General features: G+C 45.4%; 2 protein-coding genes across 3 annotated transcripts; both read right to left on the bottom strand.

The window, feature by feature from the left end:
- Window positions 1-22,097: 22,097 nt before the first annotated feature.
- On the bottom strand, window positions 22,098-45,488 carry LOC121548262 (cytochrome P450 2D15). 2 transcript variants are annotated; one of them, XM_041859675.2, is made up of 9 exons: window positions 45,282-45,488; window positions 44,324-44,486; window positions 37,774-37,926; window positions 37,338-37,501; window positions 27,744-27,917; window positions 27,442-27,580; window positions 27,179-27,366; window positions 24,754-24,895; window positions 22,098-22,533 (listed from the first exon to the last, which is right to left on the bottom strand). In XM_041859675.2, exons 1-9 carry the CDS (start codon window positions 45,438-45,440, stop codon window positions 22,346-22,348), a joined length of 1,470 nt encoding a protein of 489 aa, XP_041715609.2. In that variant the 5' UTR covers window positions 45,441-45,488; the 3' UTR covers window positions 22,098-22,345. The 2 variants fall into 2 exon arrangements, with proteins under 2 accessions (XP_041715609.2, XP_041715610.2); XM_041859676.2 differs by having other exon boundaries at window positions 37,338-37,498.
- A 4,234-nt stretch (window positions 45,489-49,722) lies between these two features.
- On the bottom strand, window positions 49,723-60,946 carry LOC121548263 (transcription factor E2F4). Its single transcript, XM_041859677.2, has 10 exons — window positions 60,698-60,946; window positions 59,722-60,127; window positions 57,604-57,713; window positions 57,353-57,514; window positions 57,007-57,115; window positions 56,655-56,922; window positions 56,400-56,522; window positions 51,784-51,831; window positions 51,566-51,610; window positions 49,723-51,466 (listed from the first exon to the last, which is right to left on the bottom strand). Exons 2-10 carry the CDS (start codon window positions 59,863-59,865, stop codon window positions 51,351-51,353), a joined length of 1,125 nt encoding a protein of 374 aa, XP_041715611.1. The 5' UTR covers window positions 59,866-60,127; window positions 60,698-60,946; the 3' UTR covers window positions 49,723-51,350.
- Window positions 60,947-72,089: the final 11,143 nt, after the last annotated feature.

The raw sequence follows: 72,089 nt of genomic DNA, 5'->3' as shown, positions 1-72,089 counted from the left end.
TCCCTTCTGTCCTCAACGTCCCCTTGAGTGGCATTCCCAGACAACCCCTCCTCTCTCATGGCCTTGGGGGGCATGCTGAATGGTTTCAGGCGCCCAAAAGCAGGCGAGCCCCCTCTCTGGTCGGCCCCCATCCCTGCAGGGTGCAGGTTCACCACGGGCTTCCAGTTGCGCGTCTCCATGAAGCGGAGGAACTGTGTTAGCCAGCTGACGCTGAAGGCACATTCACTGCGGCCCCTCAGGGCACAGATGAAGCCCTGCACCCCGGCACTGGCCTGGCCATAGGTCCCGCTGACCAGCGCCTGCAGGGCCGCCTCCAGCAGGGCACTCACTGTCCTCCAGTTCTGGGATAGGAAGTCCAGCAGGGGCCTGTGGGGCTGCCGCTCTGACAGGGACATGAGGCTCTGCAGCAGCCCCAGCAGCCCGTCCCAGTGGGGGCTGCCTCTCAGGGACAGGAACCAGTCCTGGAGTCTGACGCTGGGCCTGGGGGGCACCCGGCTGTCCCACTGGTTCAGCGCAGCACCCCCCTCTGACTGGATAAAGGACTGCAGGACCTTCTCCCACAGTTGTTCCTCGTCAGAGACAAGCTGTCGCTCCTCCAGCTCAGCACCCATCTCCTGGAGGTACATGGAGATATTGTAGAGGAAGCCTGACAGACGGTGCCTGTCCACAGGCTTCTGGAGGGAGGGGAGGCCCATGCTCGTACTGGGCAGCAGGCCCAGGGTCTTCAGACCTCCCATTATGCTCCTCACCACGCTGTGGATCTGCTGGTCTTGGGTTCTCTCCAGGGAGGCAGGCTCTTTGCTGGGATACCACCCCCCTCCTTTACGCCATATTGATACCAACTCCTTGAAAATGGGCTCTCTTTGATCCTCTATTTTACTTGCTGAAAATGATGTTGAAAAGTCATATTTTGAGCATGATAGCGCAAACATGATTAATATCAAGGCATCATCACACCATTACACTACATCATAACAAGAAATGGTAAGCTATAGTCTCCTCACCTGAACTCTTGGTGGATGTATGGCCCAGTAAAACAACCAACAGTGTGATGCGCATGGCTCTAAACACCGCCATCTTCTCTACCACCTCCAAGCCAGTGCTGATTATGTCACAGTGATGTCACATCTGTCTCTGTGTCTGTGGCCTGTGTGAGTGATGTCATATCCCTGTATTTGGACTGCATCCCCTGTTACAGCCTTCCTCTGGCAATGGGTTGGGGTCAGTGGGGTGGACACGGGGAGTAGAGTGTCTCACTGTAGAGTGGACATTAAACCTTAATGACAGGCCACCGTCACCTGACCACCTTCCCTCTCACAATATAGGTGTATTACCATGGATTTCAATCAACTGAGGTATATTCTTTATCCTTTCTATGAACTTGAAGCAGTTTTGAGTGAGACTTTGAAATATGAAATGCACAGAAGGAATACAAATACTGGTACTAAATAAGTTGTTTATCTATCCATGTTAAGAAATATTCAAATATCCAAATATAGAAATGATGAGAGTATGAAGATAGGTTAACATTTGCCACCTATGCATCTCTATCCATATTTGTTTGACGTCCCAAAAAATGCTAAACTGCAGTTATTTGCAATATCAAAAGGAGTATAAAGAGAATTAGAATGTATGGTACTCACCAATGATGCTCCATTCAATTCCTCAAATCCTTGATAATTTGTTTATTAGGCTTTGTGAATATCTCTTCAACTTCCAGGTATAAATGTGCACTAAAACATTATATGACCTCTTTTCTCTCTGTCTGTCCCTCTCACTTTCAACTTCTCTCCCTCTCTCTGTTTCCCTGTCAGCCCCTCCCACCCCTACTCTCCCTCTCTGTTTTGTGCACTTGCTAACCCAGACCCTGAGAACCAGTTGGATGCATTAGGACCATAGCTTAGCCTCATATTTCAGTGGTATCCCCCTATCTTGTGCCAGCAGACTGTTTTCTAAGGTGAGTTTAATGCAATGGAGGACAGCAGCCATGGAATGGACAGGACAATGGATAAAGTGTTGTCTGTACGGCGCTAAGGTTGCATGTGTATAAAATAAAATCAACTTGATCAAACCTCTATGACCATGTCATAGTGTAGAGGTGGTCCCTTCTATCAGGGCATTTACTATACCAGGTTTACATTTTCCCATGATATTTGAAACAACCCACTTTTGGAAATAATTTTAAAAAACTTATTTTGCTATATTTCAATAGTTCTTTGCACCTAATATGTTTATTTCAATGTTGTTTTGAAACAATACCAAGGTCAGGACTGTCAGCTTGCTGCACAAGCAGGGTGAAAATCTGAATGGTATTAATCACACCCAGACTGTCTCTCCCATTCTCTAGCTGTCCCATGTCTCCCACTGACTAATTCTCTATTGAGCTGTCTCTCAGCCAGGGCTCATCCTGTGTGACTCTGGGTCTGTGGAGGTATAAGTTTACCCAAAGGGCCAAGCCAGCGCCTCTCTGTGGGCTGTCATAGAGCAGACACATCCATCCTCCGGTCACTGCAGCCACACAATCAGGCCCTGCACTGGGCCACAGCGGCAGGCTCCCTGGTGTCAGACCGCTGTCTGCAGGCCCCGTAACCTGAGTGGGGCAAGTGAAAGGACCCCTCCCTGCCCCCCTGGCCCTTTAACTCTGTGTCACTGTGGCCTGTGGTGGAACAATAACTTCCTTTTGTATTATTGATGCCATAGGGAAGAGCAGTCAGTCAGCACTGTGGGGTTCAGTTGGCTAAAGGAATATATAATGAGACACAGGATAGGCCCAGTGTCAGTAATGCTGTAGGTGGGTGTAGTGGTGGAATCAAGCGCAGGACACCGAAGTATAGTCCAAAAGACTTTAGTGCAATTTCCAACAAGGAAAAATCGAACAAACTTGCCCGAAGGCGAAACTACGCACGAAGGCGACAAAACAAAAGGCGCACTACACAGGTGCGTAAAACGCTCCAACACAGTGGAGTAAAGCTCAACCGAGCGAATAAGTAATTCGACAAGCACAACACACGACAGAAATAAATCAATCACACACAACACTAGACAAACACAACGAGAAACTTATAGGACACTAATTACACTAAACGAGAACAGGTGTCACAACAAACAGACAAAAGCAAACGAACATAGAAACATTCAACGGTGGCAGCTAGTATTCCGGAGACAACGAACGCCGAAGCCTGCCCGAACAAGGAAGAGAGGCAGCCTCGGCCGAAACCGTGACAGTACCCCCCTTGACGCGCGGCTCCAGACGTGCGCCGACTCCGGCCTCGGGGGACGACCAGGAGGACGCGGAGCAGGGTGCGTCGGGTGCCCACGATGGAATTCCGTCAGGAGAGACGGGTCCAAAATGTCTCTCCCTCGGCACCCAGCACCGTTCCTCCGGACCGTACCCCTCCCACTCCACTAGATATTGGAGACCCCCCATCCGACGTCTCGAATCCAAGATGGACCTCACGGAGTACGCCGGTGCCCCTCGATGTCCAATGGGGGCGGAGGAGTCTCCCTGATCTCACTTTCTTGGAGTGGGCCAGCTACCACCGGCCTGAGAAGAGACACATGGAACGAGGGGTTAATAATTTTATATTCAACAGGTAGTTGTAATTTGTAACACACCTCGTTCAACCTTCTCAGGACTTTAAATGGCCCTACAAACCGCCGACCCAGTTTCCGACAGGGCAGGCGGAGGGGCAGGTTTCTGGTAGAGAGCCAGACTCGATCACCAGGTGCGTACACCGGTCCCTCACTGCGGTGGAGATCGGCGCTCGCCTTATGACGACGGAGGGCCCGCTGCAGGTGGACGTGTGCAGCGTTCCATGTCTCCTCCGAGCGCCGCGCCCACTCATCCACCGCAGGAGCCTCGATCTGGCTCTGCTGCCAAGGTGCCAGAACCGGCTGGTAACCTAACACACATTGGAAAGGGGTTAGGTTAGTGGAGGAATGGCGTAGGGGAATTCTGGGCCATCTCGGCCCAGGGAACGTACCTTGCCCACTCCTCCGGCCGGTCCTGGCAGTATGTTCTAAGAAACCTACCCACATCCTGGTTCACGCGTTCCACCTGCCCATTACTCTCCGGGTGGTAACCCGAGGTGAGGCTCACCGAGACCCCCAACCGCTCCATAAAGGCTCTCCAGACCCTGGAGGTAAATTGGGGACCTCGATCAGACACAATATCCTCGGGTACCCCGTAGTGCCGGAACACATGGGTGAATAGTGCTTCGGCAGTTTGCAGGGCAGTAGGAAGGCCCGGCATGGGGAGCAAACGACAGGCCTTAGAAAACCGGTCCACAACGACCAGTATAGTGGTATTCCCCTGTGAAGGAGGAAGGTCAGTAAGGAAATCCACCGAGAGGTGAGACCATGGTCGTTGTGGAACGGGCAGGGGTAGTAACTTACCCCTAGGCAGATGTCTAGGCGCCTTACACTGGGCGCACACCGAGCAGGAGGAAACATAAACCCTCACATCCCTTGCCAACGTGGGCCACCAGTACTTGGCACTAAGACAGTGCACTGTCCGGCCGATACCAGGGTGTCCAGAGGAGGGTGACGTGTGAGCCCAATAGATCAATCGATCCCGAACCTCGAGCGGAACGTACTTCCGACCCTCCGGGCATTGCGGTGGACTAGGGTCGGTGCGTAACGCCCGCTCGAGCTCAGCATCGACCTCCCACACTACCGGTGCCACCAGACACGACTCCGGCAGTATGGGAGTGGGCTCCACGGACCTCTCCTCCGTGTCATACCGCCGAGACAGTGCATCTGCCTTACCGTTCTGTGACCCAGGGATGTACGTGATCTTAAATGTAAACCGGGTCAAAAACATATTCCATCTTGCCTGGCGAGGGTTCAGCCTCCTCGCTGCCCGGATGTACTCCAGGTTACGGTGGTCCGTCAAAATGAGGAAAGGGTGTTGAGCCCCCTCAAGCCAGTGCCTCCACACCTTTAGGGCCTGTACCACGGCTAACAGCTCCCTGTCCCCTACGTCATAGTTTCGCTCCGCCGGACTGAGCTTCTTGGAATAAAAAGCACAGGGGCGGAGTTTAGGTGGCGCGCCTGACCGTTGTGAAAGCACGGCTCCTATACCGGCCTCTGACGCGTCCACCTCTACCTGAAATGGCAAAGAGGGATCCGGATGCGCCAGCACCGGGGCCGAGGTAAACAGGTCCTTCAGCCTCCCAAACGCCCTGTCCGCCTCAGCAGACCACTGCAGACGCACCGGACCCCCCCTTCAAAAGAGACGTGATGGGAGCTGCCACCTGTCCAAAACCCCGGATAAACCTCCGGTAGTAATTCGCAAACCCCAAAAACTGCTGCACCTCCTTCACAGTGGTTGGTGTTTGCCAATTACGCACGGCTGACACCCGGTCTACCTCCATCTTCACCCCTGACGCAGACAACTGATACCCCAAAAAGGAGACCGACTCCTGGAAAAACAGACACTTCTCTGCCTTAACATACAGGTCGTGCTCCACCAGCCTCCGCAACACTCTGCGCACCAGGGCCACATGCTCGACTCGGGTAGGCGAGTACACGAGAATGTCATCTATGTACACAACCACCCCCTGCCCCTGCATGTCCCTGAAGATCTCATCCACGAATGATTGGAAAACTGACGGAGCGTTCATCAACCCGTATGGCATGACAATATACTCGTAATGGCCCGAGGTGGTACTAAAGGCTGTCTTCCATTCATCGCCCCCCCTGATGCGCACCAAGTTGTACGCGCTCCTGAGATCTAATTTAGTGAAGGAACGCGCCCCATGCAATGACTCAGTCATGGTCGCAATCAGCGGGAGTGGATAACTGTACTTCACCGTGATCTGATTGAGACCACGGTAATCGATGCACGGGCGTAAACCACCATCCTTTTTCTTCACAAAAAAGAAACTCGAGGACGCAGGGGAAGTGGAAGGCCGTATGTATCCTTGTCTCAGAGATTCGTCTATGTAAGTCTCCATAGCTTTCTTCTCCTCCTGAGACAGAGGATACACATGGCTCCGTGGGAGCGCAGCTCCTGCCTGGAGGTCTATCGCACAATCTTCCTGCCTATGGGGCGGCAACTGCGTCGCCCTCGACTTACTAAACGCAATAGCCAAATCCCCATACTCAGGGGGAACGTGCAATGCGGGCACCTGGTTTGGACTCTCCACCGAGGTAGCCCCTACGGAAACGCCCAAACATCGACCCACACACTGGGCAGACCACTCCATCAGAGCCCTCTCCTGCCACGAAATAGATGGGTTATGGGTACTCAACCAGGGCATGCCCAGCACCACCGGATACGCAGGCGAGTCGATCAGAAATAGCTGAATCATCTCCTGATGACCCCCCTGCGCACACATCCTAAGTGGCGCAGTGACCTCCCTGATCAAGCCCGCACCCAACGGACGGCTATCTAGGGCATGAACGGGGAAAGGGACATCAACAGGGAGAAGGGGAATCCCTAAGGCTAAACAAAACTTCTTATCAACAAAATTCCCAGCCGCGCCTGAATCTACCAGCGCCTTATGCTGGGAATGAAGTGCTACCTGTGGAAAACGCACAGGTATACAGAAATGTGCAACAGAGAGCTCTGGGTGAGTGGGGCGCCTACTCACCTGGAAGGACTCCCCAGTGCGGGACCTGTCGTCCTCTCCCCTAGGAGGCCATCCCCAGCACCTAGCCGCGGTGTGTCCTCCCCGACCACAGTTGGTGCAGGAGATGGACCCCCTCGTAAGCCGACCCTCCTCTCTCTAGCGCCAGCGCCCCGAGCTCCATGGGGCACGGCTCGGAGGCGCTGGAGGGTGAAATGGATGGACCCCCCTCGGAACGTCCGGCGGGTAGCTAGCAGGTTATCCAGCCTGATGGACATGTCGACCAACTGGTCGAACGAGAGGCTGGTGTCCCTACAGGCCAGCTCCCGACAGACGTCCTCGCGTAGACTACATCTGTAGTGATCGATGAGAGCCCGCTCATTCCACCCTGCATCCGCCGCTAGAGTACGGAATTCTAAGGCGAACTCCTGGGCACTCCTCTTCCCCTGCCGGAGGAAGACCAGACGCTCCCCCCCCGCGTTCCCCCCTCCGGGGATGGTCAAACACCGCCCTGAAGCGGGCGGGAGAACTCGTCGTAGGTGATGGTGTCCGCGTCGATCCTCCTCCACTCCGCGTTGGCCCATTCCAACGCCTTCCCGGAAAGGCAGGAGATCAGGGCGGACACGCTCTCATGTCCCGAGGGCGCCGGGTGCACGGTGGCCAGGTAAAGCTTCACCTGGAGAAGGAATCCCTGACACCCGGCCGCGGTCCCATCGTAGGCCCTCGGGAGCGAGAGTCGAACTCCTCTGGGTTCCGGAGCGGGAATGGGCTGACTTGCCGATGGTGCTGGCAGAGAGGATGGCGGTGGAGGAGTCCCCCAGCCTCGGATGGTGGTGATCACCTCCTGCAGTGCGGACCCCATCTGCAGGATCTGGTCACTCTGTTCACGGACCCTGTCCTCCAGCGTCGCCTGGGCTGCTGCGGCTCCTGCTGATTCCATTCTTGATGGTGTGTGATTCTGTCAGTAATGCTGTAGGTGGGTGTAGTGGTGGAATCAAGCGCAGGACACCGAAGTATAGTCCAAAAGACTTTAGTGCAATTTCCAACAAGGAAAAATCGAACAAACTTGCCCGAAGGCGAAACTACGCACGAAGGCGACAAAACAAAAGGCGCACTACACAGGTGCGTAAAACGCTCCAACACAGTGGAGTAAAGCTCAACCGAGCGAATAAGTAATTCGACAAGCACAACACACGACAAAAATAAATCAATCACACACAACACTAGACAAACACAACGAGAAACTTATAGGACACTAATTACACTAAACGAGAACAGGTGTCACAACAAACAGACAAAAGCAAACGAACATAGAAACATGCAACAGTGGCAGCTAGTATTCCAGAGACAACGAACGCCGAAGCCTGCCCGAACAAGGAAGAGAGGCAGCCTCGGCCGAAACCGTGACACCCAGCCTCTCTCTCTGTGTCCCTGCAGAACACACAGTGCACAGGAGAGGCCTTCAAAACAGAGGGCGCTGGAGAGACAAGGGACCTGTTTGAATACTTGAAGAGGGCATCCTTCCCATTGAGATAGATTCTGTATCTATCTCTATGATCCATCCATCCGCCCCTCTTGAAATAATCACTGGTTGGATGGGTGAAGACAAGGGTTCTTCCAAATAGCTTTCACCAATCTAGTCATGTCAGATCAGGGATTATTTCAAGGTAGGGATGATTTAAGGATGCATTTTCAAAGTGAACAAGTGGTACAGCCGTACCTTCTCCGCTATGCAATCCGGTTTCCGAGCTGGTCATGGGTGCACCTCAGCCACACTCAAGGTCCTAAACGATATTATAACCGTGATCGATAATAGACAGTCTTCATCGACCTGGCCAAGGCTTTCGACTCGGTCAACCACCGCATTCTTATTGGCAGAGTAAATAGCCTTGGTTTCTCAAATGACTGCCTTGCCTGGTTCACCAACTACTTCTCAGATAGAGTTCAATGTGTCAAATCGGAGGGCCTGTTGTCTGGACCTATGGCAGTCTCTATGGGGGTGCCACAGGGTTCAATTCTTGGGCCGACTCTTTTCTCTGTGTATATCAATGATGTCGCTCTTGCTGCTGGTGACTCTCAGATCCACCTCTACGCAGACGACACCATTTTGTATACATCTGGCCCTTCATTGGACACTGTGTTAACAAACCTCCAAACGAGCTTCAATGCCATACAACACTCCTTCCGTAGCCTCCAACTGCTCTTAAACACTAGTAAAACTAAATGCATGCTCTTCAATCGAACGCTGCTGGCACCCGCCCACCCGACTAGAATCATTACTCTCGACGGGTCTGACCTAGAGTATGTGGACAACTATAAATACCTAGGTGTCTGGTTAGACTGTAAACTCTCCTTCCAGACTCACATTAAGCATCTCCGATCCAAAGTTAAATCTAGATTCGGCTTCCTTTTTCGCAACAAAGCCTCCTTCACTCATGCTGCCAAACATGCCCTCGTAAAACTGACTATCCTACCGATCCTTGACTTCGGCAATGTCATTTACAAAATAGCCTCCAACACTCTACTCAGCAAATTGGATGTAGTCTATCACAGTGCCATCCGTTTTGTCACCAAAGCCCCATATACTACCCACCACTATGACCTGTACACTCTTGTTGGCTGGTCCTCACTACATATTCGTCGCCAAACCCACTGGCTCCAGGCCATCTAGAAATCACTGCTAGGCAAATCTCCGCCTTATCTTAGCTCATTGGTCACCATAGCAACACCCACCCGTAGTATGCGCTCCAGTAGGTATATCTCACTGGTTATCCCCAAAGCCAAAACCTCCTTTGGCCGCCATTCCTTCCAGTTCTCTGCTGCCAATGACTGGAATGAACTGCAAAAATCTCTGAAGCTGGAGACTCTTATCTCCCTCACTAACTTTAAGCATCAGTTGTCAGAGCACCTTACTGATCACTGCACCTGTACACAGTGTCACGATCGTCGAAAGGAGCAGACAAAAGCGCAGCGTGTTGAGCGAACATCGTAGACTTTATTATAAAGAAACCACGATCAAAACAACAAACCAAATATGACGAAAGTGAAGTCCAATACTGATAATGACTAAACAGCAACAAGGAAACAAAAACCCACAAAACCAAGGTGAAACCACACAGTATAAATATGGCTCCCAATCAGAGATAACGAGCCGAACAGCTGACACTCGTTACCTCCGATTGGGAGTCATCTGACTAATCAACATCAAAACCAAACATAGAAATGAAACAACTAGATCCCACATAGAAATACACCCAAATGAAAATGACAACCCTGGCTCACTACTAAGAGTCCCGGAGCCAGAACGTCACAGTACTCCCCTAAAGGCGCGGACTGCGACCGCGCCTCACAACCCTACAATAGGGGAGGGCTGGGTGGGTGTTGCTCCCCGGAGGCGGTTCCGGCTCCGGGCTTGACCACCACCCCACTATAGTTACCACCCGCTTTCTTAACCTCCTCCCAATGACCACCCTCCACTTAAACCCACCTGGATTAAGGGGCAGCACCGGACTAAGAGGCAGCACCAGGATAAGGGGCAGCACCGGACTAAGGGGCAGCACCAGGATAAGGGGCAGCACCGGACTAAGGGACAGCACCTGACTAAGGGGCAGCACCTGACTAAATGGCGGATCCTGGCTGGCTGGCTCTGGCGGATCCTGGCGGGACGGCTCTGGCGGATCCTGGCTGGACGGCTCTGGCGGATCCTGGCTGGACGGCTCTGGCGGATCCTGGCTGGACGGCTCTGGCGGATCCTGGCTGGACGGCTCTGGCGGATCCTGGCTGGACGGCTCATGGCTGGCTGACGGATCTGGCTGCTCATGGCTGGCTGACGGATCTGGCTGCTCATGGCTGGCTGACGGATCTGGCTGCTCATGGCTGGCGGAAGGCTCTGGCTGATCCCGTCTGGCGGAAGGCTCTGGCTGCTCCTGTCTGGCGGAAGGCTCTGGCTGATCCGGTCTGACGGAAGGCTCTGGCTGCTCCTGTCTGGCGGAAGGCTCTGGCTGATCCTGTCTGGCGGAAGGCTCTGGCTGATCCTGTCTGGCGGAAGGCTCTGGCTGATCCTGTCTGGCGGAAGGCTCTGGCTGATCCTGTCTGGCGGAAGGCTCTGGCTGATCCTGTCTGGCGGAAGGCTCTGGCTGATCCTGTCTGGCGGAAGGCTCTGGCTGATCCTGTCTGGCGGAAGGCTCTGGCTGATCCTGTCTGGCGGAAGGCTCTGGCTGCTCCTGTCTGGCGGAGAGCTCTAGCGGCTCCGGTCTGGCGGACGGCTCTGAAGGCTCATGGCAGACGGGCGGCTTTGCAGGCTCAGTACAGACGGGCAGTTCCCGCGGCGCTTGGCAGACGGACAGTTCAGACGGCGTTGGGCAGACGGGCAGTTCAGACGGCGTTGGGCAGACGGACAGTTCAGGCCCCGTTGGGCAGACGGCAGACTCTGGCCGTCTGAGGCGCATCGTAGGCCTGGTGCGTGGTGCCGGAACAGGAGGTACCGGGCTGAGGACACGCATCTCAGGGCTAGTGCGGGGAGAAGCAACAGGGCATGCTGGACCCTGGGGACGCACCGTAGGCCTGATGCGTGGTGCCAGAACTGGAGGTACCGGGCTGAGGACACGCATCTCAGGGCTAGTGCGGAGAGCAGCAACAGGCCGGACCGGGCTGGCGACGCGCACCGTAGGTTTGGTGCGAGTGGCAGGAACAGGCCGGGTCGGGCTGGCGACGCGCACCATAGACTTGGTGCGGGTGGCAGGAACAGGCCGGACCGGGCTGGCGACGCGCACCGTAGGTTTGGTGCGAGTGGCAGGAACAGGCCGGGTCGGGCTGGCGACGCGCACCGTAGGTTTGGTGCGAGTGGCAGGAACAGGCCGGGCTGGGCTGGCGACGCACACCGTAGGTTCTGTGCGTGGAGCAGGAACAGGCCGGGCTGGGCTGGCGACGCACACCGTAGGTTCTGTGCGTGGAGCAGGAACAGGCCGGGCTGGGCTGGCGACGCACACCGTAGGTTCTGTGCGTGGAGCAGGAACAGGCCGGGCTGGGCTGGCGACGCACACCTTAGGTTCTGTGCGTGGAGCAGGAACAGGCCGGGCTGGGCTGGCGACGCACACCGTAGGTTCTGTGCGTGGAGCAGGAACAGGCCGGGCTGGGCTGGCGACGCACACCGTAGGTTCTGTGCGTGGAGCAGGAACAGGCCGGGCTGGGCTGGCGACGCACACCGTAGGTTCTTGATGCGTGGAGTAGGAACAGGCCGGTCCGTACTGGGAACACACACCACTGGCTTTAACTGGGGATCAGGAACGGGCCGGACCGGACTGGTAACACACATCAGTCTCTCACGCCGTGCCGCCACAACTTCCCTTCCTCTACTCGCCAATGGCTCCCGTAATCCGATAGCCTTCTCTCCACGTCTCCCTGTGGCAGCCTCCTGCTGCCCAGCCGCCCTAAGCCATGTGCCCCCCCAAAAAACTTTTTGGGGGTTGCCTCTCGTCCATCCGACGATGGCCCTGCTGACGCCGTTGCTCCTCTCTCGCCAGGGCCTTGATCTTCCCCCAAGGTCCCTTGCCCCCGAGCATGTCCTCCCAGGACCACGATTTGCCCACCTGGGCCATCGCCAGCCTCTCGATCTCCTTACCAGGCGCCTCCTCCCATGTCCAGTCTCTTTGCTCCTGGACACGCTGCTTGGTCCTTTTATGGTGGGTTTTTCTGTCACGATCGTCGAAAGGAGCAGACCAAAGCGCAGCGTGTTGAGCGAACATCGTAGACTTTATTATAAAGAAACCACGATCAAAACAACAAACCAAATATGACGAAAGTGAAGTCCAATACTGATAATGACTAAACAGCAACAAGGAAACAAAAACCCACAAAACCAAGGTGAAACCACACAGTATAAATATGGCTCCCAATCAGAGATAACGAGCCGAACAGCTGACACTCGTTACCTCCGATTGGGAGTCATCTGACTAATCAACATCAAAACCAAACATAGAAATGAAACAACTAGATCCCACATAGAAATACACCCAAATGAAAATGACAACCCTGGCTCACTACTAAGAGTCCCGGAGCCAGAACGTCACACACAGCCCTTCTGAAATTAGCCCACTCAACTACCTCATCCCCATATTATTTATTTTGCTCATTTGCACCCCAGTATCTCTATTTGCACATCATCTCTTGCACATCTATCATTCCAGTGTTAATACTAATTTTAATTATTTTGCACTATGGCCTATTTATTGCCTTACCTCCATAACTTGCTACATTTGCACACACGGTATATATATTTTATGTGGTATTTTTGACTTTATGTTTTGTTTTACCCCATATGTAACTCTGTGTTGTTGTTTTTATCGCACTGCTTTGCTTTATCTTGGCCAGGTCGCAGTTGTAAATGAGAACTTGTTCTCAACTGGCTTACCTGGTTAAATAAAGGTTAAATAAAATAAACATTTTTTTTTTAAAGGATAGGATTAGGGGAAGGGTTAGCTAACATGCTAAGTAGTTGCAAAGTAGCTAAAAAATAATAAGTAGTTGGCAAGTTGCTAATTAGCTAAAATGTTGTCCGTGATGAGATTCGAACCCACAACCTTTAGGGTTATACGCCCACCGATCCATTTCATATTAATTTGAATGTCCTGGATTTACATTTACTATGTTATGTCTATTCTATGAGACCGTGCTGGACCCTCTTACACCTATGTTATAACAGCTTTATTTTCCAAAGCATCTGTAGGCCAATTCCTGGCGATTTTATGAATCATTATATTACCCTTATTGTGTCAACAATGTTCTTGGACCACATTAAGAAACTGTTAGAGACTAAATTCAAATGTACTGAGCTCTCTAATTTTACTAATAGGACCTACAAAGACAATGTGGGTACAGTCTGAGCTTCTCCTTGTGACCTTGACAGGTTACGTGATGTTTACCTGTTGAGGAGCTTAATTTGTTTAGCAGGAAAAGAGGTCATTTGACTTCAGCTATCCTTCACATGTCACAAAAGAGAGCTTCCTCGTTGGTGGGCTGAACAGGCACAGGTACTGAGAGACCTCTCTGATTGATGGGCTGTACGGGCACAGGCACTGAGCCAACCGTTTGGTGGGTGTGTACAGGTACTTGATGTCAGGTACATAATAGATCAAGAGCAGCAAAGGGCTGAGATTCACTCCACCGGGATTGAGCACTGGGGCATCATGCAGAGGAAGATCAGCTTCACTGGGCTCCTCATTACTGCTCTGTTTGCAGTAGTTTCCAGTCTGGAGAAGGAGTACATCTATGTGGAACAAGAAATTACCTGGCAGCAGGCTCAGAAGTACTGCAAAGAGCACTACACTGACCTGGCCTCCTTCAAAAAGCTGTTGAGAGAATGCCAAGAGTGTGCAAAGCTGTCATCAAGGCAAAGGGTGGCTATTTGAAGAATATCAAATATAAAATATATTTTGATTTGTTTAACACTTTTTTGGTTGCTACATGATTCCATATGTGTTATTTCATAGTTTTGATGTCTTCACTATTATTCTACAATGTAGAAAATAGTAAAAATAAAGAAAAACCCTTGAATGAGTAGGTGTGTCCAAACTTTTGACTGGTACTGCATATACAAATAGACCATTGTCATATATGGATCTGTGCCATTTACTTTGAAATGGACTGTGTTTACAGCATGAGCGGTCATGAGTAGATGTGCTTGTTTTGAGATCAAAGCGAGAGCTGCAGGTAGCCAAGTGTGCACATTTTGCTCATATCCTTTGCTAGTTAGTGAGTTATTAGCCCAGTTATAGATCATTTGTAGTCAGCAATAGGGGAGTGATTGCTTCCTACATTTCTAGACATCTTTGAAAAGCAAGTCAGGTTTTTCTTAAAGGGCAATGTTGTATTTTGGGACATGCTTGAATAAACTAAGTAGCTAATAGGCAGAGGGTAGCATCATTTGTCTGTTTCTCTAAAATAATGGTATGGAAATAATAATGCATTTTATTTTGTAAAACATTGATGATGGCTTGTAACTTTTTACGTTTCTTGGTAACTTAGGTAGTGTAAAACGATTGGATAACTTGGTAGTGTAAAACGATTGGAGAACTTGGTAGTGTAAAATGATTGGAGAACTTGGTAGTGTAAAATGATTGGAGAACTTGATAATGTAAAACGATTGGACAAGTATTGTCTTATGTATGTTAAGGTCGAATGGCATTAAGATGGCCAGATTGGAGCAGTTTAAAAAATATTTTAAAGACCTTGTTAACAAGGTGAAAGACTTAAAGAAGTGTCCGTTCATCTCTGGCCCTCTTCCTCCGCTTGGTCATAGAAGTGGCAGATTCAGTAGATCCGCAGGCATTACTTTTATCGACAATTTTGATACTTTTCAGGGATGATGGAATTCACCCAAATCACCTTGTTGCATGGACACTATCTAATCACTACAAGGTAGCTCTGAGAAATTGACTATTATGCTCTTTTACTAGCCCTGCTATGGCTAGAAAGGAGGGTATTGCCATTAGCACTTTTACTAATTTGTATTGTAAAGTGAAGCCGCTGCTGTCTCAGGTAATCCCTTCTATTATTACGTCTCAATGCCCCCAGCAAACAATGATAGATAAACAATATGTAGGGCGGATTGGGGTCAATTTTGACCATTTAATTTCCATTGCTATGCAGCCTTTGGTTATGAATAATAGGTTGGCAGGTAATGATCCGGATTTTATTGACACTCCAGATGATTTCAAATCCAAAAAAGGTTTGAAATTCATGCACCTAAATGTTCGCAGCCTTTTGCCAAAAATGGACTACATCAAGATCTTGCCTTCCCAGGCAGATCCAGATATTTCTATTTTATCAGAAACATGGTTATCTGAGAAGATTGTGGATTCTGAGGTTACTATTGATGGTTTTAAAGTTTTCAGGACTGATAGAATGGGCAAAGGTGGTGGTTTTGATGCTACAGTGCCTTGCAAAAGTATTCATCCCCCTTGGCGTTTTTCCTATTTTGTTGCATTACAACCTGTAATTTAAATGGATTTTATTTGGATTTCATGTAATGGACATACACAAAATAGTCAAAATTGGTGAAGTGGAATGAAAAAAATAACTTGTTTCAAAAAATTATAAAAAATAAATAACGGAAAAGTGGTGCGTGCATATGTATTCACCCCCTTTGCTATGAAGCCCCTAAATAAGATCTGGTGCAACCAATTACCTTGTCACATAATTAGTTAAATAAAGTCCACCTGTGTGCAATCTAAGTGTCACATGACCTGTCACATGGCCTCAGTATATACAGTGAGGGAAAAAAGTATTTGATCCCCTGCTGATTTTGTACATTTGCCCACTGACAAAGAAATGATCAGTCTATAATTTTAATGGTAGGTTTATTAGAACAGTGAGAGACAGAATAACAACAAAGAAATCCAGAAAAACGCATGTCAAAAATGTTATAAATTGATTTGCATTTTAATGAGGGTGAGGGAAATAAGTATTTGACCCCCTCTCAATCAGAAAGATTTCTGGCTCCCAGGTGTCTTTTATACAGGTAACGAGCTGAGATCAGGAGCACACTCTTAAAGGGAGTGCTCCTAATCTCAGTTTGTTACCTGTATAAAAGACACCTGTCCACAGAAGCAAATAATCAATCAGATTCCAAACTCTCCACCATGGCCAAGACTAAAGAGCTCTCCAAGGATGTCAGGGACAAGATTGTAGACCTACACAAGGCTGGAATGGGCTATAAGACCATCGCCAAGCAGCTTGGTGAGAAGGTGACAACAGTTGGTGTGATTATTCGCAAATGGAAGAAACACAAAAGAACTGTCAATCTCCCTCGGCCTGGGGCTCCATGCAAGATCTCACCTCGTGGAGTTGCAATGATCATGAGAACGGTGAGGAATCAGCCTAGAACTACATGGGAGGATCTTGTCAATGATCTTAAGGCAGCTGGGACCATAGTCACCAAGAAAACAATTGGTAACACACTACGCCGTGAAGGAATGAAATCCTGCAGCGCCCGCAAGGTCCCCCTGCTCAAGAAAGCACATATATAGGCCCGTCTGAAGTTTGCCAATGAACATCTGAATGATTCAGAGGACAACTGGGTGAAAGTGTTGTGGTCAGATGAGACCAAAATGGAGCTCTTTGGCATCAACTCAACTCGCCGTGTTTGGAGGAGGAGGAATGCTGCCTATGACCCCAAGAACACCATCCCCACCGTCAAACATGGAGGTGGAAACATAATGTTTTGGGGGTGTTTTTCTGCTAAGGGGACAGGACAACTTCACCGCATCAAAGGGACGATGGACGGGGCCATGTACCGTCAAATCTTGGGTGAGAACCTCCTTCCCTCAGCCAGGGCATTGAAAATGGGTCATGGATGGGTATTCCAGCATGACAATGACCCAAAACACACGGCCAAGGCAACAAAGGAGTGGCTCAAGAAGAAGCACATTAAGGTCCTGGAGTGGCCTAGCCAGTCTCCAGACCTTAATCCCATAGAAAATCTGTGGAGGGAGCTGAAGGTTCGAGTTGCCAAACATCAGCCTTGAAACCTTAATGACTTGGAGAAGATCTGCAAAGAGGACTGGAACAAAATCCATCCTGAGATGTGTGCAAACCTGGTGGCCAACTACAAGAAATGTCCGACCTCTGTGATTGCCAACAAGGGTTTTGCCACCAAGTATTAAGTCATGTTTTGCAGAGGGGTCAAATACTTATTTCCCTCATTAAAATGCAAATACATTTATAACATTTTTGACATGCGTTTTTCTGAATTTTTGTTGTTGTTATTCAGTCTCTCACTGTTCAAATACACCTACCATTAAAATTATAGACTGATCATGTCTTTGTCAGTGGGCAAACGTACAAAATCAGCAGGGGATCAAATACTTTTTTACCTCACTGCATACACCTGTTCTGAAATGCCCCAGAGTCTGCAACACCACTAAGCAAGGGGCACCACCAATCAAGTGGCACCATGAAGACCAAGGAGCTCTCCACACAGGTCAGGGACAAAGTTGTGGAGAAGTACAGATCAGGGTTGGGTTATAAAAGAATATCAGAAACTTTGAACATCCATTCTTAAAAAATTGAAAGAATATGGCACAACAACAAACCTGCCAAGAGAGGGCCACCCACCAAAACTCACAGACCAGGCAAGGAGAGCATTAATCAGAGGCAACAAAGACACCAAAGATGACCCTGAAGGAGCTGCAAAGCTCCACAGCGGAGATTGGAGTATCTGTCCATAGGACCACTTTAAGCCGTACACTCCACAGAGCTGGGCTTTACGGAAGAGTGACCAGAAAAAAAGCCATTGCTTAAAGAAGAAAATAAGCAAACACGTTTGGTGTTCTCCAAAAGGCATGTGGGAGACTCCTCAAACATATGGAAGAAGGTACTCTGGTCAGATGAGACAAAAATTGAGCTTTTTGGCCATCAAGGAAAATGCTATGTCTGGCGCAAACCCAACACCTCTCATCACCCCGAGAACACCATGTTTTTCATCGGCAGGGACTGGGAAACTGGTCAGAATTGAAGGAATGATGGATGGCGCTAAATACAGGGAAATTATTGAGGGAAACCTGTTTCAGTCTTCCAGAGATTTGAGACTGGGATGGAGGTTCACCTTCCAGCAGGATAATGACCCTAAGCATACTGCTAAAGCAACACTCGAGTGGTTTAAGGGGAAACATTTAAATGTCTTGGAATGGCCTAGTCAAAGCCCAGACCTCAATCCAATTGAGAATCTGTGGTATGACTTAAAGATTGCTGTACACCAGTGGAACCCATCCAACTTGAAGGAGCTGGAGCAGTTTTGAATTCCAGGTTGTAAGGCAACAAAATAGGAAAAATGCCAAGGGGGGTGAATACTTTTGCAAGGCACTGTATATGTAAAACTTGTTTGAAAGCTAAATCTGATTATTATATTAACACTCTAGCTGACTGTAATGGAAATGGAAAACTGTGAAATCATTAAAGGGTTGTACTTCCTCTACTCTTCCCTTACAAATTAATGTGATATAATGAATTTAATCAACATTTTATTTCTGCAGGCTCTCTCTTTGATAGTATTCAAAAACCTACTCACTTTGACAATGTACTGGATGTTAATTGGGGAATTTTACTGAATAATTTTGAAAACGTCGGTCAGGGTTTTTCGTTTCGGCAATTCACAGACAATTAAGTCCTTGATGTGTTGTTAGCGTTAGACATTAAGACATCTACAGGGGCCGAACATTTGGATCCAGGTCTGCTCAAGTGTGCAGCATCCCTCATTGTTGGTGTAATAACCCACATCTTTAATTTAACTGTGTTATCAGGAAATATTCCTTATGTGCTGCCACTACACAAGGGAGGTGATTGTTGTAATCTTGACAACTATCGTCCCATATCAAGGCTTTCTTGTCTAGCTAAGATTCTTGAATCATTGGTGAATGAGCAACTTCGTTCTTTTTTATCTGTATTTTGAATGTACATCAATCAAGGTTTAGACCAGGGCACGGTACTATTACTGCAACCACATCAGTTGTAAATTATCTTGTCAATGCTTTGGATGCTAAGATGAATTGTGCTGCCATATTTATAGATTTGTCAAAAGCTTTTGATACAGTTGATCATTCTATCTTATTGAGTAAATTGTCTGTGTTAGGCCTTGGCACTGACGCCTGTTTGTGGTTTCAGAATTATCTTAGTGACAGAACTCATGCTATTATGATAGACAGGGTTAAATCCACATTTCTTGAAGTACTTAAAGGGGTACCCCAGGGTTCGATTTTGGGGCCATTGTTGCTCACATTGTATATAAATGACATTGGAAATACTGTTAACACCTGTAACATTAAACTCTACGCAGATGACAGTTATTTATTCCTGTGCCTCTTCAGTGCAGCAGGCCATTCGTGACCTTCAGCATGATTTTGACTCAATCCAGAAATCCCATACTGATCTTAAATTAGTATTAAATGCAAATAAAACCACATTTATGCTGTTCTCTAGGTCTCGTAATGTTGACCCTGAGGACTTGCGTATTTGCACTCCAAATGGAGCCCAAATTGAGTAAGTTACTCACCAGGGGCGGTGTGTTCAATAGGGCGATATGGGCGACGCACTGCCAAACGGGAAAAGGAAGGGATTTTTTTTCTAATCAATTATATCACGGCAACAGTAGTTATCAGTGTTGTAATCTAGACGTCTGATCTGCCACAGTGCCACTAAATGTCCAATCAGGCTAAAGTCGTGCTTCAAATGGCCCCCCCCTTTTGGGGCGATTTCAGTCAGGTTGAAAATCGCCCAGAAGTCTGTCATAGACTCCCATGTAAAATCTATTTTTTCAAATATCAGAGCTTTCAATACAATCTCTATGGGTTTCTGAGGGCTTGCACTTACGCGCTTTCGTCATACGTAACATATAACCATGAACGTAACTAAGAAAAGAGCGGGTAGCAGCGTCAATCAATTCACTACTTCTATCAAAATGGCTAGGCTTCAGTGCAACTCGATTGTGTCTTTGAAAGAAGTTCCTTTTTGTCGCCGAACAAATGAAGATAAATTGGCAACGAAACAATTAGGACCTCCCAGACCAAATTTAATAATTCAACAGGTTTCTACTAAAGGGGGAAGTCCTACACCCGAGGATTTTCCAAAAATTGGTACGAACGAAAAACCTGGCTAGCAGGCTGCGATGTAGCTAATGCAGTCTTCTGCTACCCCCCTGCTTACTCTTTCACCCTGAAGGCGGCACGGCAGACAGCACCGCTTGGACAGCGACTGGTGTGTAACGGACATGCACCATCTTTCAGGAAAGATTAAGAAACATGAGCTGTCAAAGACCCACATGGATAGCTGTTTGAGATTGTCTGCTTTGGGGAGAGTGAACATTCCCACTCAACTGGATGAGGGATACAGGCTAGCTGTCCGCCGCCACAACGATGAGGTTAGTGTTGATAATCACAAGTTTACTGGAGAACTGAAACTGACAAGGCTGACAAGATAGGACCCTTTTGTCCATTGTTATTGGATAGGAACAGAACTTATAACCAGCTCCTGACCTAAATAGATCTTAGCACAACATTTTACTCAACATATCATATTCCATATTCACTATAACAAATATATTTACTACGACATTAGCAAGAACCGCCACATCCTCAGCCGGCTAATCCAGTGTGTGAAGTTTTGCGGAGTGTTTGAGTTAGCTTTGCGAGGCAAAGATGAAACTGAGGGCTCCACCAACCCTGGTAAGCCAACACTTTTGAGATCAGTCAATAAATGCTTCTGGTATTGACTTATATGCTGCCCCTGTCTTCATGTTGTTGCTGGACATATCTTTTTAAAAATGTGTGTAGGTCACCTAAATCATCAGAAAAATTGCCCCCCCTGAGAATTTTTTCAGGAGCCGCCACTGTTACTCACTATAAGTACTTGGGTATCTGGATTGATGACAAGTTGTCTTTTGAAACACACATTGAAAACTTGACAAAGAAGCTGAGATCTACAATTGTTTTTTTATATAGAAATAAATCCTGCCTCAGTTTTGAAAATAGAAGGAAGATTGTTCAAACAACGCTTCTTCCTGTAATAGACTATGGTGACATTAACTGTGACATTATTTATATGCACGCGGCAGCCTCTGTTTTGAAACCATTGGACTCAGTATTCCATTCAGCAATACGTTTTATCACTGGGGAATGTTTTATGACTCATCATTGTATTCTTTACAAACATGTGGGATGGACCTCTCTGTCTTTTATTTATTTACAAAGCAGTCTTGCAGAAACTTCCTCTGTACATTACTTCATTGATTAATTTTAGACGTATAAATGACCAAACTCGTTCTCAGGTATGGATAACTGGAGATCCCTTTGGTCTCCACAGAATTGGTCAAATCTGCTTGTAGTTTTTTTTGGCTCTTATGTGTGGAACAATACACATAATTCCTTGCAATTAGATTTTCTGGTGCCTTTCAGGCATTGAAAATTATTGATTGGAGACTTTTATGTTACAGAATGCGATTGCTTTTCTTAAATATATTTAATGTTGTGTATTATGTGTTTTATTATAATGTGTTTTGTAGGGCTGTTGTGTTTTATTTATGTATTGGGTTTTATTTGTAAACTTATACAGGGCTCTCTTGTAAAATAGTTTTATCTCAATGTGACTCCCTGTTTAAATAAAGGTTAATAATAATATAACAAATAAAAGGTGAGTAGCTACTGTACTTGTGCTTTGAAAAAACAAACAATTTGTTTATTAGATTGATCTCTGACTTAAAGATTACTTTTACACACCTTTGTATAGACCGTTTCTACAGTCAACAAGCTTTCTGTATGTTCAGAGGGCTTTGTGTATTTTCTTTTAAAATTAATAAAGAAATAAAAATACTTAGAAGGTTGTTTTGTTTGAGTGTTGTTTTTAGGACTTTTACATTTCGTTCTATTCTATAGTTTCATTAGAAATGTTTGCATCGCATCTGTGTCTGTGTATGTTTGCTGTGTCTCTGTATGGAATGTGGTTTGAAGGGTCATAGGTAGGAGGAAATAAAACACAAAAAATCACTATCCCATTTATTTCTGGACTGGCTGCAGAATATTACATAATTCTACATGTTACATGATGTTTCCCTGTTGAGGAGGTTCATTTGTTTCACATGAAAAGAGGTCATTTTATTTAGTCTGTCCTTCACAGGTCACAAAATGTGTTTAGCAAAAACTATAAGGCACTCAATGGAGGGTACAGCATTGTTTAATGTGCTGCTTTAGTGATATTGACCCTAAATGAAAACTGTGTGTAGTTCACCATCACTGGCTGCTCCTCAGGCGCACTCCCAGGCGGTAGGGTTTTTGCGCCTGTGCTATGCCAAAAATCTGGCGGAAGTCAGGTGCACCTTCTTGTTCAGGCCAGACAAATTGGAAACGTCGAAGCAAGGTCACCAGTATCAGAAAGAGCTCCATGCGCGCTAACCCTTCTCCCAGGCATACACGAGAGCCTGAGGAACACAAACACACAAACACACACACACAGTTATTTATGTTGACAACACCCTCATACACATGCTGTAATAAACATGGTGGACAAGCCTTTTCTATTTACAGTGCATTCGGAAAGTTTTCAGACCCCTTTACTTTTTCCACATTTTGCTACATTGCAGCCTTTTCTAAAATTGATTAAATTGTTTTTTCCTCATCAATCTACACACAATACCCCAGAATGACAAAGCAAAAACAGGTGTTTAGAAATTATACAGAAATACCTTAATTACATAAGTATTCAGACCCTTTGCTATGAGACTCGAAATTGAGCTCTGGTGCATCCTGTTTCCATTGATCATCCTTGAGATGTTTCTACAACTTGATTGGTGTCCATTTGTGGTAAATTCAATTGATTGGACATGATTTGGAAAGGCACACACCTGTCATAAGGTCCCACAGTTAACAGTGCATGTCAGAGCAAAAACCAAGCCATGAGGTCGAAGGAATTGTCCGTAGAGCTCTGAGACAGGATTGTGTCGAGGCACAGATCTGGGGAAGGGTACCAAAAAATGTCTGCAGAATATAATGTCCCTAAGAACACAGTGACCTCCATCATTCTCATAAATCTACACACAATACCCCATAATGACAAAGCAAAAACAGGTTAGAAAGTCTTGCAAATGTATAAATAAAAAATAAATAAAATATCACATTTACATAAGTATTGGGACCCTTTACTCAGTACTTTGTTGAAGCACCTTTGGCAGCGATTACAGCCTTGAGTCTTCTTGGGTATGACGCTACAAGCTTGGCACACCTGTATTTGGGGAGTTTCTCCATTCTTCTCTGCAGATCCTCTCAATCTCTGTCAGGTTGGATTGGGAGCGTCGCTGCACAGTTATGTTCAGGTCTCTTCAGAGATGTTCGATCGGGTTCAAGTCCGGGCTCTGGATGGGCCACTCAAGGACATTCAGAGACTTGTCCCGAAGCCACTCCTGCATTGTCTTGGCTGTGTGCTTAGGGTTGTTGTCCTGTTGAAAGGTGAACCTTCGCCCCAGACTGAGGTCCTGAGCGCTCTGGAGCAGGTTTTCATCAAGGATCTCTCTGTGCTTTGCTCTGTTCATCTTTCCCTCGATCCTGACTAGTCTCCAAGTCCCTGCCGCTGAACATCTCCACAGCATGATGCTGCCACCACCATGCGTCACCGTAGGGATGGTGCCAGGTTTCCTCCAGACGTGATGCTTGGCCTTCAGGCCAAAGACTTCAATCTTGATTTAATCAAACCAGAGAATCTTGTTTCTCATGGTCTGAGAGTCCTTTAGGTGCCTTTTGGCCAACTCGTAGCGGACTGTCATGTGCCTTTACTGTGGAGTGGCTTCTGTCTGGCCACTCGACCATAAAGGCCTGATTGGTGGAGTGCTGCACAGATGATTGTTCTTCTGTAAGGTTCTCCCATCTCCACAGAGGAACTCTGGAGCTCTGTCAGAGTGACCATCGGGTTGTTAGTCACCTCCCTGACCAAGGCCCTTCTCCCCTGATTGCTCAGTTTGGCCAGGCAGACAGCTCTAGGAAGAGTCTTGGTGGTTCCAAACTTCTTCCATTTAAGAATGATGGAGGCCACTGTGTCCTTGGGGACCTTCAATGCTGCAGAAATGTTTTGGTACCCTTCCCCAGATCTGTGCCTCGATACAATCCTGTCTCTGAGCTCTACGGACAATTCCTTCGACCTCATGGCTTAGTTTTTGCTCTGACATGCACTGTCAACTGTGGGACCTTATATAGACAGGTGTGTGCCTTTCCAAATCATGTCCAATTAATTGAATTTACCACAGGTGGACTCCAATCAAGTTGTAGAAACATCTCAAGGATGATCAAAGGAAACAGGATGCACCTGAGCTCAATTTCGAGTCTCATAGCAAAGGGTCTATTACTTACGTAATTAAGGTATTTATATTTTTTATTTTTAATAAATGTCCTAAAATTTATAAAAACCAGTTTTTGCTTTGTCATTCTGGGGTATTGTATGTAGATTGATCAGGAAAAAAATATTTAATACATTTTAGAATAAGGCTGTAACGTAACAAAATGTCAAAGGTCAAGGGGTCTGAATACTTTCCGAATGCACTGTATAAACACTCTTATATATCTTATATCAACACGAACTCTCTTGTTCAGTCTCTATGCATCCTCTCTCTCTTTCTCTCTCTCTCGCTCTCGCTCTACCTCTCTCTCTGTACCTGCTGAGAATGGCAGAAAGGCCTCTGGTTTCACAAACTCGCCATCCTCGTTGAGGAAGTTGTCAGGGTTGAACTCCTGAGGGAACTTCCACTGGCCCTCTTCATGGAGCACAGAGGACAGGTTAGGAATCACCATCGTGCCCTGGAACCAAAGAGGAAAGTGTAGTTAGGGTGAGAACTAGATAAGGAGATGTACTCATATGACTGAGAAATGGGGAGGTTACACAGATGATATCTCAGGTATAGCCTACATTCTTTACCCATCATGACATCACTCACTCTAGCCCAGGACACTTACCAAAATACATGTCCAAAAATAAAGAGGTTAACTAAAACAAAACAAAGACTAGCAGGCCGAGAAGCTCCAAAGCCACCTCTCTCTCACGGATTGACTATGCCCTTGAATGCCTGCACTGTTGTGCTTATCAAGGACCCGGTTGCTGCAGTGCCCTAGGGATGAGGTGTGGAAGTGGTAGTGTGTACTGTCTATTTGCTACCACTAAACCACTCCCCATATCATAACAATATGCTGCCACTGGTGACCTTAGAACCATTTTTGCATATACAGTACCAGTCAAAAGTTTGGACATACCTACTCATTCAAGGCTTTTTCCATTTTTGCTCTTTTCTACTTTGTAGAATAATAGTGAAGACATCAAAACTATGAAATAACACATATGGAATCATTTAGAAACCAAAAAAGTGTTAAACAAATCAAAATATATTTTATATTTGAGATTCTTCAAATAGCCACCCTTTGCCTTGATGACAGCTTTGCACACTCTTGGCATTCTCTCAACCAGCTTCACCTGGAATGCTTTTCCAAGAGTTTGAAGGAGTTCCCACACATACTGAGCACTTGTTGGCTGCTTTTCCTTCACTCTGCCGTCCGACTCATCCCAAACCATCTCATTTGGGTTGTCGGGGGATTGTGGAGGCCAGGTCATCTGATGCAGTGCTCCATCACTCTCCTTCTTGGTAAAAAGCCCTTACACAGGCTGGAGGTGTGTTGGGTAATTGTCCTGTTGAAAAACAAATGACAGTCCCACTAAGCCCAAACCAGATGGGATGGCGTATCGTTGCAGAATGCTGTGGTAGCCATACTGGTTAAGTGTGCCTTGAATTCTAAATAAATCACAGAGAGTGTCACCAGCAAAGCACCCCCACACCATAACACCTCCTCCTCCATGCTTTATGGTGGGAACTACACATGTGGAGATCATCCGTTCCCCCACACCGCGTCACAAAGACACAGCGGTTGGAACCAAAAATCTCCAATTTGGACTCCAGACCAAGGGACAAATTTCCACCTTAATGTCCATTCCTTGTGATTCTTGGCCCAAGCAGGTCTCTTCTTCTTCTTGGTGTCCTTTAGCAGGGGTTTCTTTGCAGCAATTCGACCATGAAGGCCTGATTCACACAGTCCCTTCTGAACAGTTGATGATGAGATGTTTCTGTGACTTGAACTCTGTGAAGCATTTATTTGGGCTGCAATTTCTGAGGCTGGTAACTCTAATGAACTTATTCTCTGCAGCAGAGGTAACTCTGGGTCTTCCATTCCTGTGGCGGTCCTCATGAGAGCCAGTTTCATCATAGCGCTTGAATATTTTTGCGACTGCACTTGAAGAAACGTTCAAAGTTCTTGAAATGTTCCGTATTGACTGACCTTCATATCTTTAAGTAATGATGGACTGTCATTTCTCTTTGCTTATTTGAGCTTTTCTTGCCATAATATGGACTTGGTCCATAGGGCTATGTTCTGTATACCACCCTTACCTTGTCACAACCCAACTGATTGGCTCAAACACATGAAGAAGGAAACAAATTCCACAAATTAACTTTTAAGAAGGCACACCTGTTAATTGAAATGCATTCCAGGTGACTACCTCATGAAGCTGGTTGAGCGAATGCCAAGAGTGTGCAAAGCTGTCATCAAGGCAAAGGGTGGCTATTTGAAGAATCTCAAATATAAAATATATTTTGATTTGTTTAACACTTTTCTTGGTTACTACATGATTCCATATGTGTTATTTCATAGTTTTGATGTCTTCACTATTATTCTACAATGTAAAAAATAGTAAATATAAAGAAAAACCCTTGAATGAGTAGGTGTGTCCAAACTTTTGACTGGTAGTGTGTATGTATTTTGGTCACCACTTTGAACAACAACTGATAATCCGCTTGGGCTGGCAGACTCAAGAGGTCAAGACAGAGCTGGCCCTGAACTCGGAACTTGGCTGTCTCCTGGGGCACATGCATTCAACACCTGGTCCGGATACGTTTACTTCTCACATTAACGCACACATTAAATTAGGTTACAGACCATTTAGCTAGGCCTAGGACACCTAGACATAACGAGTGTAGCAAAATCAGTAGGCTAGTTAATCGGTTACGTAACAGTATCAGTTGTCATATCAATGCTCACCTGGGGCAGCTGGTAGCCGTGTAGTTGCGTGTTGCAGGAGGTCATATGGAACACGCTAAGAGGAACAGTGTCAGCCATCCGCTGTGACTCGTGGATCACGGCTTGAACATACGGCATGGCGTGTCGGTCCTCAAACGAGGCATATGAACGTCCCTCAAGAACGTCCTCAATTTCCCAGTGACAGCGTTCTGGAACACACACAGTCTTTGTGTACCATACACAAAATGTGTACCAGTATGTGTGTTGTATGTGTATTTACTCACCCTGTATGTGTTGGTTGGTCATCAGGTGTAGAATGGCACAGCGGAGGGTGTTGGAAGTGGTGTCTGTCCCAGCAATGAAAAGATCAATTAGTAGAAACACCATCTGAACATCATTAAATGTGGAGCCTCCATCACCAGTCTGAGACATACACAAACACAAACACAGACACAGACACATTCCTAGGACTGAGCACCCAATTTTTGGTTAGAGCGCCAGCACAACACAACTACTAAGTTTGACTTTGAAAATGTCTGTCTGTTTACTGAACTTGCATAGGTCTATTTCTCTCCTGATTAGTTACCTTGTCAATCTGGTCAAGGTAGCAGTCAATGAGGTCCCTGGGCTCTCCTGTGACCCTTGAACTTTTGTGGCGGGTCACAGCCTTCTGTGCATGTTCTTTGATTTCATCATAGATGTGGAAGGCTTTCTTGAAGGGCAAGGGTAGGGCCCTCAGGGCAGGTATGAGTTCATAGAACTACAAGAGATAGATCAGCAGATCAAAGTGACAGAGCAATATAGCTATATACAGTGGGGAAAAAAAGTATTTAGTCAGCCACCAATTGTGCAAGTTCTCCCACTTAAAAAGATGAGAGAGGCCTGTAATTTTCATCATAGGTACACGTCAACTATGACAGACAAATTGAGGAAAAAAAATCCAGAAAATCCCATTGTAGGATTTTTAATGAATTTATTTGCAAATTATGGTGGAAAATAAGTATTTGGTCACCTACAAACAAGCAAGATTTCTGGCTCTCACAGACCTGTAACTTCTTCTTTCAGAGGCTCCTCTGTCCTCCACTCGTTACCTGTATTAATGGCACCTGTTTGAACTTGTTATCAGTATAAAATACACCTGTCCACAACCTCAAACAGTCACACTCCAAACTTCACAATGGCCAAGACCAAAGAGATGTCAAAGGACACCAAAAACAAAATTGTAGACCTGCACCAGGCTGGGAAGACTGAATCTGCAAAAGGTAAGCAGCTTGGTTTGAAGAAATCAACTGTGGGAGCAATTATTAGGAAATGGAAGACATACAAGACCACTGATAATCTCCCTCGATCTGGGGCTCCACGCAAGATCTCACCCCGTGGGGTCAAAATGATCACAAGAACGGTGAGCAAAAATCCCAGAACCACACGGGGGGACCTAGTGAATGACCTGCAGAGAGCTGGGACCAAAGTAACAAAGCCAACCATCAGTAACACACTACGCCGCCAGGGACTCAAATCCTGCAGTGCGAGACGTGTCCCCCTGCTTAAGCCAGTACATGTCCAGGCCCGTCTGAAGTGCATTTGGATGATCCAGAAGAGGATTGGGAGAATGTCATATGGTCAGATGAAACCAAAATATAACTTTTTGGTAAAAACTCAACTCGTCATGTTTGGAGGACAAAGAATGCTGAGTTGCATCCAAAGAACACCATACCTACTGTGAAGCATGGGGTTGGAAATATCATGCTTTGGGGCTGTTTTTCTGCAAAGGGACCAGGACGACTGATCCGTGTAAAGGAAAGAATGAATGGGGCCATGTATCGTGAGATTTTGAGTGAAACCCTCCTTCCATCAGCAAGGGCATTGAAGATGAAACGTGGCTGGGTCTTTCAGCATGACAATGATCCCAAACACACCGCCCGGGCAACGAAGGAGTGGCTTCGTAAGAAGCATTTCAAGGTCCTGGAGTGGCCTAGCCAGTCTCCAGATCTCAACCCCATAGAAAATCTTTGGAGGGAGTTGAAAGTCTGTGTTGCCCAGCGACAGCCCCAAAACATCACTGCTCTAGAGGAGATCTGCATGGAGGAATGGGCCAAAATACCAGCAACAGTGTGTGAAAACCTTGTGAAGACTTACAGAAAACGTTTGACCTGTGTCATTGCCAACAAAGGGTATATAACAAAGTATTGAGAAACTTTTGTTATTGACCAAATACTTATTTTCCACCATCATATGCCAATAAATTCATTAAAAATCCTACAATGTGATTTTCTGGATTTTTTTTTCTCATTTTGTCTGTCATAGTTGACGTGTACCTATGATGAAAATTACAGGCCTCTCTCATCTTTTTAAGTGGGAGAACTTGCACAATTGGTGGCTGACTAAATACTTTTTTTCCCCACTGTATGTGTGGTTTAGCTAAATAAATTAGCTTCTTGAAGCCTTCTTCTGATCTCAGGCTGATTACAACTAAAGGCACTATGTGTCATTCAACAAATAGAGTGTCTTTTGGATAGTGTAATTTTGCCAAAAATAAATATCTATTTCACCTGATTTTAACATTCTGTCATAAAGAACATATGTTCAACTTCATAATAAACATGTTTTCCCATCTCATGGTACTATTAAGAAAAATGACAATAAAAGTGACTATTAAAGAGAAAGTAAATCAGCCATAACTCCCCTTGTTACTGCGGGAATTGAAGCTTGTTGTGTGCAATAGGGAGGGGCAATTGAATACAAGCCTACCAAAACATTTGAACTTGTTAGAACGTGTTATGCTCGACATGCTCAGTTTTCCACCACAAAACACCAGAAAATTGCCAAAAAGAGTAGAACCAACTCATTTGCTTTTACACTATGATTTGACTATTAGATGTTCAATGTTTCTTTTTAAATGATAATTGAACGAGGAACAGTTTTACCATATTCAAACAAGGGTTCAGTTGACATTACAGGTTTGAGCTGAGGGACTGATGTACACTGAGTATACCAAACATTAGGAACATTTTCGGAGATTCTACAAGGTTTCGAAAGCGTTCCACAGGGATGCTGGCCCATGTTGACTCCAATGCTTCCCACAGTTATGTCAAGTTGTCTGGTGGGCCATTCTTGATACACACGGGAAATTGTTGAGCTTGAAAAACCCAGCAGTGTTGCAGTTCTTGACGCAAACCGGTGCACCTGGCACCTACTATCATACTCCATCATACTCCAAGGCACTTAAATATTTTGTCTTGCTGATTCATCCTCTAAATGGCACACATACACAATCCATGTCTCAATTGTCTGTAGACCTCATCTCCACTGATTGAAGTGGATTTAATAAGTGACATCAATAAGGGATCATAGCTTTCACCTGGATTCACCTGGTCAGTCTATGTCATGGAAAGAGCAGGTGTTCTTAATGTTAATGTTTTGTATACTCAGTGTATATGTATATTGACAAAATCACTAATCACAGTAAATAAGTAAGAATCTTTAGATATTACTTTCCCAAAGCAACAAAATAACTAGGGCTTTACAATTACATTTTAGTCATTTAGCAGATGCTCTTATCCAGAGCGACTTACAGTTAGTGAATACATATATATATTGTTTTATACTGGCCCCCCGTGGGAATCAAACCCACAACCCTGGCGTTGCAAACGCCATGCTCTATCAACTGAGCTACATCCCTGCCGGCCATTCCCTCCCCTACCCTGGACGACGCTGGGCCAATTGTGCGCCGCCCATGAGTCTCCCGGTCGCGGCCGGCTGCGACAGAGCCTGGATTCGAACCAGGATCTCTAGTGGCAGAGTTAGCACTGCGATGCAGTGCCTTAGACCACTGCCCAACTCAGGAGACTACGTTTTATCAACACATATAGCGCCTCCCACCAGCCTCCTCTGGTGAAGTTATTAATTACACTTTGGATGGCGTATCAATACACCCAGTCATTACAAAGACACAGGCGTCCTTCCTAACTCAGATCCCGGAGAGGAAGGAAACCGCTCAGGAATTTCACCATGAGGCCAATGGTGACTTAAAAATCTAATCAAATCTAATCTAATTTTATTTGTCACATGTGCCGAAGACAACAAGTGTAGACCTAGTGTAGAACATTTTGAGGATCTGAGGACCCATACCATATTTTCAGTCTCCTGAGGGGGAATTGGCGTTGTCATGCCCTCTTCACGACTGTCTTGGTGTGTTTGGACCATGATAGTTCGTTAGTGATCTGGACGCCAAGGAACTTGAAGCTCTCGACCTCCTCTACAGCCCCATCGATGTGAATGAGGGTGTGCTCGGCCCCCCCTTTTCCTGTAGTCCACGATCAACTATTTTGTCTTGCTCACGTTGAGGGAGAGGTTGTTGTCTTGGCACCACACTGCCAGGTCTCTGACCTCCTCCCTGTAGGCTGTCTCATTGTTATTGGTGTTCAGTCCTACCCCAATTGTTTTGTCGGCAAACTTAATGATGGTGTTGGAGTCGTGCGTGGCCACGCAGTCGTGGGTGAACAGGTAGTACAGGAGGGGACTAAGCACGCACCCCTGAGGGGCCCCCATGTTGAGGATCAGCATGGCAGATGTGTTGTTGCCTACCCTTACCACCTGGGGGCGGCCCATCAGGAAGTCCAGGATCCAGTTGCAAAGGGAGTTGTTTAGTCCAAGGGGCCTTAGCTTAATGATTAGCTTTTAGGGCACTATGGTGTTGAACACTGAGCTGTAGTCAACGAACAGCATTCTCACATAGCTGTTCCTTTCTTCCAGGTGGGTAAGTACAGTGGGGAGTCTTCTGTGGATCTGTTGGGGCGGTATGCGAATTGTAGTGGGTCTAGGTTTTCTGGGATGATGGTGTTGATGTGAGCCATGACCAGCCTTTCAAGGCACTTCATGGCTACAGATGTGAGTGCTACAGGGCGGTAGTCATTTAGACAGGTTACCTTGGCGTTCTTGGCCACAGGGACTATGATGGTCTGCTTGAAACATGTAGGTATTACAGACTCAGTCAGGGAGAGGTTGAAAATGTCAGTGAAGACACTTTCCAGTTGGTCAGGGCATGCGCTGAGTATGCGTCCTGGTAATCCGTCTGGCCCTGCGGCCTTGTGAATGTTGACCTGTTTAAAGGTCTTACTCACATCGACTACGGCGAGCGTGATCACACAGTCGTCCGGAACAGCTGGTTCTCTCATGCATGATTCAGTGTTGCTTGCCTCGAAGCGAGCATAGAAGGCATTTAGCTCATCTGGTAGACTTGTTTTATTTTTTATTTTTTTTCACCTTTATTTAACCAGGTAAGCCAGTTGAGAACAAGTTCTCATTTACAACTGCAACCTGGCCAAGATAAAGCGAAGCAGTGCGATAAAAACAACAACACAGAGTTACATATGGGGTAAAACAAAACATAAAGTCAAAAAATACAACAGAAAATATATATACAGTGTGTGCAAATGTAGCAAGTTATGGAGGTAAGGCAATAAATAGGCTATAGTGCAAAATAATTACAATTAGTATTAACACTGGAATGATAGATGTGCAAGAGATTATGTGCAAATAGAGATACTGGGGTGCAAATGAGCAAAATAAATAACAATATAGGGATGAGGTAGTTGGGTGGTCTAATTTCAGATGGGCTGTGTAAAGGTGCAGTGATCGGTAAGGTGCTCTGACAACTGATGCTTAAAGTTAGTGAGGGAGATAAGAGTCTCCAGCTTCAGATATTTTTGCAATTCGTTCCAGTCATTGGCAGCAGAGAACTGGAAGGAATGGCGGCCAAAGGAGGTGTTGGCTTTGGGGATGACCAGTGAGATATACCTGCTGGAGCGCATACTACGGGTGGGTGTTGCTATGGTGACCAATGAGCTAAGATAAGGCGGGGATTTGCCTAGCAGTGATTTATAGATACTTGTGTCACTTGGCAGCTCACGGCTGGGTTTCCCTTTGTAATCCGTAATAGTTTGCAAGCCCTGCCATATCCAACGAGCTTCAGAGCCGGTGTAGTAGGATTCAATCTTAGTCCTGCTTTGCCTTTTTGATGGTTCGTCGGAGGGCATGGCGGATTTCTTATAAGCATCCGGATTAGTGTCCCGCTCCTTGAAAGCTACGAAAAATATATATGCAAATATGGTAAATAGTGTGTTATACAGCTTATAATGAGGTACTCTACCTCAGGCGAGCAAAACCTTGAGACTTCCTTAATATTAGAGATTGCGCACCAGCTGTCATTGACAAATAGACACAGACCACCACCTCTCATCTTAGCGAAGGTTGCTGTTCTGTCTTGCCGATGCACGGAAAACCCAGCCAACTGTACAGTGGGGGAAAAAAGTATTTAGTCAGCCACCAATTGTGCAAGTTCTCCCACTTAAAAAGATGAGAGAGGCCTGTAATTTTCATCATAGGTACACGTCAACTATGACAGACAAATTGAGAAGAAAAAAATTCCAGAAAATACATTGGTAGGATTTTTATGAATTTATTTGCAAATTATGGTGGAAAATAAGTATTTGGTCACCTACAAACAAGCAAGATTTCTGGCTCTCACAGACCTGTAACTTCTTCTTTAAGAGGCTCCTCTGTCCTCCACTCGTTACCTGTATTAATGGCACCTGTTTGAACTTGTTATCAGTATAAAAGACACCTGTCCACAACCTCAAACAGTCACACTCCAAACTCCACTATGGCCAAGATCAAAGAGCTGTCAAAGGACACCAGAAACAAAATTGTAGACCTGCACCAGGCTGGGAAGACTGCATCTGCAATAGGTAAGCAGCTTGGTTTGAAGAAATCAACTGTGGAAGCAATTATTAGGAAATGGAAGACATACAAGACCACTGATAATCTCCCTCGATCTGGGGCTCCACGCAAGATCTCACCCCGTGGGGTCAAAATGATCACAAGAACGGTGAGCAAAAATCCCAGAACCACACGGGGGGACCTAGTGAATGACCTGCAGAGAGCTGGGACCAAAGTAACAAAGCCTACCATCAGTAACACACTACGCCGCCAGGGACTCAAATCCACAGTGCCAGACGTGTCCTCCTGCTTAAGCCAGTACATGTCCAGGCCCGTCTGAAGTTTGCTAGAGTGCATTTGGATGATCCAGAAGAGGATTGGGAGAATGTCATATGGTCAGATGAAACCAAAATAGAACTTTTTTGGTAAAAACTCAACTCGTCGTGTTTGGAGGACAAAGAATGCTGAGTTGCATCCAAAGAACACCATACCTACTGTGAAGCATGGGGTTGGAAACATCATGCTTTGGGGCTGTTTTTCTGCAAAGGGACCAGGACGACTGATCCGTGTAAAGGAAAGAATGAATGGGGCAATGTATCGTGAGATTTTGAGTGAAAACCTCCTTCCATCAGCAAGGGCATTGAAGATGAAACGTGGTTGGGTCTTTCAGCATGACAATGATCCCAAACACACCGCCCGGCAGCGAAGGAGTGGCTTCGTAAGAAGCATTTCAAGGTCCTGGAGTGGCCTAGCCAGTCTCCAGATCTCAACCCCATAGAAAATCTTTGGAGGGAGTTGAAAGTCCGTGTTGCCCAGCGACAGCCCCAAAACATCACTGCTCTAGAGGAGATCTGCATGGAGGAATGGGCCAAAATACCAGCAACAGTGTGTGAAAACCTTGTGAAGACTTACAGAAAACGTTTGACCTGTGTCATTGCCAACAAAGGGTATATAACAAAGTATTGAGAAACTTTTGTTATTGACCAAATACTTATTTTCCACCATAATTTGCAAATAAATTCATTAAAAATCCTACAATGTGATTTTTTATTTTTTTTAAATCTAATTTTGTCTGTCATAGTTGACGTGTACCTATGATGAAAATTACAGGCCTCTCTCATCTTTTTAAGTGGGAGAACTTGCACAATTGGTGGCTGACTAAATACTTAAAACATAAGATATTACAGTTTTTAATGTCCCGTTGGTAGGATAGTCTCGAACGGAGCTCATCCAGTTTATTCGCCAGTGATCGCACGTTCGCCAGTAGGACGGATGGTGAAGGTGGATTATCTACTCTCCGACGAATTCTCACCAAGCATCCAGATCTGCGCCCCCTGAATCGGCATCTCCTCTTCATGCAAATGACGGGGATTTGGGCCTGGTCCGGAGGAGCTGTAAATCTTTCACCTCCGATTCGTTAAAGAAAACATCTTCGTCCAGTCCGAGGTGAGTTATCGCTGTTCTGATGTCCAGAATCTCTTTTCGATCATAAGAGACAGTGGCAGAAACATTAAGTACGAAAAAAGTGACAAACAATGCAAAAAAACACACAGAATAGCACAATTGGTTAGGAGCCCGTAAAACGGCAGCCATCCCCTCCGGCGCCATCAGACAGTTACAGAGTTTAATAGCTGTGATAGGAGAAAACTGAGGATGGATCAACAACATTGTAGTTACTCCACAATACTAACCTAATTGACAGAGTGAAAAGAAAGAAGCCTGTATAGTATAGTATAGTATAAAAATATTCAAAAACATGCATCCTGTTTGCAACAAGGCACTAAAGTAATACTGCAAGAAATGTGGCAAAGCAATTCATTTTTTGTCCTGAATACAAAGTGTTATGTTTGGGGCAAATCCAATACAACACATTACTGACTACCACTCTCCATATTTTCAAGCCAATTAGTGGCTGCATCATGTTATGGGCATGCTTGTAATTGTTAAGGACTGGGGAATTTTTAAGGATAAAAAATAAACAGAATGGAGCAAAATCCTAGATGAAAACCTGGTACAGTATGCTTTCCACCAGAAACTGGGAAATGATTTCACCTTTCAGCAGGACAATAAGATAAAACACAAGGCCAAATCTACACTGGAGTTGCTTACCAAGAAGACAGTGAATGTTCCTGAGTGGCCGAGTTACAGTTTTGACTTAAATCTACTTGAAGTCTATGGCAAGACCTGAAAATGGTTAAATAGAAAATAATTTTGAAATAAAAAATGGTCATGTTCGAATTGCTGCAAAGAAACCACTACTAACGGACACCAATAAGAAGAAGAGACCTGCTTGGGCCAAGAAACATGAGCAATGGACATTATACCGGTGGAAATGTGTCCTTTGGTCTGGAGTCCAAATTTGAGATTTTTTGGTTCAAACCGCTGTGTCTTTGTGAGACGCGGTGTGGGTGAACGGATGATCTCCGCATGTGTAGTTCCCACTGTAAAGCATGGAGGAGGAGGTGTTTTGGTGTGGGGGTGCTTTGCTGGTTACACTGTCTGTGCTATATTTAGAATTCAAGGCACACTTAACCAGCATGACTACCACAGCATTCTGCAGCGATATGCCATCCCATCTGGTTTGGGCTTAGTGGGACTATCATTTGTTTTTCAACAGGACAATGACCCAACACACCTCCAGGCTGTGTAAGGGCTATTTGACCAAGAAGGAGAGTGATGGAGTGCTGCATCAGATGACCTGGCCTCCACAATCCCCCGACCTCAACCCAATTGAGATGGTTTGGGATGAGTCAGACGGCAGAGTGAAGGAAAAGCAGCCAACAAGTGCTCAGCATATGTGGGAACTCCTTCAAGACTCTTGGAAAAGCATTCCAGGTGAAGCTGGTTGAGAGAATGCCAAGAGTGTGCAAAGCTGTCATCAAGGCAAGGGGTGGCTATTTGAAGAATCTCAAATATAAAATATATTTTGATTTGTTTAACACTTTTTGGGTTACTATATGATTCCATATGTGTTATTTCATAGTTTTGATGTCTTCACTATTATTCTACAACGTAAAAAATAGTAGAAATAAAGAAATTCCCTTGAATGAGTAGGTGTCCAAACTTTTGACTGGTACTGTATGTGTACGCGACCAGTAAAATGTTATTTGATTTGATGATGGTGCAACTTGAAAAATGTTGGGCTTCCCTAGAAGTTAGGCAAACGTGACGTGGTACATCCCAAAATGGGGATTTCCAGAGAAAACAAATAACTTATTTGAATGAAAACACACTGCTATTGGATTATTTTGACATGGATTAGTTTAGTTAGAGAATAGATGTATGTGATCGAACTGTTCAATTGAGTGTTTCATAAAAATGTACACACATAATGTCTGAGGGACATAAAAGGCACTCTATTGGTGGAACGACCCTGGTTTTCTATTATATATATATATATATATATTATTTCAATTAAAAGTAGTGGAGTAGCAGCAGCAGTAGTGATAATAGTGTTCTGTACCATGGCCCAAGGTCCGATAGCAATTTTGGTTAAATCCTGTATCCTACTGATGAGGGTGAGGAAGACCGGGTTGTCGTATTCAAACCTTTCCCCGTAAATCAGTGAGCAGATGATGTTCGACGCCGCTAGATGGAACAAGTGCTGAGGGTCCATCGAACTGCCTGCTAGGACACAGCAACGATCACCGAACCAGGCAATACACACAGACAAGAGAAGAGCACCGATAATAGAGCTTCTGTATTGAACACACTGATAGGATAGATAGAGTAAAAAATCACCACATTCTTTATACCCAATGTTAACACAGTATTGTACATATTGTAACGATAATTGGTTGATATTGTGGAATTTTAGTCTGGATACTGACTATGTGGTGATAATGACAATAACATGTATGGTGATGACTATGTGGTACGTTGTGTGTGTGTGGCTGTACCAGCATTGCGTTCCAGCTCAGAGCAGATGTGGGAGACCTCCTCGAGGATGCGCTCTTCCATGGAGCGTTTGCCCAGACCAAAGTTTCTCAGCGTGGTCAGAGCAAAGCGCCGGTGGTCCCTCCAGCTGGAGCCAAAATCTGCCATGATGACCCCTGATAAACACATGTAACAGGGTTGGTTATGTTTCCACTTGCCACTGCAGAAATATATATTCAATGTTTATGTGTTTCTATTGGTTGGTTCAAGTCAGATGCCAATAAGGTGTATTGTCATTGGCTATGCTTGCAGATAGGGGGAGATTGCGAACGTCAGTTCTTCCCAGTCTGATATTGACATGCAAGCAGTAGGTCACACTCTGAAATACTGTATAATATTACAATGTGTACAAGTTCACTATGTAAATTTCCTGACGTCTACATATGCTTGATATATATACTGTACCAGTCAAAAATATTGGACACACCTACTCATTCCAGGATTTTTCTTAATTTTTACTATTTTCTACATTGTATAATAATAGTGAAGACATCAAAACTATGAAATAACATGTATGGAATCATGTAGTAACCACAAAAGTATTAACAAATCAAAACATATTTTATATTTGAGATTCTTCAAAGTAGCCACCCTTTGCCTTGATGACAGCTTTGCACACTCTTGGCATTCTCTCAACCAGCTTCATGAGGTAGTCACCTGGAATGCATTTCAATTAACAGGTGTGCCTTGTTAAAAGTTAATTTGTGGAATTTCTTTCCTTCTTAATGCGTTTGATCCAATCAGTTGTGTTGTGACAAGGTAGGGGGGGTATACAGAAGACAGCCCTATTTGGTAAAAGACCAAGTCCATATTATTTACATTTACATTTACATCATTTAGCAGACGCTCTTATCCAGAGCAACTTACACATTGGTGCATTCAACTTATGATAGCCAGTGGGACAACCACTTTTCTTCTTTCTTTTTTTTATGAAGGGGTGGGGGAGGAGGGGGGGTAGAAGGATTACTTTATACTATTCCAGGTATTCCTTAAAGAGGTAGGGTTTCAAGTGTCATATTATGACAAGAACAGCTCAAATAAGGAAAGCGAAACGACAGTCCATCATTACTTTAAGACATGAAGGTCAGTCAATACGGAAACATTTCAAGAACTTTGAAAGTTTCTTCAAGTGCAGTCGCAAAAACCATCAAGTGCTATGATGAAACTGGCTCTCATGAAGACAGCCAAAGAAAAGGATGGAAATTTAAGATTTTTTGGTTCAAACCGCCGTGTCTTTGTGAGACGCGGTGTGGGTGAACGGATGATCTCCGCATGTGTAGTTCTCACTGTAAAGCATGGAGGAGGAGGTGTTATGGTGTGGGGGTGCTTTGCTGGTGACACTGTCTGTGATTTATTTAGAATTCAAGGCACACTTAACCAGCATGACTACCACAGCATTCTGCAGCGATATGCCATCCCATCTGGTTTGGGCTTAGTGGGACTATCATTTGTTTTTCAACAGGACAATGACCCAACACACCTTCAGGCTGTGTAAGGGCTATTTGACCAAGAAGGAGAGTGATGGAGTGCTGCATCAGATGACCTAGCCTCCACAATCACCCGACCTCAACCCAATTGAGATGGTTTGGGATGAGTCAGACGGCAGAGTGAAGGAAAAGCAGCCAACAAGTGCTCAGCATATGTGGGAACTCCTTCAAGACTCTTGGAAAAGCATTCCAGGTGAAGCTGGTTGAGAGAATGCCAAGAGTGTGCAAAGTTGTCATCAAGGCAACGGGTGGCTATTTGAAGAATCTCAAATATAAAATATATTCTGATTTGTTTAACACTTTTTTGGTTACTACATGATTCCATATGTGTTATTTCATAGTTTTGATGTCTTCACTATTATCCTACAAGGTAAAAATAGTAAAAATAAAGAAAAACCCTTGAATGAGTAGGTGTGTCCAAACTTTTGACTGGTACTGTATGTAAATGTGGATCTTTCCATTTTCTATTTGCTATAAATTTGCAAAAATGTCTAAAAATGTCACGATCGTCAAAAGGAGCGGACCAATGCGCAGCGTTGCGAGTGAACATGATGACTTTATTATTAAAGCAACCACGAAGAAAAAACAACAAATGACGATCCGTGAAGTTCTATACAGAATACTACTAACAGCAAACACGGAAACAATAACCCACAAAACAAAGGAGAAAACACACAGAATATATATGGCTCCCAATCAGAGATAACGAGCCGACAGCTGACACTCGTTACCTCTGATTGGGAGTCATCGACCAATCACCACATGACACAAACAAAATGAAACTCACCCATCCCCAACACCACCAAATGAAATACACCCAACACAAGAAAATGAACAACCCTGGCTCAATATAAACGTCCATAGAGCCAGAGTGTTACAGTACCCCCCCCTAAAGGTGCGAACTCCGGGCGCACCAACATCAGGACTAGGGGAGGGTCTGGGTGGGCGTCTGTCCATGGTGGCGGCTCTGGCCCCGGGTCGTGATCCCCACCCCACCACAGTCACAACCTGCTTCGGTAGCCTCCTCCCAATGACCACCCTCCACCTAACCCCACCTGGACTAAGGGGGCAACCCCCGGACTAAGGGGCAGCATCGGCCTAAGGGGCAGCACCGGGCTAAGGGGCAGCACCGGGCTAAAAGGCAGCACCGGACTAAGGGGCGCACCGGACTAAGGGGCGGCACCGGGCTAAGGGGCGGCACCGGGCTAAGGGGCGGCACCGGACTCAGGGGCGCACCGACTAAGGGGCAGCACCGGGCTAAAGGGCAGCACCGGGCTAAGGGGGCAGCACCTGACTAGATGGCGGATCCTGGCTGGCTGGCTCTGGCGGATCCTGGCGGGACGGCTCTGGCGGATCCTGGCGGGACGTCTCTGGCGGATCCTGGCGGGACGGCTCTGGCGGATCCAGGCTGGACGCTCTGGCGGATCCTGGCGGGACGGCTCTGGCGGATCCTGGCTGGACGGCTCTGGCGGATCCTGGCTGGACGGCTCTGGCGGATCCTGGCGGGACGGCTCTGGCGGATCCAGGCGGGACGGCTCTGGCGGATCCAGGCTGGGACGGCTCTGGCGGATCCTGGCGGGACGGCTCTGGCGGATCCTGGCTGGACGGCTCTGGCGGATCCTGGCTGGACGGCTCTGGCGGATCCTGGCTGGGACGGCTCTGGCGGATCCTGGCTGGACGGCTCTGGCGGATCCGGGCTGGACGGCTCTGGCGGATCCTGGCTGGACGGCTCTGGCGGATCCTGGCTGGACGGCTCTGGCGGATCCTGGCTGGACGGCTCTGGCGGATCCCGGGCTGGACGGCTCTGGCGGATCCGGGCTGGACGGCTCTGGCGGATCCTGGCTGAACGGCTCTGGCGGATCCTGGCTGAACGGCTCTGGCGGATCCTGGCTGGGACGGCTCTGGCGGATCCTGGCTGGACGGCTCTGGCGGATCCTGGCTGGACGGCTCTGGCGGATCCTGGCTGGACGGCTCTGGCGGATCCTGGCTGGACGGCTCTGGCGGATCCTGGCTGAACGGCTCTGGCGGATCCCGGCTGGACGGCTCTGGCGGATCTCGGCTGGACGGCTCTGGCGGATCCCGGCTGGACGGCTCTGGCGGATCCCGGCTGGACGGCTCTGGCGGATCCTGTCTGGCGGAAGGCTCTGGCTGATCCTGTCTGGCGGAAGGCTCTGGCTGATCCTGTCTGGCGGAAGGCTCTGGCTGATCCTGTCTGGCGGAAGGCTCTGGCTGATCCTGTCTGGCGGAAGGCTCTGGCTGATCCTGTCTGGACGGCTCTGGCGGATCCTGGCTCGACGGCTCTGGCGAATCCTGGCTGGATGACGGATCTGGCTGCTCATGGCTGGCTGACGGATCTGGCTGCTCGCGGCTGGCTGACGGATCTGGCTGCTCATGGCTGGCTGACGGATCTGGCTGCTCGTGGCTGGCTGACGGATCTGGCTGCTCATGGCTGGCTGACTGATCTGGCTGCTCATGGCTGGCTGACGGATCTGGCTGCTCATGGCTGGCTGACGGATCTGGCTGCTCATGGCTAGCTGACGGATCTGGCTGCTCGTGGCTGGCTGACGGATCTGGCTGCTCATGGCTGGCTGACGGATCTGGCTGCTCATGGCTGGCTGACGGATCTGGCTGCTCATGGCTGGCTGGACGGATCTGGCTGCTCATGGCTGGCTGACGGATCTGGCTGCTCATGGCTGGCTGACGGGTCTGGCTGCTCATGGCTGGCTGACGGATCTGGCTGCTCGTGGCTGGTTGACAGATCTGGCTGCTCATGGCTGGCTGACGGATCTGGCTGCTCATGGCTGGCTGACGGATCTGGCTGCTCGTGGCTGGCTGACGGATCTGGCTGCTCATGGCTGGCTGACGGATCTGGCTGCTCATGGCTGGCTGACGGATCTGGCTGCTCATGGCTGGCTGACGGATCTGGCTGCTCGTGGCTAGCTGACGGATCTGGCTGCTCATGGCTGGCTGACGGATCTGGCTGCTCGCGGCTGGCTGACGGATCTGGTTGCTCATGGCTGGCTGACGGGTCTGGCTGCTCATGGCTGGCTGACGGATCTGGCTGCTCGCGGCTGGCTGACGGATCTGGCTGCTCATGGCTGGCTGATGGTGCTGGCTGGGCGGCTAGCGGTGGAGCGGACCCCAGCCTCGGATTGCAGTCATCACCTCCAGCAGGACGGCTCCCATCCGCATGAGCCGCTCCTGCCGGTCACGAACCCGAGCCTCCAGTCCAGCATAGGCTGCGTCGGCTCCTGCTGATTCCATAGCAGGTGTATGATTCTGTCTGGCGGACGGCTCTGAAGGCTCATGGCAGACGGACGGCTTTGCAGGCTCAGTACAGACGGGCGGCTTATGCAGCGCTTGGCAGACGGGCAGTTCAGACGCCCTAGGGCAGACGGCAGACTCTGGCCGGCTGGCGACGCACATCGTGGACCTGGTGCGTGGAGTAGGAACAGACCGGTCCGTACCGGGAACACCCACCACTGGCCTTAACTGGGGATCAAGAACGGACCGGACCAGACTGGGAACACACTTCAGTCTCTCATGCCGTGCCACAACAACTTCCCTCCTTCCACTCGCCAATGGCTCCCGTACTCCGTTAGCCTTCTCTCCTTTTCTCCCTGTGGCAGCCTCCTGCTGCCCAGCTGCCAAGCCATGTGCCCCCCAAAAATTTCTTGGGGTTGCCTCTCTTCCACGGGCTTCCAGCCTCGCCTTGCGCTGCCTCCTCGTACCACCTCCTCTCGGCTTTGGCTGCCTCCAGCTCTTCACGAGGGAGGCGATATTCTCCCGGTTGTGCCCAAGGATCCTTTCCGTCCAATAACTCTTCCCATGTCCCGACCTTAGGAGGCGTCCATAACTCCTGTGTAGGTAGGTCCTGTTGCCGCTTGTTACGCTGCTTGGTCCTTTTGTGGTGGGTTATTCTGTCACGATCGTCAAAAGGAGCGGACCAATGCGCAGCGTTGCGAGTGAACATGATGACTTTATTATTAAAGCAACCACGAAGAAAAAACAACAAATGACGATCCGTGAAGTTCTATACAGAATACTACTAACAGCAAACACGGAAACAATAACCCACAAAACAAAGGAGAAAACACACAGAATATATATGGCTCCCAATCAGAGATAACGAGCCGACAGCTGACACTCGTTACCTCTGATTGGGAGTCATCGACCAATCACCACATGACACAAACAAAATGAAACTCACCCATCCCCAACACCACCAAATGAAATACACCCAACACAAGAAAATGAACAACCCTGGCTCAATATAAACGTCCATAGAGCCAGAGTGTTACAAAAAACCCGTTTTGATTTGTCATTATGAGGTAATGTGTGTAGATTGTTGAGGGAAAAAAAACAATTTAATCCATTTTAGAATAAGGCTGTAACATAACAAAATGTGGAAAAAGTCAGGGGGTCTGAATACTTTCAGAATGCGCTGTATATGTATATGTGTATATGTATACAGTATGTATATTATGTGTGTGTACGGTACCTATTGTATTTTGTACTATTTTTGTCATTGTTATGATGTTTGATTTCAAAATGCCCCGTCTGATATACAGTCTGTGTGCAAGTGAGTAAACACCAATTAACTGGCTGGGAATTTCTTTAAGAACACAACGCAAGAGAGTTACGATGTATGATCACATCTGTTAGATACCCACACACACACACACACACACACATACATACATACCAGTGGAGGCTGCTGAGGGGAGGACGGCTCATAATAATGTCTGGAATGGAGTCAATGGAATGGTATCAAAGATGTTGTTTCCCTGTGGTTGATACCATTCCTTTGACTCCATTCCAGCCATTACTATGAGCCGTCCTCCCCTCAGCAGCCTCCACTGATACATACGCAGTTCACACAGTACCGACAAGGCAGTGTGTGTTTGTGCTCTGCATTCATCTAAACTGATTTAAGGCCACCTCTACCTACACCAATATTATATCACAAATTATAAAACTGACCCAGGACCAGCCTAGGGGATACTAGGGATCAAGAACTCAATACCTTTGCCTTCTGTGATGTCGCTGATCATGAGATGGTTTGGTCGTCCTGAAAATTCCGCTGTGCGCGTCACCAGTGCCTCACGAACCGCCTCAAGGCCATTCAGAACTACGACAGGCCGTGATCCGATGTACAGACTGAACACGTTACCATAGCGCCTCTTCAGCTGAAACACAGAGGTAGAGAGAGGGAGAGAAAGTTCCCAAGCCGAACAGTAAGTTGTGTGACAAGTCAGACACATCTGAAGATGAGACTAAACCATAGCATCCAACTACTGACAGTTCCAGCGGAGGCTGCTGAGGGGAGGACGGCTCATAATAATGGCTGGAACGGAGCGAATGTAATGATGAATTTGATACCATTCCACCTATTACGCTCCAGCCATTACCACGAGCCCGTCCTCCCCAATTAAGGTGCCACCAACCTCCTGTGAAAAGTTATTGTATTGTATCATTGACACTCCTTCTCTCTATCTGGGTTAAATTAATATCGATGAACAAACTTCTGTAATAAAACAAATCCCCATCAATAACCTTTTGAGGGTTGTCAATGAATGATACTGTATCTCTAAACACACTGAAATAAGTGGACTTTGTTTCAAAAGTCACAGTGCATGTTGATTTAGGCCTGATGGAACCTGTCGGAATCTGACCTATTCTAGGATCAATCACAGTTTAGTGGCTGTTGCTGTTCTGACATGAATCACAATAGCATTTTAGTTAGTATCTAAGCTGCTTTAGTTGAAAGTCTTGTAAAAAATATATGTTGTTTGTTCAAGCTAAAAGGTCTGTGAGGACGCTACAAAAACATATATTGGTTCACACAGTTTGGGCAACTTCAAACAAAACCAAATTACTGTTAACTATTCAATCACTGACAACATACAGTATATGACACACAAATCAACCGAGTGTAAACCAAACTTTTCCAGGTTTGTGGATTTTTTGTAAAGTTCTCTTACCCTTTCCAGGTCTTTGAGGGGGTTAACAGGGTCCAGCTGTAGCAGATTGCCGAGGATGGGCAGGGGACGGGGTCCTGGGGGGAAGTTTTTAGGTCGGCGGACCCTGATGAAGAAGAACAGAAGGAGGAAAAAGAGCAACAACATCACAGACCCTATCATGGTGACTGGGAGGCAGGAAATGTGTTCTTCACCATTTAAAGATACCAACCACACCACCCAGGGATATTTGCTGACTCTTAGACCCCACCCACACACATTGGACTGCTTTGAACACTAGCAGTCAGACAGTGTTTATGAGAAGGGATATTTGCTTATTCTGAGTTTACAGCCTTGATATTGACTAGCCTATTTAGCCTATTAGGGGATTACGAACCTGTGGTTGAACACAGTGTTCACCACTAAAAATTGCATTCAAATGGAGTTCATTCAACTTTTTGAGTAGAGTTGTTCACTATTTAAAGAGAAGCCACCTACACACAGTCTGCTTATGCTGCCTTTCCATTTTATTATGTATTAGCATCTTTCTAATATTATCATAATATTTCCATTTTAATATGCATTATTATATGACCTAGATCAGGTCGTAAACCACAGCACTTTAAACAAAGTTATAGTTGGATTTTTCTTTGGTATCTACAGTGAGGGAAAAAAGTATTTGATCCCCTGCTGATTTTGTACGTTTGCCCACTGACAAAGAAATGATCAGTCTATAATTTTAATGGTAGGTTTATTTGAACAGTGAGAGACTGAATAACAACAAAAAAATCCAGAAAAACGCATGTCAAATATTGATTTTTAATGAGGGAAATAAGTATTTGACTCCTTTGCAAAATATGACTTAGTACTTGGTGGCAAAACCCTTGTTGGGTCACAGAGGTCAGACGTTTCTTGTAGTTGGCCACCAGGTTTGCACACATCTCAGGAGGGATTTTGTCCCACTCCTCTTTGCAGATCTTCTCCAAGTCATGAAGGTTTCGAGGCTGATGGTTGGCAACTCGAACATTCAGCTCCCTCCACAGATTTTCTATGGGATTAAGGTCTGGAGACTGGCTAGGCCACTCCAGGACCTTAATGTGCTTCTTCTTGAGCCACTCCTTTGTTGCCTTGGCCGTGTGTTTTGGGTCATTGTCATGCTGGAATACCCATCCACGACCCATTTTGAATGCCCTGGCTGAGGGAAGGAGGTTCTCACCCAAGATTTGACAGTACATGGCCCCATCCATCGTCCCTTTGATGCGGTGAAGTTGTCCTGTCCCCTTAGCAGAAAAACACCCCCAAAGCATATTGTTTCAACCTCCATGTTTGACGGTGGGGATGGTGTTCTTGGGGTCATAGGCAGCATTCCTCCTCCTCCAAACACGGCGAGTTGAGTTGATGCCAAAGAGCTCCATTTTGGTCTCATCTGACCACAACACTTTCACCCAGTTCTCCTCTGAATCATTCAGATGTTCATTGGCAAACTTCAGACGGGCATGTATATGTGCTTTCTTGAGCAGGGGGAGCTTGTGGGCGCTGCAGGATTTCAGTCCTTCACGGCGTAGTGTGTTACCAATTGTTTTCTTGGTGACTATGGTCCCAGCTGCCTTGAGATCATTGACAAGATCCTCCGTGTAGTTCTAGGCTGATTCCTCACCGTTCTCATGATCATTGCAACTCCACGAGGTGAGATCTTGCATGGAGCCCCAGGCAGAGGGAGATTGACAGTTATTTTGTGTTTCTTCCATTTGCGAATAATCGTCACCTTCTCACCAAGCTGCTTGGCGATGGTCTTGTAGCCCATTCCAGCCTTGTGTAGGTCTACAATCTTGTCCCTGATATCCTTGGAGAGCTCTTTGGTCTTGGCCATGGTGGAGAGTTTGGAATCTGATTGATTGATTGCTTCTGTGGACAGGTGTCTTTTATACCGGTAACAAACTGAGATTAGGAGCACTCCCTTTAAGAGAGTGCTCCTAATCTTAGCTCGTTACCTGTATAAAAGACACCTGGGAGCCAGAAATATTTTGTGATTGAGAGGGGGTCAAATACTTATTTCCCTCATTAAAATGCAAATCAATTTATAACATTTTTGACATGCATTTTTCTGGATTTTTTTGTTGTTATTCTGTCTCTCATTGTTCAAATAAACCTACCATTAAAATTATAGACTGATCATTTCTTTGTCAGTGGGCAAACGTACAAAATCAGCAGGGGATCAAATACTTTTTTCCTTCACTGTATATCAGTTTGAAGTGAAACAATTGAAGACTGTGGGGGCCCACGCCTGACTCCTACTGTTCAACTCACTAAAGGGAGGAATCTGTAATATGTAGTAACACAGATAGGACAGCAGTGTGCGCCATTACTTGACTGGCCAGCACCCATTTAAAGTCGTCAGCCAGCACTCAGAATAGCTCATTTCAACTGTTAACATTTTTTAAATAAAAAACATAAATATATGTCAGCTACTTCAATAAAATAATGTTGTTTATTATATGGATTAGGCTATGCTTTAAAACTGTTAAAAACATTTCATATGGGCTAAGTTTTTTTTATTGTCTCAAAAAATAACCATCAGTCAACATAAAGTCTGTGTCTGTGACATTTGAGATCTAAGAGACAGAAATTACTAATATAAACGTAGAAGTTCTAGTAAGTAGTTCATATTGACTTCATAAAGGCTAGGTGATATGTAGCATTTTTATTAAATATATGGACACTTTTATGAACAATAGCCTATAGGCTACAGCTATTGAGACCGCAGTTTCTATCATATTAAACAAAAAAGAACCACAAACAAGTAGAGAGGAGATCCGATCAGGGAGAGTTGAGTTTTGAGAGTAACCATCTGTCCAGCTCAACCTATTTGTGGAGCCAATAGAACAGTACGCAGAGTGACTCTTATCATTCATACCGCCGCTACATCATGTTTGACAGGCTGCCAAAAACACTTTGGTTTCATTTCTTCAATTGTGAAACTCCTCAGCTACTTCAGTTACACTGCTTCAACGAAGTTGAAATGTCAGTCTATCACCTTCAGTCAGATAGCCTTAAAGAACTTAGCAAGCAGTCACAACTCTAAGAATTGAAAATAAAAAAGAACCACAAATAAGTAAAGAGGGGTTCCGATCAGGGAAAGTTGAGATGGGGTTCCGATCAGGGAATGTTGAGTTGCGTTTAACAATTTCTCCAGCTCAACCTACTTGTAGAGCGGATTGAACAGCGTGCAGAGTGACTCTTCTCTTTCATATAAATCAAATCAAATTGTATTTGTCACATGCGCCGAATACAACAGGTGTAGACTTTACCGTGAAACTCTTAATTACGATCCCTTCCCCAACAATGCAGAGTTTAAAAATCTGCTAAATAAAAAAAGTTAATAGTAACGCAATAAAATAACAATAACGAGGCTATATACTGTGCAAGGAGTACCGGTACCGAGTCAATGTGCAGGGGTACGAGGTAATTGATGTAATATGTACATGTAGGTAGGGCTAAAAGTGACTAGGCAATCAGGACAGATAATAAACAGAGTAGCAGCAGCATATGTGAAAGTGTGAAAGTGTGAGTCTGTGTGAGGAGTCAATATGCATGTGTATGAGCATATATAGTGTGTGTGTGTTGGAGTGTCAGTATAGTATGTGTGAGCGTGTGGGTAGAGTCTGAGTGTGCATAGAGGCAGTGCAAAAAACAGGGGGTCAATGCAAATAGTCCAGGTAGCCATTTGATTAACTGTTCAGCAGTCTTATGGCTTGGGGGTAGAAGCTGTCCAGGAGCCTTTTGGTCTCAGACTTTGCGATCCGGTACCGCTTGCCATGCGGTAGCAGAGAGAACAGTCTATGACTTGGGTGGCTGGAGTCTTTGACAATTTTTAGGGCCTTCCTCTGACACTGCCTGGTATAGAGGTCCTGGATGGCAGGGAGCTCTGTCCCAGTGATGTACTGGGCCGTACACACTACCCTCTTCTTCAATTGTGAAACTGCTCTGCTACTTTAGGTACACTGCTTCAACCAAGCTCAAATGTCGGTCTATTTCACCTTCAGTCAGATAGCCCTAAAGAATGTAGCAAGCAGGTAGGGATGTCCAGGATATTCTCTTGATAAGTGCGTGAATTTGACAATTTTTCTGTCCTGCTAAGCATTCAAAATGTAACGAGTACTTTTGGGTGTCAGAGAAAATGTATGGACCAAAAGTACATTATTTTCTTTAGGAATGTAGTGAAGTAAAAGTTGTCCCAAAAAACTACTTAAGTTGTACTTTAATAATTTTTACTTAAGTACTTTACACCACTGAACTCCAAAGTATCCTTGACCCAATCTAAATTGCCTCAGCCTGTTTGAAAGATACTGGCCACTTGCCCGCCACATGCCATGCCAGCCACTTAACATAATATTATGCTCCTCATGGTGTCAACTAAGTAGACAAAGGTGTGCCTGTTGTGTGATGCAATAAAAGAAAGACAAAATTCAAAAAGGTTTTAATATAATCTTTTAAATTCATACCGGTAATCAGGAGTGACCGCCCATTTCTAAAACAAATATTCTCTGAGCCTCACTTAGCGTATAAAAACATAGGCAGGTTTACTCAGTGGATTTGTGGCTGCATGCTGAGGTTGTTTGCACATAGGATAACAAAGACTGGTGCATGTATGTCAATCTGCCACTTATACACTGTAGAATTGGAGGAGATAGGGGTTACAATTAGTATATTCCTGATATAGAAAAATAAACACATTTATGTATACAACCAACATATCACCTGTAGAATAGTTCAGCCTTTCTATTTAACTTTTCCTCTCCCACAACAAGCTACAAAACAGGAGCTTGATACAAGACATGCACGCACGCACACACACACACGTCCCATTTCACAGACTCTGACCAAAAATATACGTCCCCGAACAGATAGGCCGGGGTGACAGAAATTCCCAGACCGATTTCTGGTTCCAGTTCACCCCTGATGTGAACTCATGAGAACTTACTCATCAGAACATGAGCAGGTTACAAACAGAAATATGCAATACAACCAAACAATACAAATGAAACAGCAGATTTGACACTACATTTGAAAAATATTCACTACTGAACTTCCTGAACAAACACATATCATCATAGTTGAATCTGGATAAGGATGTCAAAACACAGAGACAGACAAAATATATATGTACTGTTCCTTGACAGTGTCAGTTCAGTATAAAAATACACCAAAATAAAGAGCATTTTACAATAGAATTCAGAGTTGAGACTTGTGAAAATTACAAATAAAAAACCTCTCCCCATGCACACACACACACATACACTTTGAGGGAGAAACAGACAAGATATAAAATGCACCAGCAACTGAAGAGAACTGTAAGCCTCATCAATAGTATCAATAGATTAGGACTGGTAAAGGCTTTTAATGGATTTACATGTTGTTGTCAGTATATTGTGGTGTTGTGGCTGGTGTTGTGGCTGGTCTTGTGTGCCTGAGGAGAGACTATGGTGCGGCAGGTGAGGGAGCTGATCTTCTCTTCCTGCTGTGACTCTAGCACCACTATGTGGGCACTGGAGTAGCTGCACTCCTCACATGTACAGCTCATTGCAGCTCCTCACAGCACCTATCCCTCCCTACCCCTAGGACTACAATATGGTAATAGCTCTACCTATCCAACAGTTTCAGATGTACATAAGTGCCTAGGTGTAGTGGTTGATTTTGCCTTGAGCATCCCATTCATTTCCTTTCCTCAACCCAAGCCAAGCCATCTTTACTCGCTCCAAATGTAGCACAACTCAACTTTTAAAAACACATCCACTGCCGCTTCAGTAGCACAGATCCAAAAATATATTCCACGACATCATTAAAGCCTATAAGCCAGTAAGGGAGGGCTGCTCTCCAGGATAAGTTGCATCACCTAAATTACTTCCTGTTCAGACATCAACGAAGGGGACGCGACAAAAATAAAGATTATGAAAATTATCAAAAACTGTTTGTTCATCAATTCAGCTTCTACTACAAGACTCCAAAAATAGACCACTTCATCTGTTTGTTAGTCCTCAAAGAATTGTTTAAAAAGGCCTCTTCATGTGAGCCTGATTACCCATGGTTCATAGGTCAAAGGTTGAGGATGGGGATGTCGAAGAGGTCGCAGAGGCCCTCGCTCTCATCCAGGTTATAGATGTAGTCATGGTCCCCCGGGGGAGGAGAGAGGCGGAGGAGTGGAGAGAACACTGGCAGAGAGAGAGGGAGAGAGTGGGATATATACATGAATAACTGGAATCATCTAGTCAAAGTAAAGGTGGTTATAACATCATCCGTTTTAGACTCACCTTCTGAAGCCATAAGTTCCTCTAGTAGATCTGCACTCACCATCTCTACAGAGAGAGAGGGGGGGGGGGGTGAGAGAGTGTCTGCTGTACACATAAAGACACAGTTTATCATTAACTTATTTACCTGAAATACAATGCAAGGGTCTGTTTGGATACATTTAAATAACGTTTAAGACACGATACACATGCACAAACACACATGCAGTCACAAACAGTACCTTTAGCGGGGTCAAACATGTCAGAAAAGTATTTGGGGAAATCCAGCACTGAAAAACACAAGGCACAATATGAACACCATACAAGCACACGAGAGGTTGTTTTTATAAGGTAGAGCCCTTTCACACACCGTTTTCCTGTGTACATTTATTAAACAAGCAAAAATAAAACAGCTTACACACACATTTCTATAGCAGGCAGGCATTGTACATCATTTGTTGCCACACAGATGCTTCCTGTGTTACAGTGCATTGGGCATAGCCAGGGTTTTAATGTAAAAAAAACAGTGGTCGGAAGTGTGTGCTTACTAAACAGATAAACAATGTACGTTACGTGTGTGTTTGTGAGAGACCGTTGGAGTACTAGCCCAGTGCCAAGGTTTATCTCCCTCCATCACATTGCTGCTTATGGTTGGGCGATGTCAACCATTGTCCTATCGTGATTAAGTACCCATAAAACATTGTGATGTACGATGGTATCGTCCCCTATTGGCCAACCCCACAATTTAATTAATGTTTTTTTTTTTTTTTTAGGTTAAACAAATATATATATTTTTTAATCTGCAAAAAAGGATCTCTAGCGAGCTCGCATGCTACGGGAGGGACGAGAGGAATCATGACAAAATATATTTTGGAGCCCAATCTTTTTTAATAGTGTATTCCTCTCGGTTGGAGCTGTGGCACCAAAGAGGTGTGTGCCGGTATTAGGTCTGGGCGACATAGCCTAAAAATCATCTCGATTCTTTGATTTTTTACAAATGTTTTCTCAAAATAAGCTTTGTTATACAATTAAAGGGCAAATAACACTGCATTTCAAACAGTCAGCAATAATCGAATGAATTCAGGGCTTGTGAAATTCTACCTAGGCTAAAAATAAGCGTTCCACAACCATAAGACCCACTAATAATATAATTGTATCTAAATAATTTAACATGCTTTTTTGCAATAATCACTGATCTGGCTTCCAAGTCAGTCTATGAAAATTGCCTTTTTGTTACAAATTCTACCAGAACCATGCATAATGCACATTCACTAATAATGACTAACTTCTTGTAGCAGGCATTATAGAACATTTACACAGGTCTCATAAACAAATTAGACAGCTAGCATAACAATCTTTGACTAAAATGCTGCTAGCGGTACATGGTACCGCAATGCGCGTGTGACAAACTGAGCAGAATGAAATGTTCATTGATACTCCCGTTTTAGTAGTGTCTGCTCTGCGCGCAATTTGAGGAGTTGAGACATAAAAAGGGTACCGTTAGAAAGTAAAATAATTACAGTAAAATAATGTCTCAAGGTATTTCGGTGTCCATATGACCGATTCTGTTGGACCAAACCTCAAATGCAAATAGCGAGTTGAAACCCGCTTGTCAGAGAGGAAGAAGTGATCTCTCATCTTTGTTGTTGTGAGTGGCAGGGAGAGGGGCTTGGTGTGTATGTGTAAACAGAGAGGAAGAGGCGAAGTGAGAGGTTTGACAAATGTTGACAAATGTTTCACAAATGTTTCACTCGCAAAAATCTGTCCAAAATAAACCCAATGCGTTTCTATGGGCTTATTTTGGACCTAAGCTTGTCACCTGCCATCCCACCTTTGGGACAACGACTCCCATTGTTAGGGAAGAGACATTAGCATCTTGTCATTATATATACAGTGGGGAGAACAAGTATTTGATACACTGCCGATTTTGCAGGTTTTCTTACTTACAAAGCATATAGAGGTCTGTAATTTTTATCATAGGTACACTTCAACTGTGAGAGACGGAATCTAAAACAAAAATCCAGAAAATCACATTGTATGATTTTTAAGTAATTACATTTGCATTTTATTGCATGACATAAGTATTTGATACATCAGAAAAGCAGACCTTAATATTTGGTACAGAAACCTTTGTTTGCAATTACAGAGATCATACGTTTCCTGTAGGTCTTGACCAGGTTTGCACACACTGCAGCAGGGATTTTGGCCCACTCCTCCATACAGACCTTCTCCAGATCCTTCAGGTTTCGGGGCTGTCGCTGGGCAATACGGACTTTCAGCTCCCTCCAAAGATTTTCTATTGGGTTCAGGTCTGGAGACTGGCTAGGCCACTCCAGGACCTTGAGGTGCTTTTTACGGAGCCACTCCTTAGTTGCCCTGGCTGTGTGTCTCGGGTCGTTGTCATGCTGGAAAACCCAGCCACGACCCATCTTCAATGCTCTTACTGAGGGAAGGAGGTTGTTGGCCAAGATCTCGCGATACATTGCCCCATCCATCCTCCCCTCAATACGGTGCAGTCGTCCTGTCCCCTTTGCAGAAAAGCATCCCCAAAGAATGATGTTTCCACCTCCATGCTTCACGGTTGGGATGGTGTTCTTGGGGTTGTACTCATCATTCTTCTTCCTCCAAACACGGCGAGTGGAGTTTAGACCAAAAAGCTCTATTTTTGTCTCATCAGACCATGACCTTCTCCCATTCCTCCTCTGGATCATCCAGATGGTCATTGGCAAACTTCAGACGGGCCTGGACATGCGCTGGCTTGAGCAGGGGAACCTTGCGTGCGCTGCAGGATTTTAATCCATGACGGCGTAGTGTGTTACTAATGATTTTCTTTGAGACTGTGGTCCCAGCTCTCTTCAGGTCATTGACCAGGTCCTGCCGTGTAGTTCTGGGCTGATCCCTCACCTTCCTCATGATCATTGATGCCCCACGAGGTGAGATCTTGCATGGAGCCCCAGACCGAGGGTAATTGACCGTCATCTTGAACTTCTTCCATTTTCTAATAATTGCGCCAACAGTTGTTGCCTTCTCACCAAGTTGCTTGCCTATTGTCCTGTAGCAAATCCCAGCCTTGTGCAGGTCTACAATTTTATCCCTGATGTCCTTACACAGCTCTCTGGTTTTGGCCATTGTGGAGAGGTTGGAGTCTGTTTGATTGAGTGTGTGGACAGGTGTCTTTTATACAGGTAACGAGCTCAAACAGGTGCAGTTAATAGAGGTAATGAGTGGAGAAGAGGAGGGCTTCTTAAAGAAAAACTAACAGGTCTGTGAGAGCCGGAATTCTTACTGGTTGGTAGGTGATCAAATACTTATGTCATGCAATAAAATGCAAATTAATTACTTAAAAATCATACAATGTGATTTTCTGGATTTTTGTTTTAGATTCCGTCTCTCACAGTTGAAGTGTACCTATGATAAAAAATTACAGACCTCTACATGCTTTGTAAGTAGGAAAACCTGCAAAATCGGCAGTGTATCAAATACTTGTTCTCCCCACTGTAGATCTCTGGTGTAAATGGGAAGGTGCACACAGCACAGAAGGAGCGAAGGAGACGGGACCAAAAAGACAACAAAAGGACATAAACACTATTCTGAGATACAGGCATTTGGAATATCGCGCAAAAACATAAATTAGAAATTCGATATATCGCCCTGCCCTAGTCTGTGTGCCAAAGCACAAGTGACAGTCAAGGATCCTAGCTGGCTGTACGTCCTGTGATGGGTTGTAAATCATCAAGGGCCGGCTGCAGAGCATGCAACTCTGCTGTCCTCAGAACTGGATAATTATTCAATGATTCACATTTGTACCTAATCTTCCTCTCTTATTAGGCCTAGGCTTCTATACGTTGTATAGGTAGGTTGTAGCCTGCATTGCTAATAATAGGCTATGGAAATAGGCCAACTCTACACATCGTTTCTTTCATAAGCTTTGCTCAGCTGTAAGTTATTTTGACTTCTCATTTGATTTTTCCATCTTGTTATTGTTTGCTCAATTTCACTTATTGTTGCCTGTAATATTTGTCATTCAAAATAAAGCTGTGATAGAGAATTGCCTATAAACTACTTTTCACAAATGTTTCCATTTGAAAGCTGCAACTTTAGGATGTTAAACACTTCATTAGAATAGCCTATTTGGGAAATAGTCTTCATCATTTTAACTTCATGCTTTTGATAGGCTATTTTAATTAGTAGGATTTGGCTTTTAGCCGTTTGGTTCACAACGGCAAGGAGGAGAGTTGCATGCATCATTTGACAATAGACTAAGCTTTGTTCAGCTGTAAGGTTTGTTCAAACGACTCGTTGGATTTTTCTATCTTGCTTTTGTTTGTTCTACATCTCATTATTCAAAAACAAGCTACAACTTTTTGATAGCCTAGAACGCCGTTAGATCATGAAGTAGCACTGCGGGAGAAAGCCAGCATGCATAAAAACGTAAGTCATATTCATATCAAATGGAGAGAAGAGACAACATTTGGCTTTTAAAATAATTACACACCTGAGTGTCTGCGATAAAAAAATAAAATAGGCTTCGGCTATAGGGCCCAGATCATCCAACATTGAGAGGAAAAAACTAACATTTTCTGACTGGACATTTTGCGGCACTTTGGTGAAAATCTTAGCTCTGTCTAAATTGTTCTCTTGCATTCTGTAAATTGTTTATAACATATTTATTGAAATAGGTTATGCAGTCAAGTTGAAATAGGCTATACATCATCTGTCGCATCACAATGTTGTCTCCGTCGACGCTGGCTGCCAATCATCTTCGATATCCGATACTATCGTAATATCGCCCAACCCGATTGCTGCTACCACACAACATGCACACGCGCACACACAGATAAACTGAATTCTAACTCACAGTCAGATGAATCGGATTTGATTGGTTCAAAGACAGTCGAGTTGTTGTCCAATGAAGCAGAAGACTGGAGGGACCGGGTATCCAATGGTGGTTGCTGATCAGGTTTTTCAGTGCTGGGGGTGTCTGGTCAGGAGAGGGAGAGAGAGGGAGTGAGCGAGAGAGAGAGTTATATGGACACAGAGGTGGACATGGGACAATTCAACGATATTGTATTGAGAGTTTAGCAGACCATGAGAGATATAACAGTGAGGTCACCTGATGGCTTAGCTGCTGTATTTGCTTTAGGCTTGCCGGTGGCCAGACTCTGGGTGGTCTTGACATATGTGTGGGTGGGTGTGTTAGTGGCAGTGGTTGTGTCAGCAGAGGCTGCAGCAGACTTGGCGTTCTGCAGCATTTCCTCAGGGGGTGGGACTGGCAGCACCATGGGGGTGGAGTTAACTGGGTCCTTGTTGATAAGCATTACATCAATGGGCCCAGAAGTGCTCTTCAGATGGATCTGATACCTCCTCTGACCGTTTTGCACCTAAAAGTGGAGACAAACACACACAGAAGACTGACACAGACTGACTAGGGGGAGGAGGAGGAGGCAGAAACTAATCGAACTTACAGCTTCAGGTATGGGCACCTCCAGCTGCGTACCAGAGGGCGCACGCACCGCCAAGAGGGTATCATCTTTGAAGCAGCTGCAGATGTCCTCATGGTTAACATAGGCCAGAGTTGGTCAGAGTTAAGGTCAGACACGCACCTTTACACTTAACAGAGTATTATAACAGTGTTAATGCTGGCAAGTGTATCCTCTGCTATTGTACAGACAAGATGGAGCTGCAGCTCTTTTCTATACGTTTCTAATGGTGTGAACTGTGGACTGACATGGATACCTATGTAAGGTTAGGTTGGGGTAACAATTTAGATGTTGGTGTAGGTATGAGTATGTGGGTACATAGTAAGGATATGGACTATTGTGTGTGTCCTCGGTCACGTTCTTGATGCTTTGTTGGACCCACACCCTCTGCTGATCCAGCTCACTTTCCCTCATATCCAGATCTTCAAGCTCCGACTTCAGGTCAATCAGCCTGTCACCAATCTCCCTTGTGTTACAGCCTGGCCCAACTCCCCTTAGACAGAGAGTGTAGAGAAATGTAAGCACATACTGCGTGCATACCTACACACATACAAGCGCGCGAACATACACACACTTACTCACTTCCACTGAATACTGTTCTTGGACTTCTTCTCGATCAGGCCGATGCCCTCCAGCACATTGGTGATGTCATAGATGCGCCTCTTCTGTCTGACGGCCAGGGTGTCTGCTGCCTACAAGAGGAGGAAAAACAACATTACTCACAACGCAACTGTCAAAGGTCACCCTCTCTCATCAGGAGCAAAATAACTTAATGAATGATTTTAAAACGCAAGCACCCAAATGTCCCTACCAAGGCTATTCTCCTTAGGGGGGGGATGCATCATCCAGCGTGGGGTTAATAACAAATCACAAAGGTCAGAGCCTGTGAGACTGAGGCCTGTCAACCAATCACTGGATGGGTCATAGCCCTGGTAGCCAGTAATAGGAGAGGTCACAACCCTATGTGCCTATCAGAGGGGGGACTAAACAATGCGGACAATAATGACAGACCGTGACAAAGCCACCCGCTGAGTGATGAGACACGGCTTGTCTCTCTTTTACACACACTCTCTTTCAGTGTTTTACCCTCTCTTTTATTTCTCAAACTCCTTACTGACATTAACCTAGATAATGTAACAGTTTTACACTTAGTTTTATACTGTTTTATATTAGAGTTTAAGCTTCTATTTTATTTTAGAGTATAAATCATCACGATCGCAGTGCATGTGTAATTGCCGGCTTTTGTCCGATAAAAAAAATGAAATGCCGATAAATAAAATTGTTGCTGGTCAAATTGCCCGGGAGAAAAAGCCATCCCATTACAAAATAATACTTTTTATTCATTGATTGAAATATCAGTTGATGGAAATACATTTGACCGTCATGCTCATCGGTCTATAGGTTAAAGCTGCAATATGTAACTTTTTGGGCAACGCGACCAAATTCACATAGAAATGTGAGTTACAGATCTGTCATTCTCATTGAAAGCAAGTCTAAGAAGCGGTAGATCTGTTCTATGTGCGCTATTTCTATGCTTCCTGTTCTTAAGTTTCGTTTTTTCATCTTTTACTTTCAGTTTTGTACACCAGCTTCAAACTGCTGAAAATACAATATTTTTGGTTATGGAAAATATATATCACAGCGGTTTAGATAGTATAATGATTCTCTACACTATACTTGCTTGTTTTGTCACATAAATTGAAATTAGGCGAACTATTAGAATTTTTGCAACCAGGAAATGGTGGATCGATTTCTGCATCGTGCAGCTTTAATTTACAAAATTTAGGGGAATTAAATTGGGACGTGTGTATTTTCGTTAGTCGTCATGTATCTTATTACAGAGCCCATTTGGAGCCGAAGATCCCTTGTAAGACAGCGCTAGAGCTGCTGCTGCAGATCCTCAGCTCGTTGCTGCTGGAGTGTCATTGCGCAACAATTCTAAATGCAATCACGTGTCAAAAACTGTTTTGATGGCCATGATTAAAAATAGCAACTATTTTTTTATTTCTCAACTGGTAATTGAAGCATGCCTCCCATTCGCCATTTAAAGGGATACTTCATTTAAAGGGATACTTATCTACTTCCCCAGAGTCAGATGAACTTGTGGATACCATTTTAATGTCTCTGCGTGCAGTTTGAAGGAAGTGCAGTTTGAAGGAAGTTGATAATTAGCGTTAGCATAATGAGTGGAAGTCTGTGGTATCTGCTAACATGCTAGCATGCTAGCAGATACCCATAGACTTCCAGTCATTGCGCTAACGCTAGTTAGCATTGGCTCGCGAAACTACCTCAAACGTCCTTCATACTGGACACAGAGACATAAAAATGGTATCCACGAGTTCATCTGATTCTGGGGAAGTAGATAATGGGCCTCATTGCCGAAATCACGAAGTATCCCTTTAAGCATTACACAGTTAGTCTACACCTGTTGTTTACGAGGCATGTCACAAATGTTTCTAACGGAAACGCTGGTGTTTGTGTCTATGTCATATTCCACAGACTGCATCTCCTCGGAGTTTGTTGCACATCTGTTACAGCACTATGCAGCAATATCAATTTCAACCAAACCAGGCAGTCCTTAGACTTATATAGGTCATAAGATTGCAGACTTTGTGACGACACTAAAACATAAACAACCCATAGCTAATAATTCTCACACAGTCAAGACAGTCAAAAGAGATGAAGCCCATCATCACTCACTACTTTGAGATCGAGCACCCCGTCTTTCGCTTCCTGCAGCAAAGTAACGAACTTCGTGGTGAGCAGTCCGAGGCTCCTCTCGTGTCTCAGAGACTGGGGAGCATCGGGACCTTCCAGCTCGGTTCGGCTCACCTCCAGCTCCATAACCACTCTGAATTGGTTGGATGAGATAGTGAATGGGAGGTTTCCCTAAATGCTGTCGAGCACTGGGCCTATGCCCTCGACCGTCCTAGTCCTGTGCAACTGCAGGGAGAGTTTCAACCCTGGGAAAGCTGTGCCGACTACGGGGTCAGTGGTCGGTCCAGTTCGTCTCCCCGTGAGCCAGAACACAGTAAGCAATGAGGTCCTGTGCTCGAGCCGTTGGAGGCGGGCTGAAAGCTGGGATGATTTGAAGCGTAGGGAGCGTCTGCAAAGAGAGGACACCACGGGAAAGTGAAACGAAAAATACATAACTACTCACTGTACCATAACCTACTGTATGCATTGCACACGGATACGAAGCTACAGTAGAGTAGCTAGCTATATCTCTTACAGTTCCTACTCCAATTTGATTTGATCAGATTGTTTATGAGTGCAAAATACCTAGTTAGCAGGAAATGCAAGCCGGTTTCGATTAGACCTCCGCCACTGGATTGGCAACTTTGGCCAACCACCCAGTTACTTTAGCTAGCTACAGTAGTTAGAACAACAAGGTAACTAACTAGGTAGTTAACGTTAGGTATCTGATACCAGCTGAATGTTAACGTTAGCTAATGAATCAATAATGTACATTAGGTACATGCATATAACTATAACTAAAACAACGATGGCTAGTGGCTAACCGGCTTCCATCAACTAAACGTTAGGTGGCAAGAGATAACTAACGTTAGCTAGCTAGCTAACTCGCCCGATTAGCAGCAGACTAGCTAGCTACAGTACAGTACCTAAATTAGCTATCTCCTCTCACAAACGTCGCGATGAATGGATGTGTACTTACCAATGAGTTAGTGAGTTATCATCAAGGCAATATTCCAACATTGGAATGCTGTTCAAATTGAGTTAGTTTCATCGATATATTGTATGAAGCAAGCAATATAACGTTAGCTAATCACTCAGGGCATTTATTTAACTAATATTCGAAAGGCTGTTTAGAAACTCTCTCCTACTACATCTTTCATCCAACAGAATCAAGCATTTTTCTTCCTGTTCACGAATGCCTCGCGTACAGCGAATTTGACAGCGAACGAAGCAAGGAGCAGCGGGTCAGATCTTCATCTTAGCCAATGAAATCACGTTAGCGCTAAGGGAGCGTCGCACATAAAGGAGTGTCATGATACTGTGCAAAATGAAACGATATGTAGTGTACACTGAGTGTACAAAACATTAAGGACAGCTGCTCTTTCCATGACATAGACTGACCAGATGAATCCAGGTGAACGCTATAATCCCTTATTGATGTCACTCGTTAAATTCACTTAAATCAGTGTAGATGAAGGAGAGGAGACAGGTAAAAAAAATATTTTCAAGCCTTGAGACAATTGAAACATAGATTGTGTATGTGTGCCATTCAGAGCGTGAATGGTAGTAGGTGCCAGGCACACCGGTTTGTGTCAAGAACTGCAACGCTGCTGGGTTTTTCACGCTCAACTGTTTCCTGTGTGTATCAAGAATGGTCTACACTACCCAAATAACATCCAGCCAACTTGACACAACTGTGGGAAGCATTGGAGTCAACATGGGCCAGCATCCCTGTGTAATGCTTTAGACACCTTGTAGAGTCCATGCCCCGACAAATTGAGGCTGTTCTGAGGGCAAAAGGGGGGGGGGGCAGGGGGTACTCAATATTATATGTTTTGTACACTCAGTGTATATTGACCCAGTGTCTTGGATAAAATACGGTATTAGAATGTCTTTCAGAACTATGTCAAGATGACATTCACATTTTTGGGACAATGTAGAGAATTCACCCACAGACAAGATTAACAGTAGACATCATTTTTACAAGTCAAGGACTCTTTTCCACAACTTTGCAAAGCCCCTATCCTCTATAAGTCACTCATGTGTAAGGAGATTCCCTAAAAACATGCCACTTCGATACAGCTACAACTATTTCGTAGCAGGTCACTAGAATTAACGTAGCAGGTTAGAATAATTAGGTTAAGGTTAGGAAAAGGGTTAGGGTTAGCGAAAATGCTCTCCTAACATTCTACAAAAAAGTCACTTGTATTGAAGTGGTGGGTTTTTAGGGAGTCCCCATGTGTAAGATTGAAATGACCAGAAATCATGGGTACCAGAAATCTCCCCCCAAAAAATATTGTATTTTATTTCACCTTTATTTAACCAGGTAAATTCCCCACAAGGATAGTAAAACAAGGAAAATTCTCCCTCGTGGGGACATTTCCCAGGTCCCCAAGAGAACAAAGCCTATTTTAGGCATAGGGGTTAGCTTTAGGATTGGGTTTATAATTAGGGTTAGGGTTGTGTGTCTGTGTATTTGTGTTTGTGTGTGTGTGTGTGTGTGTGTGTGTGTGTGTGTGTGTGTGTGTGTGTGTGTGGCAGTCTTGGCCTTGTACTTTAGACTGACAGTGTGGCCTTTGGATTGTAATGTAATTTGTGGATTCAAATGAAGTATTTAAAATGTGTGTGTTTTTGTGTCTGAATGTGTGTGTGAGTGTGCGCGTGCATGTGTGTGCTATACCTCTGCATCCTACCACTGGATCAGAGGCTAGAGGTGTGATGGTCAAACACAAAATGACAGCCTGACCTATTTCTGTCTACCGTGGTTATAAACCACAAAGAAGCCTTCCTAGGAGGCCCAGCCCATACAGAGAAGACTGGAGTGGGACAGCCAATTGGGGTAGCATCCCCCTCACCCCAATTCAGCATGGAGGCCAAAATGTGGCAATGCTTCAAGATGCAGGGGCAGCACAATGAAATAATATGGTACTATTACCATGGTAGTATGGTATGGTACTATTTAGTTCACTTAACAGATTATTTTTATCCAAAGCGACATATATATAACAGAGTTAATTTTTAAAAAATTACCCACGTTGTTGACATAATATGGAACTGTTATGGTCAGAGTATTGGATCAAGCCAAGGTCGAAGTTATACCCTGGTCTGTGGGTCACATTGGAGAGACAACCCGTGATCCATTGGTTGTGTGTGTGGAAACGGGGTGCATTGGGGGTCAGGGACAGCCTTATGCTATGAATACACAATGAACAACATGAAAGCCCAAGCCGCTGTGCTGTCCCTATCCAGTGTTGGGGGGGGGGGGCGGCATTGTTTGACAGACAAAAGGCTAACGGTGCCCAGGACACCCCACAGTGCATGTGGCCCCCCAAGGGACAGAGGATGAGGGACTAGGGGTGAATAAGGGTATCTGGTGAGTACACCCAACCAGATGCCCCCACTTTTCCTTCCAAAACCAAAACTAGAATTTCCCACCTAACATCCCCATCCTAAAGAGACAACAGCACAATGAGAGGGCCTCTTCCTCGCAATAAAACAAGAATGAGCCGGAATATAAAGAAGGAGAAAAATTTGAGAGCGGGTATGAGGGAGGGGGTTGAAGGACTGAACGTGATTTCTATGATCTTGTAGGAGCTGATGATGAGTGACTAATATTCCAAGACAGAAGAACACAACACACCATTTGTCATACAAGACATGTCATACCTCCCCCCAATTGCGTTTAGATTTTTCCCAAATTGAGTTTCTCTGTTTTACTTTTCCTGGTTTCGGATTCAGTTATTAACTCTCAAAATTCCAATTATTTATAAAAAAACATCAAAATTAGATGTTCTGAGTCCATGTCAACGCATAAATAAAATCCCAACTTTTTTTTAACTAACACATTTTTTTAAATGTGTGTGGTTCTCATTTAATTCCGCACCTAAGGCCTGATTCCGACCCCAGTTAAGCCATAAATAGAATGTTATTTATTTTGATGCACTTTTCCTCTATGCATATTCTGACCTTGAATTTAAGCATGAAAATAGCATGCTATTCACCCCACTTTTCTTTCAAGGTGGAGATCTAAGACATGGAGGCGTGGCGGACCAGTGTGTCTACAGATAAACATATTCTGATCTTGACTTAATTCCCTCATAATTCCACCACCTTTATGTGCAAGGAAACCATGAATAAGGTTGAGCGAACTGGCTAACTGGCTATACAAAGTGATAGACAAGCGTGCACCACACAGACAGGCATTCCCATGCCATTGCTTCTTCAGAAAGTTACAGGAAATACCAATCACTTATGTATTATTTTTATATCTTGTGAGAAACTGAATTCGTATTAATGTCGGGACCTACTTGATAGCCCGGTAAAGTGCCACCATGATTCACCCCCTTGCACAGTTATCACAATTTGTTGCTTGGATAACTACTCCACTCAAAAAGTTTTGTTCAACCACAGGTAAGTATAGACTATCAAGGCTGTGGGGGAGACCAGGACCGGGGTTGAGGTTGTCACACTCTTTACTCATGTGTATTATCAGGCACCAGTATATCTTACAATAATCTTTTCAACATTAATAGAAAGACCAAGGTCTTGGGTTGAAATGGGGACCATGTTTATCTTCCTTATTCAAACATGGAGTTATTAGCAGGGTTGGATGTCACACAGTATGGGGTTGGTTGTCACAATGTTTGCTAGTGGCTTATTCCTTTAGAAACTAAGCAATAGCCTATACCATACAGTCTTAGAAAAAGCCTTTCTTTGATCGAACAATATTCCTAACAAAATGCAGCATTTTATTCATCGAGAACAACATATGACGTTTTGATTACATTTGTGTGTGTGTATGCGTGTGTTTGCACGTGCATGTTTGCGTGTGTAGGTATGTGACAGAAAAAATATGTGTGTGAGAGAGAGACAAGGAAGGGAGCTCTTTATAGCACAAGCCCAGAATGGAGCTTGGGATATATTGTATACTGGCAATGGCAATGTCCACGAATAATGTAGTTATAATGGGTTAGATTGTAACAACCAACCCCCCAAATAGTTATAATGGAGTTGATAGTGACAACCAACCCCAAATGAGTGAATGAGGGAATGAGTGTTAAAGGTAGATTCAGCAATAAAAATAAATAAAGAGAGTCGCACACTCTATATACAAACTCCAAGTAATTTATTGGGTAAACCAGCAATGTTTCAGCATCACCGTGCCTTCTTCAGGGTAGACTCAGTGAAATGACGTAGCCACGAGCTGCACCGGAGATATTTAAATGAGTGAGATGCCACACTTCGCTCTCACACAGTCACACACAGTATCTGCGCATGTGCATGGGTTCGCTTTACACTGTGTACAGTATGGAAGCCAAGGGACCAAAACAGCGAAGAAGTTGAGCCTCACACTTCAACGCTCTTAGTTGTTGCTGAAATTGACCCACTATGCTGTTTACTTTCTGCATCTATGTCACATCGCTGAGTCTACCTTTAATAATGCTGCATTCACAACCTCCTTCTTCTTCAGTGGGGTTTTAGGGAGGTCTACATCCTGAAAAGTTGTTTTGGGTTAGGGTTAGGCCTACTCAGGCCTACTCAGAAAACAAAAGGTGGAAATCCAAAACGGAAATGGGAAAACAAAAACGTATAACGCCTTCTAACGTCCGAAAACAGTATAGAAAACTAAAAATACTCAGAGCCCTACAAAGATCCGGGGACCTGAGAGGATGCCAATGCTCCTGCCAGTACTTCATGCAGCCGTTCACCCTTTACATCCCTCACTCCCAAGAATCGTTCAGCTGCAGCTACGATGATAGTCATCCTTCCGAGTTCTTAACCACTCCTGTAGTGCAGTTTATCACCATAACAATAAATGCCCAAAAGTCCATATTTTTCATGATAAAGGTATCTGAATCCTGCACCTAGTTGCGTTCATAACCAAGTGGGAAGGTGGTTTTCGGCAGTTAAATGTAAGAGGCAATCTATTCATATGGTTTTTTAACACTATAATTTGTTTACAAGCATGATAGCTGTACTTTTAGTTTATGGTTGATGCAGCTTTTTGGCCAATCACCATTTCTCAACAAGTTCAAAGGACGTGGATGCATCCAAATGGTATTCACGACTTCACAACTGGTAATTACCACCTTCCCACTTCGTTATGAACGCAGCATTAGGGACTTGAGCCAAGCCCCCCACACCTGAGAAGCATTGGGGTTAATGAGCTGCCCCTATACAAAGGCAGCCCTGAGACAATGTTCTGCAGATTCAAGTCAGCAACAGGGGAGGACAGGTGCCACATCCCCGCAGCATCCCAAGCCGCGTCCTCAGAGCATGTGCAGACCAGCTGGCTGGAGTGTTTATGGACATATTCAATCTCTCCCTATCCCAGTCTGTTGTCCCCACTTGCTTCAAGATATCCACCATTGTTCCTGTACCCAAAAAAGTGAAGGTAACTGAACTGAATGACTATCGCCCTTCTATCATCATGAAGTGCTTTGAGAGGCTAGTTAAGGATCATATCACCTCCACCTTACCCGACACCCTAGGCCCACTACAATTTGCATACCGCCCCAACAGATCCACAGACGACGCAATCGCCATTGCACTGCACACTGCCCTATCCCACCTGGACAAGAGGAATACCTATGTGAGAATGCTGTTCATCAACTACAGCTTAGCCTTCAACACCATAGTGCCCTCCAAGCTCATCACTAAGCTCAGGGCCCTGGCTCTGAACTCCTGCAACTGGGTCCTAGACTTCCTGACGGGCCGACCCCAGGTAGTGAAGGTAGGCAACAACACCTCCGCCACGCTGATCCTCAACACGGGGGCCCCACAGAGGTGCGTGCTCAGACCCCTCCTGTACTCCATGTTCACTCATGACTGCGTGGCTATGCACGTCTCCAACTCAATCATCAAGTTTGCTGACAACACAACAGTGGTAGGCCTGATTACCAACAACAACGGAGACAACCTACAGGGAGGAAGTGAGAGCCCTGGTGGAGTGGTGCCAGGAAAATAACCTCTCCCTCAATGTCAACAAAATGAAGGAGCTGATCGTGGACTACAGTGGAGAGGGTCAAAAGCTTCAAATTCCTCAACATGCACATCACAGAGGACCTGAAATGGTCCCCGTACATCGACAGCGTGGTGAAGAAGGAGCAACAGCGCCTCTTCAACCTCAGGAGGCTGAAGAAATGTGTCTTGGCCCTAGGTCCGTCATTATGGTCGGGACTTAGGGGGCCTGGCCCGCCCTACCGTACCTCCTTGCCCGTCCAAATCAAATATTGAAATATAAGATTCACTTATAAAAATGAAGTGAAACTTCAAGAACCTTTCAAATGAGGGCCAGGTTGTCAGGATGGGTAATGTACTGTATACACATTAATTACAAGTAAGTACCCCTCAAGATACACTTCATTTTAACTAAAAGAAACCTGTGAAACACCTAGTAATTACATGCAGATATTACATGTACTCTGTGTTGTACTAGCGTGTTTATCCTCCCACTTGGACCAGAAGCTTTAAAATTAGGCCAGGTTTATCAGGATGGATAGTGCATTTTATAAGTACACATTAATTACAAGTAAGTACCCCTCAAGATACACTTAATTTGAACTGGCTAAATCCTGTGTAACACCTACTAATTACATTGTATTTAGGGAAACATGATGTACTATGCTTGAAATAGTGTGTTTTTCCTCATCTGGGATGACCAAGTTAACCCAGATGGTACACTTTATTTTGGTGGCAAGTGCTAGCAATAACATTGAGTGGAGATTTATTTTTAACAGTGCACATTCATGAGTAAGTATACTGAACAAAAACATAAACACAACATGTAACAATTTCAAAGATTTTACTGAGTTACAGTTCATAGAAGGAAATCAGTCAATTGAAATAAATTCATTAGGCCCTAATCTATGGATTTCACATGACTGGGCAGGGGTGCAGCCACTTGGCAGCCAGGCCCACCCACTGGGGAGCCAGGCCCAGCCAATCAGAATGAGTTTTTCCCCACAATAGGGCTTTATTACAGACAGAAATACTCCTCAGCACCACCCCCCTCAGACGAGGTGAAGAAGCCGGGTGTGGAGGTCCTGGGCTGGCGTGGTTACATGTGGTCTGCGGTTGTAAAACTGGTTGAACATACTGCCCAACTCTCTAAAACGCAGTTGAAGGCAGCTTATGGTAGAGAAATTAACATTCAATTATCTGGCAACAGCTCTGGTGGACATTTCTGCAGTCAGCATGCCAATCCCTCAAAACTTGAGACATCTGTGGCATTGTGTTGCGTGACAAAACTGCACATTTTAAAGTGTCCTTTATTGTCCCTAGCACAAGGTGCACCTGTGTAATGATAAAATAATAAAAAATAATATGCCATTTAGCAGACGCTTTTATCCAAAGCGACTTACAGTCATGTGTGCATACATTTTTACACATGGGTGGTCCCGGGGATCGAACCCACTACCCTGGCGTTACAAGCGCCATGCTCTACCAATTGAGCTACATAGCTTCTTGATATGGATTATCTTGGCTAATGAGAAATTATCACTAACAGGGATGTAAACAAATGTGTGCACAACATTTGAGAGAAATACGCTTTTTTGTGTGTATGGAACATTTCTGGATTATTTTTTTTCAGCTCATGAAACATGGGACCAACACTTTACATGTTGTGTTTATATATTTGTTCAGTGTAATTAGAGCCTATTGAACATAATCTCTCGGACACCCAGCGCATCCACGAGGGGTCACAACCTTTGTGACAGATGAAGCAGATGAAGCTGAGAAAAACAAAACACTAAGTTTGTGAATTTAGTGGAAACCTGCCTATTTGTAACAAGCATTGTAACAAGCATTCATTGTTACACCTTTGAAATTACAGACCGCAATTACTACCAGTTGTTATTAAACTAACTATTGGTTGTTACAGTTAACTACAATACTTGTTACAGTGTAATTACACATGTAATTACACTGTAATAAGGACCCCTTAAAATGAAGTGTTACTGATTTAACCACAAAGACCAGGGAGGTTTTCCAATGGTTTGCAAAGAAGGGTACCTTTTCAGATTCAGATTCAGAAAACTTTAATGTCCTCAGAGAGGCAATTCATTTTGCAGCAGTCATAAAACACATCACATATTATTATTTTTTATAGTGAAGGACGTTTACAAGCAAGTATAGGCTGGGTAAGTGCAATTTCATAATAAAAATGTCAAAATGGGCTACATGTTAAAGTGCAAGTGCTAAAGTGCAATTAGTCCAACATTTTGTTAAATTACAGAATTGCACTCGGAATAAAAGAGTACTTGGCACTATTTTTTTTACCTTAGGTAGTCTGTACCTGCGGCCAGAGGGAAGGAGCTGGAATTCGGGGTGGAGTGGGAAGAGTCAACCGCTATTTTATTCGCCTTCTGGAGGTAGAAAGATGACAGTTCTTGCTGTTGCTGCCCCATGATTTTTCTGCAAATCCTGACTATCTTGGCCAATCTATTTTTCTGTGCAACCTTGATATTCCCAACCCAGCAGGTCAAGCAGTAGGACAGAATGCTCTCAATTAATGATTTATAAAAGAGAACCATGATGGTTAGTTCAACATTTAAAAAGTGCAGTTTCCGGGCCTCCCGAGTGTTGCAGTGATCTAAGGCACTGCATCGCTAGAGATCCTGGTTCGAGTCCAGGCTCTGTCGCAGGTGGCACCCTGGAAACTGGCTCCGGCAGCTGTCTGTATACAATATGTATAGTACCGGTGAAAGAACACTGCCCTGTGGGGTTCCCACTGAAGCAGTGCGCACCTCAGAGAGTGCCAACTCGTACCTGCTGAGACCTATCAGTTAGGAAGTTGGTGATCCCCATGTGATAAGCATAGCATCAAGTCCGAAATCTCCTCTCAGTTTGTCCGCGAGGGTAAACGGATTGGTTGTGTTAAATGCAGTGGAGAAATCTGCGAACATGATACGCACATGGGTTTTGCTGCCCTCCAAATACATGTACACCAGATTTAAGAGTGAGAGGATGGCATCATCTGTTCCTCTCTCCGACCGGTATGCAAACTGGAGGGGGTCAAGGAGGTGTTGGTGGATGGGTAAAGAAAAAGGCAGACATTGAATATCCCTTTGAGCATGGTGCAGTTATTAATTACACTTTGGATGGTGTATGAATACACCCAGTCACTACAAAGATTCCCAACTCAGTTGCTGGAGAGGAAGGTAACTGCTCAGGGATTTCACCATGAGGCCAATGGTGATTTTAAAACAGTTACAGAGTTTAATGGCTGTGATAAGAGAAAACTGATGGATCAACAACATTGTAGTTGCTCCACAATACTAACATAAATAACAGAGTGAAAATAAGGCCGTATCCGGCACGCCGAAGCACTTCAATCCGGCCCGCGAGACATTTTTTTAAATGTATTAAATATTATTATATTTCAGTTACGATTTTTGCCCTAAAATTACTCATTCCATGATATACAAACAACCTATAGATGGCGCTGTAGCCTGGCAGCGCGCTCTGTATTTGGGCCTACAGTCAGATTCAGAATGTGCTCAGTCATCATAGGCACGTCATTGCTTGATGACTTTTGACGTGAAAATGAGTGCTACAAAAATGAGAAAAATGGACTCTGAATGTCGTGTGTTAAAAGAAGAATGGACAGCAAAATAATTGTTTACTAATATTGCTCTGATATGCTTTCTCCCCTCTCTCTCCAGATAAAATCTTGCGACTTGTGACTGCCGGCCGCCCAACAACCTGCCCGCTTGAACCTATCCCCTCCTCTCTTCTCCAGACCATCTCCGGTGACCTTCTCCCTTACCTCACCTCGCTTATCAACTCATCCTTGACCGCTGGCTATGTCCCTTCCGTCTTCAAGAGAGCGAGAGTTGCACCCCTTCTCAAAAAACCGACACTCGATCCCTCTGATGTCAACAACTACAGACCAGTATCCCTTCTTTCTTTTCTCTCCAAAACTATTGAGCGTGCCGTCTTTAGCCAACTCTCTTGCTATCTCTCTCAGAACGACCTTCTTGATCCAAACCAGTCAGGTTTCAAGACTGGTCATTCAACTGAGACTGCTCTTCTATGTGTCACGGACGCTCTCCGCACTGCTAAAGCTAACTCTCTCTCCTCTGCTCTTGTCCTTCTAGACCTGTCTGCTGCCTTTGATACTGTGAACCATCAGATCCTCCTCTCCACCCTCTCCGAGCTGGGCATCTCCGGCGCGGCTCACTCTTGGTTTGCGTCCTACCTGACCGGTCGCTCCTACCAAGTGGCGTGGCTAGAAGCTGTCTCCGCACCACGTGCTCTCACCACTGGTGTCCCCCAGGGCTCAGTTCTAGGCCCTCTCCTATTCTCGCTATACACCAAGTCACTTTGCTCTGTCATATCCTCACATGGCCTCTCCTATCATTGCTACGCAGACGACACACAACTAATCTTCTCCTTTCCCCCTTCTGATAAACAGGTGGCGAATCGCATCTCTGCATGTCTGGCAGACATATCAGTATGGATGACGGATCACCACCTCAAGCTGAACCTTGGCAAGACGGAGCTGCTCTTCCTCCCGGGGAAGGACTGCCCGTTCCATGATCTCGCCATCACGGTTGACAACTCCATTGTGTCCTCCTCCCAGAGTGCGAAGAGCCTTGGTGTGACCCTGGACAACACCCTGTCGTTCTCCGCTAACATCAAGGCGGTGACCCGATCCTGTAGGTTCATGCTCTACAACATTCGGAGAGTACGACCCTGCCTTACACAGGAAGCGGCACAGGTCCTAATCCAGGCACTTGTCATCTCCCATCTGGATTACTGCAACTCGCTGTTGGCTGGACTCCCTGCCTGTGCCATTAAACCCCTACAACTCATCCAGAATGCCGCAGCCTGTCTGGTGTTCAACCTTCCCAAGTTCTCTCACGTCACCCCGCTCCTCCGCACACTCCACTGGCTTCCAGTTGAAGCTCGCATCTGCTACAAGACCATGGTGCTTGCCTACGGAGCTGTGAGGGGAACGGCACCTCCGTACCTTCAGGCTCTGATCAGTCCCTACACCCAAACGAGGGCATTGCGTTCATCCACCTCTGGCCTGCTGGCTCCACTACCTCTGCGGAAGCACAGTTCCCGCTCAGCCCAGTCAAAACTGTTCGCTGCTCTGGCACCCCAATGGTGGAACAAGCTCCCTCACAACGCCAGGACAGCGGAGTCACTCACCACCTTCCGGAGACATTTGAAACCCCACCTCTTTAAGGAATACCTGGGATAGGATAAAGTAATCCTTCTACCCCATCCCCCAAAAAAAAAAAAAAACATTGTAAAGTGGTTATCCCACTGGCTATAAGGTGAATGCACCAATTTGTAAGTCGCTCTGGATAAGAGCGTCTGCTAAATGACGTAAATGTAAATGTAAGAAATTGTTGCTG

Source organism: Coregonus clupeaformis, unplaced genomic scaffold (genome assembly GCF_020615455.1).
Source record: "Coregonus clupeaformis isolate EN_2021a unplaced genomic scaffold, ASM2061545v1 scaf2158, whole genome shotgun sequence".
NCBI classification, from domain to species: domain Eukaryota; kingdom Metazoa; phylum Chordata; class Actinopteri; order Salmoniformes; family Salmonidae; genus Coregonus; species Coregonus clupeaformis.
This window is presented reverse-complemented; position numbering and strand designations above follow the sequence as displayed.

Coding starts and splice junctions, on each gene's coding strand:
- LOC121548262 (XM_041859675.2), bottom strand. CDS start 45,440: ATGATAGGGTCTGTGATGTTGTTGCTCTTTTTCCTCCTTCTGTTCTTC. Junction 27,581..27,743: donor ACCTTGACCAGATTGACAAG/GTAACTAATCAG, acceptor TGTATGTCTCAG/ACTGGTGATGGAGGCTCCAC. Junction 27,367..27,441: donor GACCAACCAACACATACAGG/GTGAGTAAATAC, acceptor TGTGTGTTCCAG/AACGCTGTCACTGGGAAATT.
- LOC121548263 (XM_041859677.2), bottom strand. CDS start 59,865: ATGGAGCTGGAGGTGAGCCGAACCGAGCTGGAAGGTCCCGATGCTCCC. Junction 57,714..59,721: donor GGGTGCTCGATCTCAAAGTA/GTGAGTGATGAT, acceptor CTCCTCTTGTAG/GCAGCAGACACCCTGGCCGT. Junction 57,116..57,352: donor GAGGACACACACAATAGTCC/ATATCCTTACTA, acceptor ACTCTGACCAAC/TCTGGCCTATGTTAACCATG.